The sequence below is a fragment of the Pistacia vera genome, unplaced genomic scaffold, assembly GCF_008641045.1.
Source record: "Pistacia vera cultivar Batoury unplaced genomic scaffold, PisVer_v2 Contig320, whole genome shotgun sequence".
Lineage (NCBI taxonomy): Eukaryota > Viridiplantae > Streptophyta > Magnoliopsida > Sapindales > Anacardiaceae > Pistacia > Pistacia vera.
This window is the reverse complement of record NW_022196136.1, coordinates 523,611-595,699: the sequence shown is the minus strand read 5'-3', so window position 1 is coordinate 595,699 and position 72,089 is coordinate 523,611. Positions and strand designations below refer to the sequence as shown.

General features: G+C 35.6%; 2 protein-coding genes, 1 long non-coding RNA gene and 1 other non-coding gene across 21 annotated transcripts; all 4 read left to right on the top strand.

Annotated features, from left to right (window-relative positions):
* The first annotated feature begins 11,340 nt into the window (after window positions 1-11,340).
* On the top strand, window positions 11,341-11,447 carry LOC116137195. Its single transcript, XR_004129121.1, has one exon. It is a non-coding gene; the product is annotated as a small nucleolar RNA R71 (small nucleolar RNA).
* A 26,698-nt stretch (window positions 11,448-38,145) lies between these two features.
* On the top strand, window positions 38,146-41,885 carry LOC116136901 (kinesin-like protein KIN-12A). The gene is made up of 8 exons (XM_031422566.1): window positions 38,146-38,755; window positions 39,095-39,232; window positions 39,304-39,387; window positions 39,489-39,614; window positions 39,703-39,762; window positions 39,843-39,896; window positions 39,975-40,067; window positions 41,484-41,885. The coding sequence occupies exons 4-8, from the start codon at window positions 39,513-39,515 to the stop codon at window positions 41,526-41,528; spliced, it is 354 nt and encodes a 117-aa protein (XP_031278426.1). The 5' UTR covers window positions 38,146-38,755; window positions 39,095-39,232; window positions 39,304-39,387; window positions 39,489-39,512; the 3' UTR covers window positions 41,529-41,885.
* A 119-nt stretch (window positions 41,886-42,004) lies between these two features.
* On the top strand, window positions 42,005-57,352 carry LOC116136902. 18 transcript variants are annotated; one of them, XR_004129087.1, is made up of 20 exons: window positions 42,005-42,067; window positions 42,134-42,261; window positions 42,452-42,543; window positions 43,087-43,143; window positions 43,265-43,425; window positions 43,606-43,754; window positions 43,916-43,937; window positions 44,054-44,168; window positions 44,299-44,416; window positions 44,633-44,933; window positions 45,067-45,170; window positions 45,805-45,979; window positions 46,101-46,209; window positions 46,322-46,416; window positions 47,077-47,175; window positions 48,203-48,288; window positions 48,372-48,670; window positions 48,921-49,058; window positions 49,756-49,870; window positions 55,294-57,352. It is a non-coding gene; the product is annotated as an uncharacterized LOC116136902 (long non-coding RNA). The 18 variants fall into 18 exon arrangements; XR_004129091.1 differs by having other exon boundaries at window positions 42,452-43,425; window positions 55,294-55,451; window positions 55,653-55,757; window positions 55,848-57,352; XR_004129086.1 differs by lacking the exon at window positions 43,087-43,143.
* Window positions 57,353-68,457: 11,105 nt separating this feature from the next.
* LOC116137100 (calcium-binding protein CBP-like) lies at window positions 68,458-70,711 on the top strand. The gene is made up of 5 exons (XM_031422789.1): window positions 68,458-69,041; window positions 69,777-69,823; window positions 69,917-70,092; window positions 70,194-70,212; window positions 70,482-70,711. The coding sequence occupies exons 1-5, from the start codon at window positions 68,537-68,539 to the stop codon at window positions 70,584-70,586; spliced, it is 852 nt and encodes a 283-aa protein (XP_031278649.1). The 5' UTR covers window positions 68,458-68,536; the 3' UTR covers window positions 70,587-70,711.
* The last annotated feature ends 1,378 nt before the right edge of the window (window positions 70,712-72,089 follow it).

Here is a 72,089-nt window from a genome sequence, read left to right as displayed (position 1 = left end):
ATCTCAACACAAGTTCTCATAACATAACATATATCATGCATAAATAATCTTCACTCATGGATTTCTCAAATATCACCTTGGATTGGGATTTACTTACCTTGTGATGGTGTGATTCCACTACACACTTCTCTCACCTTAGGACTTAGATCAATTCTCCCAAGATCCAACTAAAAACCCTAAAAAATCCTTGAAAGCTTGAAGGAAGAATGAGAGGAAATGGAGAATGGAAGAGGCGGTGGAAGAAGAATGAATGAAGGGTTTACTAAACTTAACCCATTTTTAGCTCAACTATCTTCATCTTTCCCATATTGCCCTTGCTCTTCCTGGGAATTCCATCCTTGTCCTTTAATTCATTACAATCCACACCCCATTCACATATTCTCCATAAAATTCTTTTACAATTTACTCCCACTTTTCCTGCTAACTAAGGGCAGAAGGGTCATTTTGCCCCTATGGAAGAATTCTCTAGAAACCTCAATACACATTTTATTCGGCTCTTTGCCGTGGCAAAAAATTACAGAACCTACCTCTTTGGTTGCAGAACCTCGTTGCCGCGGCGAGGATTATTCTTCGCCCCGGTGAAGTCTGTAACACCAAATTTCGCCAAGTCTTTACAATTTCAGGCAACCACTCAACCAAACCAATACATCCATTCCCCCAAGGGCCAACCAAAATATTAACAATATACACACTCAATTAAGAGCAAACAATAAAGTTCAAGCAATGCAATGTAAATTAGCTACATACCTCAAGTGGGGGCTTTACAGTTATATTAATGTTTTTGGGTAATTTGTAGTATAAATATTATATGTTTGGTTGGGAGGAATAAAATATTATCGGGAAAGGCTTTTACTGAATTGGCCTTCGTATTTAATTTATTATTATTATTATTTAAAGCATCACTTTTAATCGCCCTACTTTGAGAATTTGCTAAAACACCCCAACCACAACAAAAGTTTAAAATTTAACAAAATACCCCCAGCCATCGAAGACGACTACCAGCCACCGTGCGCTATCATTGAAACGGCGTATGACCGCTAAATCTACTGACTATACGTCGTTTTGGCCGTTTCTGGCCAGAACCTGGATGTGGCCGTTTATTTCCAACTAGCCATGAATTTGGCCCTGGTCGTTAAATGACAACTAATCCATTGTCATTTCCAACCAGATCGACCAATCGTGTGTTGTTCTGACGCTACCAACAACGGTAGTGGCCATGGTCGGCAGTCGTCTTTGGTGGTTGACTTATTTTGGGTGGTATTCATGTAAAGTGAGGAGCTTTTTGTCCAAAAAATTAATTTATAAGGTTACAAAGTCATTTTGCACATTTGGGCTAATTTTTATTTGGTATATATAGGGCTTTTGTGTCCAAAAGTTTTATTAATTAAGGGTAAAATGGGAACAAAATTTGAATTACTCCGGTAATTAAAAAGAATTACACCCTTTTTCATTCGGTAATCTAATCACCCCTCATATTCTACGAAATCACTATTATTATTGAAAAATTATCGAATCTTTTATATTGACCACCTAACATGGTAATGGCCAGATTAAAAGATAGATTACCGGAGTTATCTTTTGTTACCCCAAACAAACACACCATAATAGTTTCTAAAGCGGTCTTTCAGTGCACTGATCTAACGCTTCTGTATTAGATTTGAGTTTTATAATATTTTCTATAACGGCCACATCAAGGTACGTAGCTTTATTTATGCCTTAATACCCTTAGTTGAATTTTGTTAAACTTATCTTGGACAAGTGTTAAGGAAATTCTATAAAATGTTATTAGGGGTGAAATGGTTTTTTTACTCTAATTAGTTGAAAAAGTGGGGAGTGAAAAGAAGTAGATAAACATGGAGAAGTTAATAAAAGTGAGGGTATTTTTGTAATTGCCTAAGGGACATAGATGAAATTTTAGAAAGTGCAAGGGTGAAATGGGAAACTATATATATAATATATATATATATATATATATATATATATATATATATATATATTATAAAATAAGAGTTCAGAAGAGAAACCCTAGTTACTCTACCCATAGTTCATGCCACCTTCACCCTAAATTCTCTCAAATTTCTTCACTCAATTTTCAAGGAAATTCATAGGATTTTATTTCAATTTTGATAGTTTTCAATCCTAAGCATCCAAAGTTAAGATTCTTGCACCAAGATGTGAGATTAAATTTTGAAGTCTTGAATTCTTATGGTTTTATATGCTTAGGGTTTAAGAGGAAAAGGGAATTCTACCAAAGAGAGATTATAATGTTGGAGTTGCTCAAATTCAAGGTAAGTAAATCCAACTTTAGCTTTGATTGGATAAATACTTGTGTAGAGAAATTTTTTATATGTTGTATGTGTGTTTGGATGATGAGAATTATGGATTGAAAATTGAGGTTGTTTGATATGTGAATTTCATGGCCATGAGAAGTAATTTATTATATGTGATGGAGTAATTATTATATGTGTGAAAGTGACTTATTAGTATGTGATGAGAATTGATTTATTAGTATGTGATAGAATTGATTTATTGGTATGTGATGAGAAGTGATGTATTTGTATGTGTTGAGTTGATGAGATTTTGGATGAAAAAATGAAAGAATGAGATGTAGAAGGTGGAGGATGAAATTCGGCTAGGTTGATTGTTGGCTTTAGGAGTTGTTTGCTCCATTTTGGTGCCTTGAGAGATATGTGGAAGTGTAACCAATTTTAGGGTTTGTATGTGCATGTAAGGTGTTTGATGAAATTTCAAAGTGAAGTGCATAAATGAGTATGTTAGATTATTATCTTGTTATGGAAATGTTGTTGGTAGGGAATATTAGTTCCATAATGATATCTTAATATGCCATAATGCATTCATACATTTGAGCATTTGCATTTAGAAAGAATAGCAAAGAATGAGCATATTTACATGCACATATACATGTATGAGAACATTAAAGAATAAAAAGAAAGAAAGAAAAGCAATTAAATGTAGAATTATTGTTTTAAAAAATATAATTAAAGAACAATTCAAATCTGAAATTTTACTTAAAGAAATAAAAAAGAGAAGAGAAGAGAAGAGAAGGTTGTTGCGATGGGGAGCCCATGGGTGACAGAGAAGAATAACCCCCGCATGCACGCCGCCTTTTAGTGAGCGGTCTCAGAATAAGAAAAAAGAATTTGTACAGTCCGTAAGAAGTGCATGTGGATGAGGACTGTACCCAAGAAAGAATTTGAGAATACATTCACACGGCCAGGGTTCCGAATCCATGCCTCAACCGAGTCCGATCGGCAAAGAAAGAATAGAAAAGAAAAGAAACAACAGAAAAGAAAAGAAACAACAGAAAAGAAAACAAAACAAAAGAAAAGAAAGAAAGAAAGAAAGAAAGAAATAATAGAAAAGAAGAGAAACAGAAAACAGAAAATTGAAACAGAAGAAGACAAAAATAGAAAAGAAAATGCATTGCATAGAAAAGTTTATGCATCTGTGCATATGCATCATGCCATTTCTACTATTCCGAGTTAGTTTCCCTATTTGTGGTTACATATCGGTAAGTGAGAAACTAGAATCGTAGAAAACAGAGAAGAATAGAGAAGCTTGGTGTAAGGAAAGAAAATTCAGAATCTAAGTAATGGAGAAAGAATATAAGTGTTGTGGGTTTACTTACTAAGCAATTAGTGCTCACTCTGTTGGTTTCACTAGTTTTGCAGGTAATAGATGAGATGAGGTCGGATGGGATGTCAAGTAGTGGAGGAGAAAGGCAACACTGTTGAACTGTATTTTTGAGTTTATTTTTGTGACTATGGTACTTGATGTAAAGATTTGTATATAAAAGTAATGCTATTTTTGGGCCTACTACCTTATATCCATATATGTTTTTCTATGATATACTTAGTGAGTTTTCATTTTATACCTCCCAAGTATACTAGCTAGAAAGAATATTACATTTTCAAACCTAGAGACTCCCTCACAACTGACAAGTGTTCTCTTGGAAGTTTTTAAGGCTTTTTTATTCTTTTTCATTTCTTTCAAATAAATTTTATATTAAAACTTTTGCCTAGTCTCGGTTTAGCCTAAAACATTGTTTATTTAATTTCTCTTTATTAAATTATTTTATAATTTATTTTATTTACCCTTTGTTGATGCAAAAAATACACTAACTAGAGTGATCCGATTGACCTTAGCGGAATCAGAACGAATGTATGCGTGATTACGGGTAACTAGCAATGTAATGAATTGGAAACAGTAAAGTAAATAACACAGAGAGTTTTAAAAGTGGTTTGACGAGTTATATTCTTGAGCCTACGTCCATTGATCTTTGTATTTGCTTTGAGAGCTTACAATAATAATCATAGAACAATTTGCTAACCCCTTCTCCATCGTTGGACGGGGTTTATATACAAGTTTTGTACAAAGGAAAGAGCGAAAATAAAGGGATTATAATTAAGATTAAAATTCAACTTCGATATTTTCGTGATTGAGCGCTGAGATTGCACTAAGATTGTTGTCGATCTGATCCCTTCCAAGATATCCGGGATCTGAAGTTATCTGTGAGCTGGTTGAACAACTGTAGGGATTGGTCGCAACTAGCTTGTGCTAGGTCGAGCTACAAGTCGATGAGCTTATGCTGGCTTAGACAATTGATTAAGTTGAACTGATTCTAGGTCAAGCTTTAACCTCCAAATTCTTCGAGCTTGATGGAAAAATCACACACAACATTTACCCCTATTATTTGGTTTGATATCAAGCTCGAACTTCATCGGTTGTGTGCTAAATGCAGATTCGATTGAGCTTTCATAAGTCAGAATCATCTTTGGTCGACGTACTCAACACTTGGCTTTTCCTCTACTGTGATATTCTTGACAAATTTGAAATTTGAAGTGAAAGGCATGTGTGTAACTTCCACGTGGTCATGTTGCATTTAATATGGCAACCTTTGGCAGTTACTTTTCATCGCACATGGGCAACCACAGCTGTTCACGTGCGCAACTGAAGTGGCATGCTGTGACGATTATGATTGTGGCAGCCTGACGGTTGATCGCCCCTCGTGGATGATTGACATGTGACCACATCCAAGGGCTAGGATTGCTCGACGAATGGAAGGTCGAGATTCACGGTAGATCGATGGCTACGATCAAATCCTGCCCTTTTGTCTCCATGCAAACCATTATAAAAATGGGCAACCTCATCAGAACATCTACACACTATGCAAAAGTTTTCAGATTTTCTTGCTTATTCCATCGTTGCTCCTTCATTTCCATAGGGCTTTTTCGGCGAGTTTCTTCCATCTTTTCACTTCAGTAAGGTTTCTTTCCCTTCCTTTGCTTACTTTGATGCCCTTTTGTGGTTTAGGGTGACCCCTATCGTGGCCACGTTGAGTTTTTAGGGCTTCGCTAGGGTTCATTGAGCGTATTTCCAGCGGTTTTGGGTCTAAAGAGGGTTTATGGTAGCGGCCACCGAAATCTTGGTAGGTTGCTTGTGTCTGTTGTTTGACGCGAGCTACCTTGGGTGCCTGAACTGAAAGCAAAGTGCGGATAGGTCACCAAATTTTGAAGCTCTGACACATGTTCGCTTCTATTTTAGGTACCTACAAGCGAGCTATCATCATGTCTTTGTCAAGTAGCCATAGCATTGATCGCATGTTTGATTCCCCAACGGGCACGACAGTTCTTGGCGGCATAGTCCTTGAGGCTTCTAGGATGTCATTGTCCAGAGTTCGGACCCCGATACGGTGGGCTCTTTAGACCATACTTCTATGGAGATTGTTTAGCCAAGGAGATCTTGATGCGTGTTTTCATAAACATGCAAATGTAGCAAGTGCACTAGTCACAACAAGCAATAGAATGATGAGTAGAGTATCGTTCCCACGAGAATTGCCTGTCAAGTACTAATTTTCATAATTTTTATCAAGTTGGAGTAAACGAAAAATGGTTGGATTTGCAGGAGACAATTAAGCTGAAGTTAAAACAAAATCAACAACGTAATTTGGAAAAATTTTGCTTCACTTTAATTTTTGATCAGTCACCTGAAACACAAAAGGAAAATGAAATTAAGCTATTTCCTAAGTCAAATAATCATAAAAACAAATGAAAAACAATAAAAATCAGAACGCTTGGGTTACCTCCCAAGAAGCGCTTGTTTGTAGTCAGAAGCTCGACTTTATCTAGGAATCTCATTATGGAATGTCGAGTCTGATGGGTAGTGACTTGCAACTCAAAGTCCCATCAGTGTATGGCTTCAAGCACTACCCATTCACCTTAAATGTACCCTTTTCCTCAAGGGAGATCTCAACAGCTCCGTATGGGTAAACATGGGTAACTATGAAGGGTCCGGACCTTCTAGACTTAAGTTTTCCAGGAAAGAGCCTAAGTCTAGAATTGTAAAGCAATAAGTTTTGGTCCACTTCAAAGTTTTTCTTCCTTATATGTTTGTCATGCCACATCTGGGTCTTTTCTTTGTAAATTTGAGCATTTTCATAAGCTTCATAATGAAACTCATCAAGTTCATTCAATTTCAGCATCCTTTCATCCCCAACAGCTTGTAAATCCATGTTTAGCTGCTTGACTACCCAATATGCCTTATGCTCGAGTTCCACCAGCAAGCGACATGCCTTCCCATACACCTAATGGAATGGAGACATACCAATTGGAGTCTTAAACGCAGTACGGTATGCTCATAATGCATCATCTAACTTTCGTGACTAGTCTTTCTTGGATGCGTTAACTGTCTTCTCTAAAATTCTTTTCAGCTCTCTGTTTGATAGTTCCACTTGCCTACTGGTCTGAGGATGGTATGGTGTAGCAACTCTATGTGTCACTCTGTATTTTCTCAAGAGAGTGTCAAATTGCCTATTGCAAAAAAGAGTTCCACCATCACTGATGATTGCCTATGGTACTCCAAATCTTGAGAAAATGTTATTGCTCACAAAGTTCACCACCACTTTGGCATCGTTAGAGGGTAATGCAACTATTTCTGCCCATTTCAACACATAATCAATAGCCACCAAGATGTACACATTCCCATATGAATTCGGGAAATGGCCCATGAAGTCTATCCCCCAAACGTCGAAAGGTTCAACGACTAAAATGTTACTCAATGCATCTCGTCTCTCTTTGAAATATTTCCACTCCGTTGACATTGTTCACATTCTTGAACCACCCGGAAAGCATCCTTGAATAGAGTTGGCCAATAAAATCTAGATTGAAGGACTTGGCTGCTATTCTAGTCCCTCCAAAGTGACCACCGACTTCCTTCTCATGGCAATGCCTTAGAATACTTTCCATTTCCTCTTCAGGGACATACATTCGTATAATCTGATCTGCACAGTGCTTATACAAAAACGGCTCTTCCCAGAAATGAAATTTCAAGTCAGAGAAGAATTTCTTCTTTTGTTGGAAAGTCATGCCACTTGAAAGCACTCTTGATGATAAGTAATTTGCAATATCCATAACAAGGAGCTTCTTTAACTCTCATCAATTGCTCATCCATAAATGTCTCCTTGATTTGAGTTTCCTCATCACTTCCTTGTGCTAGTTGTTCAATCGTTGATAGATGATCTGCCAACACAATTTCTAACCCTTTTTTGTCTCAGATCTCCAATTCAAACTCTTGTAGTAGTAGGATCCATCTTATTAGCCTTGGTTTTGCCTCTTGCTTTGCCATCTGAGAGCTGAGTGGTCCATGTAAACAATCACCTTAGCACNTAGGAGTTGTTTGGGTTGGTGCCCAAGCCCATTCCATGATGGAATAGGGCATAGTGTGCACTATACAAGTGCAACACTTTGTGAAATAATTTAATTGAATTCATTTTCATTCACAAAGCAAAAACTTCAGCCCCTTTCTCTCCCACGCCAGATTCCTTTTTGCTTGATTTCTTCTTGGTTCTTAAGGCTAAAGAGGATCTAGCAAATCCCTCTTTAGTTCCTTGGGGTTGTCTTCGTGTGGACTACATTGGTTCGATCCTACTCTTGGGTCAGTAGCGAAATCTGTTCATAGACAAGTTGGAGGAGCCTCCAAACGGAGTATGATTTCTTAACTCTAGACTGAATTTTTTGCAGATTCTTATTTAATGTGTAAACTGTAAATTTGTGCCTTGATCTTGGTTCTAAGGAACAATCCATGTCGTAAATAATTTTTGTTTCCGCTGCCATGACTTGATCGTTTCCTAACAGCTAGCATACTGAATTACATGCAAACCCTTATTCTTTCGTTATCCTAAAACCACTCCTAATGCAAAATCACTAGCATCACACATCAATTCAAATGGGAGTTCCTAATTGGGAACTGCAATAATGGGTGCAGACGCTAATAATTTCTTAAGAGTTTGAAAAGCATGCATGCATTCATCATTGAAATCAAAAGAGGCATCTTTAATCAACAAATTGCAAAGAGGTTTAGAGATTTTGGAGAAATCCTTTATAAATCTTCTATAGAACCCCACATGCCCTAGGAAACTCCGGACTGCCTTGACATTTGCAGGTGGTGGCAGCTTCTCAATCACTTCCGTTTTGGCTTGATCCACTTCAATGCCATCCTTTGAAATTCGGTGACCAAGTACTATTCCTTCTTGAACCATGAAGTGACACTTCTCCCAGTTGAGTACCAGATTTGTATCTTGACATCGCTGCAAAACAAAGGAAAGGTTAGACAAGCAATTATCAAAAGAAGAACCAAAAACAGAGAAGTCTTCCTTGAAGACTTCTATAAACCGCTCCACCATGTCACCGAAAATCGACATCATGCATCGTTGGAATGTGGCTGGTGCATTGCAGAACCCAAAATGCATCCTTCTGTAAGCAAAGGTATCATAAGGACAAGTGAGTGTCTTCTTCTCTTGATCTTCAGGAGCAATGGTAATCTGATTATAGCCTAAAAAGCCATCCAAGAAACAATAATAAGCATGCCCCGCAAGTCTTTCCAACATTTGATCAATGAAAAGAAGTTGAAAATGATCCTTTCTTGTTGCTTCATTCAACTTTCTGTAGTCGATGCACACTCTCTAACCCATGACTGTCCTAGTCGGTATCGATTCATCGCTTTCGTTCTTTATTACCGTGATACCTCATTTCTTTGGAACTACTTGCACCAATCTCACCCAAGGACTATCTGAAATAGGGTAGATGATGCCTGCATCTAGGAGCTTCACCACTTCCTTCATAGAAGGATTCAATCTCCGTTGCGGTTGGACCCTAGGCTTGACATCATCTTTCATGAGTATCTTGTGCATACAAAGAGACGGAGAAATGCCTTTAATGTCGAAAATGGTCCATCCAATGGCTGATTTATGCTCTCGCAATACTCGAACCAACCTTTCTTCCTCCATGTTACTCAGCTTTGCATTGATGATCACCGGAAAGCATTCTGATTCACTAAGATACACATATTTAAGGTGAGATGGTAAAGGCTTCAGTTCAAGCTTTGGAGGTTCTTCCGTTTTTGCCTTTTCCTTCTCTTTTTCAATGTCAAAATCTTCAAATTCTGGATCTTAGTTTGTGTCTATCGGTTGAAGTGCTTCCACAACCTAGCACACTCATTCTTTTTTGGTTCTTCCACATCAGTTGTTTTGGATTGGGCAATGCAAACTTCTAGAGGTAGATAAGGGGTGTTCTCTTTGATAGTATCCGCTACAAGTCTATCCACCATATCCACACTAAAACATGAATCTGATTCTGATGGAAATTTCATTGCCTCGAATACATTAAATGTCACTATTTCATCTTAGACCCTTAGGATCAACTTCCCTTCTTGTACATCAATTAAGGCTCTCTCGGTAGCAAGAAATGGTCGTCTTAAGATGAGAGGAATTTCCTTGTCTTAAGATGAGAGGAATTTACTTGTCTTCTTCCATATCCAACACAACAAAGTCTGTTGGAAAAATGACTTTGTCCACCTTAACTAGTACATCTTCAACAATGCCCCTTGGATGCTTAATGGATTGATCTGCAAGCTACAAAGATACAGTTGTAGGCTTCACTTCACAAATCCCTAATCTCCTGAAAACAGAAAAATGCATTAAATTAATACTCGCACCCAGATCACACAAAACTCTATCAAATGCAATATTTCCTATAACACAAGGGATAGTAAAACTCCCTGGATCTTTGAGTTTTAGAGGTAGCTTCTTTTGTAGAATGGCACTGCAATCCTTCGTAAGCATCACTATTTCCTCCTCGTCCAACTTTCTCTTGTTTGCTAGAATTTCCTTGAGGAACTTAGCGTAGCTCGGCATCTGCAAAAGGAATGGTAATATGTAGTTTTTTAAATACCTCAAGGAATTTCATGAACTACTTATCCTGATTTTGCTTTCTGAGCCTCTAAGGAAAAGGCACATGAGGGGTATGATGTGCCAACTCTGGCGGTATCTTAGGAAATGACAATTTTTCCTTCTTCTGTTTTGGCATCTCTTCCCTCTTTGGTTCTTCTCCTCTGAGATTCTTTGATTCCCTCTTTGGTTCTTCTCCTCTGAGATTCTTTGACTCTTTCTCAACAATGATTTCTTCTTCGACTTCTTCATCGGACTCTTCCCTTTGTTTTGGTGGGTTCTCTTATTTCCTTCTTTGTTCAACCTCTTCCAAGACTGCTCCACTTCTTAAAGTTATTGCATTTGCTTGTTCATGTGGATTTGTCACTGTATTACTTGGTAGGGAACCCTGAGGTCACTCATTCAACTTTTTGGCTATTTGACCCATTTGTAATTCCAAGTTTCGAATCGACGCCCCTTGGTTTATGAAATTCGCCCTCGTCTCACTTATAAAACCTATGGTCTCTTGCATGAACTTCCCAAACATATCCTCAAATTTCAAAACTCTTTGATCCCTTGGTTGATTATTCACCCCTACTTGATTGTTTGGCACTATTCTTTGATTCCATTGATTATTCTGATTGCCCCAAGACAAGTTTGGATGATTTCTCCAACCAGTATTGTATGTGTTGGAGAAAGGATTGTTCTGTTGTCTTTGATTCTCAGCCAAATAATTGACTTGTTCTGATGATGAGGATGCTGAAGCAAAATTATTCCCCACTTGGCATTCAATGCTCGCATGGTTACCTGCACAAAAATCACATGTTACTTGAGGTGTTTGACTTGAATTTACTTGCATACCTCATAATTGTTTCTGAAGTGCTGTCAGTCGGGCTGAAATGGCCGTGTAAGCATCTACTTCATGAATACCCATAGACTTCTTCAGATGAATTCTTTCATTCGGTCTCTGGTAATTGTTACTTGCCAAGAATTCAAGTAACTAATACACTTCTTTAGGTGTCTTGTTTTGCAATGCTCCTCTAGATGTTGCATCCACCATTGTTTGCACATTTGTTAGCAACCCATTATAGAAAGTTTGGACTTGCATCCAAACAAGCAAACCATGGTGTGGACACTTTCTTAGCAGTTCCTTATATCTCTCCCATGCTTCATATAGTGACTCGTTCTCTTCCTGTAGAAATGATGTGATATCATTTCTCATCTTGCTGGAGGGAAATATTTAGTCAGGAACTTTTGTGCCAATTCATTCCAGGTTGTGATTGCTTCTGCTGGTAGTGCCATTGACCATTCCTTTGCTTTATCCCTCAATGAAAAGAGGAATAATCTTAACCTGATGGCATCATCTGACACTCCATTGGCCTTGAATGTATCGCAGATCTCTAAAAAGTTTGCAATGTGTGAATTTGGATCTTCCTTTGCATCTCCCCCAAATTGTACCGACTGTTGGATCATTTGGATGATTGCCGGCTTTATTTCAAAATTGTTGGCTTGCACCGGTGATCTAGTGATACTTGGACCATGTAACATCTACTGAAAACTGTACAAAGCATGCATAATAACAATAGAAAAGTTGGGCCCAAAGTTTTCTTTTCATTACAAATCATGTGTCTTTTATACATAAAGAGTACTGTTTACAAAAAATGTATTTTAAAAGACAAAACAGGGGAAACAGTGTAGCTATTCCTCATTGCTTGCCGACGCCCCTCCGACCGCAACGTCACCTAGAACCTGCATCCACAAAGGAAAATAACGGGGTGAGCACAAAATAATGCTCAATAAGTAAAACTCTCTATCTGTCTGTCCCCGTATGAATAACTCTTAATTCTTTCCTTATGCTATCTCTGATTCTATTTCTGTTTCTAATAACATCATGGCCTCATCTTACCGGAGGTACGGCCGGATGGCGTTCACACAGCACCATCTCACTCTCTATGGCTATCGGGTGGAATTCACACAGTACCAACCCGTTCTTAGTGACTACCGAGTGAGGATCACAAAGCACCACTCGGTTCTTTCTAACTATCGGGTGGAGATCACCTAGCGCCTACCCGTTCCTCATGAATTTTGGGTAACGATCACCAAGCATTTACCCGTCTCTAGTCACTATCGGGGTGATGGTCACAAAAGCACAACCCGCTTCTACTAGCCGTTGGATGATGATCACAAAGCATCAACTTACTTATCTATCACTAACGGGTAGCGGTCACAAAGCATCTACCCATTTCTACTACTCATTGGGTGACGATCAAAAGCATCGCCCCATCACTCTAAGGCTTTAGGATGATGATCACAAGCATTAATCCGATTCCCATAACGGGGGTGATGATCACAAAGCATATCCCAACTATACTACTCTTCTAATTCATTCTATTGTAGCATTTTCAATGCTCTACCCTTAGAGTAAATTTTACCCACTAAGCTCTTACTCATAGGGTATTGCATAAACATTTCCTTACACTTTCTTAGGTCACTTTTCAGTACACTAGTGCCTATGGAGGGTCATCTTCACCAATGCACTTATGAGATGCCAACATGCAATGTGCAAGAATAAGGTTCATTTCTCATACTCAAACCTCTATTAGGCATTTCATCAAACATCTCATGTGCACTATAAAACTCTATCATAGCCATGATCTTAAAACTTTTCTTAACCATCCAAAATGGGGAAAACCCCTTCACAAAGCCACAAAACCTGCCATAGAAAACACTTCCAAAAAGGGGATCCATAATACCCCTTAAATTCCACCTCACTACCTTGCCAAACCAACAACCCTTTCTCAAATTTGCAAGGTAAAACAATCACAAAGCATAGAAATCTCTATTAATCCTTCATACATGCTAATTACATGCACATCCCATACATACATCATTTCTATAAAACCCTAATCAAGAAAATTCATAAATCTCAACTTGGGTTGGGTTTACTTACCTGTTAAGGAGAGACTTCACAAACTCTTCCTTTCACTTGTTTAGCTTGACTTCTCTCTAATCTTAACCAAAAGAATGAAAACCCTCAAACTTCAATATGGGTTAAAACTCCCAAATCACACAACTTAAGAAGAAATCCTACCTTGAAGATTAGGTTGCTTTCTACCCAAATCCCTTCAAAAAATCCCTTGGGAACCTGATCAAAAGAAAAGAGAAGTTGAGAGGAGAAGAATGAAGAGTCACGTTTGAGAAGAAGAAATGAGGGGTTTCTTGATTCTAATTCCTTTTAAGAAATATAAACACCCTCATTCCATTTTGCCCTTGTTCTATTTGGGAATTCCATCCAAGCCTTTGATTCTTTACAAACTCACTCATCTCAACCTATTCTCCATGAAATATCCTTACAATTAACTCCCCATTTTCCTGCTAATAGGGGTAGAAAGGTCAAATTGTCCTTAAGGAAGAAATATCTAAAACTCAATCAACCTTTATTCGGCCTGTCGTGCGGCGAAGAAACCTCTGTCGCCGCGGCGAAACTGTCCAGGGAGTTTCCCTTGGTTTCACAAATCTTCGCCGCGGCGAAGCTTCTTCTTCGCCCCGGCGAAGCACGGCAGACTGAACTTTCTCGTTTTCAACCAATTTTCAGGGCAAACATTCAATACAACACTCAATCAAACAATATAACAAAAAACCAACTGATTAAGGCAAAAGAGGAAACAATAACAACGTACCTCAAGCGGGGCGTTACAGACCACATACCATCAACGGAGGGTAATGAGAATCCCTCAAAGTTTGGTTTCAGCCATCTCAATGACTATTACCTCTTGTTCTCTTCTCTCTAATAAGTCTCTTGTGGTTCTTTCAATCTTTAGATCAATGGGAACCACTGGATGTTGTTTCACTCTTCGCATATAAACAAGATCACAAATGAATGAAAAGAAACACAAAATTAAACTAAAACTAATTAAAACAAAAATAAAACTCCAATCAGTGAAACTAGAAAAACTTCAATATTAACACTAAATCATTCCCCAGCAACGGCGCCAAAAACTGATGCATATTTTGTCAAACTGTAATAGCCCACTACTATCAAATCTCATAATAAAATAAAATGAAATAATATAAAGAAATTGGGCCCAAAATTTTCTTTTTATAAATAGTATATATATCTTTACAAACATATACATTTTACACAAACTATAATGTGTACACAAAAACTATTAAACATGGTGGACAGTGTAAACGCTTCCCCTCGCGTGTCGACATCCATCTGACTGATCCACCTGGATCTGCAAAACATAGGAAAACAACGGGTGTGAGCACTAAAACAATGCTCAGTAAGTAAATCCTCTACTCATCTATCCCCGAACTCTTTCTCTAATCTTTCCTTACAACTTCTCATACCAAGGTTATTAGTTGCTGCAATCTACTGCTAAGTAGATATCAAATCCGTAATGTTTTGATTCCTTAACTTGTGAAGCAATTAGGGTTAATAATTTGCTGCGTCGGAATTAGTAATTCTTAAGAAGAACACTCGACTAATTAAATGGCAACCGCTTGAGTTTGTGTTCTTTAGCTTCATCGATCTCTCTAGGTCTTAGGGCTACCACTAGATTAAATCTTTAGTGCTTGTCCAGGGTTGTTTAGTAGTGAGGTTAATTAGATCGCTTGTTTCTAATTAATTACAACTAAGGAGAGATAGGAAAATAGTTCCAATGGTGGAATATTCGGGTATGAATTGATTTATTTTTGTATCGATGATCAGTTGTAGATTCCGATGGTGGATGTTGACCTAGACCAAGTTTCGTTATTTGATTGATTTCGATAGTTTTTAATTGATTTCCTGAAATTATTTATGTTTTACTCAAAAACCCCAGCCTTGTTCACGTAACATCAAAAATGGCTAGACACTCTTCGTGGGAACGATCCCTACTCACACTACTACATGTATTTTTTAGGGTTTTAATTTGGGTGCCTACGATAGCATGCCACTCATCATGCTCAACATTTAATGAAATAAGGAAAAAAATCCCACATTCAATTCAATTTCATTAAGAACAAGATTGAATACAAAGTTCAATGCAATAGAACATAAAAGCAACATCTAAAATAGATTAAACCATTGTAATCAAAGTTGGGTCAAAACCCTAACCCCAAAAGTGGATAGTTCATATTTAAATTAAAGAAATTCAGACAATAAACTGTAAGTAAGAATTCCAATACTAAAACAGTAAGAGAGAATGAAATCTTCCCTAAATGAAGACCCCAATTGCTCCAACGTCCAATTTCTCCTCTTCTTCTCTCAAAATTCGACCCTCTCAAAAATGAGCTAAGGCTCTTTAAATAGTCGGCCAAAACCTAGGTTTAATGCATACATTTAAAATGCAACGTTTTAATAAACAGAAGAATTGCAGTTTTCCCGCCGCGGCATCGAATTGAAATCTCGCTAAACCATCTGACCCGAGGCTAGCTTGCGCGACAAGAGATTATCTTTGCTGCGGCGAACTTTGCTCATCGTTTTTGAAATTATGAAACTGCCCTCCGCTTGCTTCTTCACTTGAATCTTTAATCTTCATGATCTTTGATAGGAACAAGCTTCATAGTGCTTCCACTCCGCATCAGAATTTCCCCGATTCCTAAATTTCTCTTGATTTGGGTTCAGAAACTCAATTTCGCTCGGTTTTGCCAACTACATGTTTGGGCCTGAAACGTAAAATATGAGTTAAGTTGCAATTCAGGCACAAAACGACTTATAAGTATCCAAAATCTACCAAAAAGTACAAGAAAACAGTATATCCTAGGATTATCAAGTTGCATGTCGCTTCAGATCACATAGTCAATCTCGCAAGTGTTGACATACTCCGAAGATATAGAATGAAACTTAATCCTTTAAGTGTTCATCTGAGTACTTTAGGGAAATTCTTGGGGTATATGGTTAACCATCGGGGAATTGAAGTCAATCCCGAAAAGATCAAGCTCTCTTAGATATGAAAAGCCCTGCAACCAAATCTATTCTTGAATGACTTCGATTATTTAGTATCTCGAGATGGGATTTGCTGACAGCAAGACTGAGGCGAGACTCCTGCGAAATCGAGCTGCTCGTTACACTCTCATCGGAGATTAGTTGTATAAGCGAAGCTTTAGCAACCCCCTCTCCGATGTGTAAGGATGATAAAGCAGATATATCAGAGAGAGGTACATGAAGGGATTTGTGGTAATCAACTGATGCATGTCTCTTGCCAATAAAATTATCCGTCAGGGATATTATTGGCCCCTACTTCACGAAGATGACTTCAACTTTGTGAAGAAATGTGATAAGTGCCAGAGATTCGCGAACATCCCATGAGCTCCTTCCCACCAGTTAACGACGATGACTAGTCCTTGGCCATTCTCTATGTGGGGAATTGATCTCATTGGACCCATGAAAACTGGTAAAGGGGGGTCAAGTATGCAGTGGTCGCAGTGGATTTTTCACTAAGTGGGTCGAAGTAGAGCCTTGGGCCGCGATCACTAAGAAACTTAAAGACTTCATCTCAAGAATATAGTGTACTGCTATGGGATTCCTCATACACTCATCTCTGATAATGGGAAACAGTTCGACAATAAGAATTCAAACAGTTTTGTGAAGAGTTGGGGATTCATAAGAAATTTGCCTCAATAGCAAGACCATAGGCTAATGGTCAGGTTGAAGTTGTCAACAAGACTATCAAGCACATATTGAAGGCTAAGTTTGGCACAGCCAAGGGCATTTGGGCTGACGATCTTCAGATGTAATATACTATAAGCTACTAATTCTTTAAGAAAATCCACAAATAACTTTTATAAATAAATTATAATGTAAAATCCGAAAATTCTAATTTAATTTAAAAAATATACACAAAATACTGTATATATTAGTAAGCACAAGGTAATCTTGAACAGTGTCGCCAAAACTCCGCTTCTTGATGTTCCACTCCGTCGTAAATCATCGCTACCTGCAAAACAATAAAAACGGAGTGGAGCACTAATTGCCCAGTAAGAAACCAAACTGCACTAAGTTTCCTCCGTTATTTTGTTATGATTTTCCTTTTTCTCCATTTAATCTTTGATAATATTCTTCATTCCTTTCTGATACTCTGCATTCTTCGATATTCTGATTGCACTTATCAACGTGCAAAGACAATGAATAAAACTGTACATGTGCGGCACATAAGAAATACTGAATCATTTAATAGCATATGCAGAATAATAAACTTTCTTGAGAAAAGAACTTCTTTTCTTTTCTGTTCTATCTCTTATGTTGTATCTCTTTCTTTTTTTCTGTTTCTCTTTCTTTTCTTTCTTCTTTCTGGTTTGCCGATCGAACTAGGTTGATGCATGGATTTGGAACCCTGGCTATGTAAGTGGGTACAATCCTTATCTACATGCACTACTACGGACTGTACAAGTATGTATCTCTGCTGGGTGGCTGCTACTCGTGGGGCGTGGCATGTAGGTATGCTTACTGGGTACAGTCCTCATCACATACACTACTCCGGATGTACAAATACTGTATCCTTTGCTGATGGCGGCTCGTGGCGGCATGTATGGTGGGCACTCTGTCACTCATGGGTTTCCCATTGCAAAAACCTTACAACATGATGCTATAGAAGAGAATAGAAAGAGATACTATACACATATCAACATGAATTTCCAAGCTATGGAAATTCTACACTTGCATTCTTTAGTAAATGAGAAAATTACTGCATGTTAGCTTAAAAGAAAATATTAGTCATTTTCTTTTCTTTCTTTCTCATTCTTTGCTAATTATTCTTCATATTCTCATTTACTAAATCAAGGCTATACATATTTATCATGTGCACATATATGCATGGTCAAGTCCTTCTTAATATGCTTTTCAAATTCACAATACAAACTTGCAAATTCATTATGGCATAATGGTATGTCATGACTTATTCTACCATTCTCTACTATCACAATTGTATATCAAAATAACACTTTAACTTGCAAATTCTTCTAACACTTTCATGTGCTATTCAAAAAGTAGTAAAGGTTCAAGTAGCTAGAACCAAGAATAAGGGCCATTTCTCATGGAAAAACATGACCAAGTAATTATTAAATTTTGGCATAACCATATGCACTTTGAATATTAACATTTACACTTGGTTAAGCCCAAACATAATTCCTACTTCATTCTTGCCTTTCTCTAACCCTTTCTTCATTAGGGTTAGCCAAATCATGCATGCATTTTCTTTGCTACACTTCCACATCTCTCATTCCACCAAATGTGAGCCAAAAACTCACTAACTTAGGTATCAAACCTGGCCGATTCATCACTTCTCACACTCCAAAAATTTCAACACAAAATCTTCCACAACTTCACCAAATCATCACATAACCATACACCACTTCTCATGGCTGAAATTATGCATATTAAACATAAAAAAACAGCCAATAATTCTCTCATACCATCATATACAAACATGCAAAAATTCATTCAACACAAGTCTTGCTCAAATCAAGGTTAAAATTAGGTTTACTTACCTTGAATGTGTGAGATCACTTCCTTTTGCTAAAAACTCTCTTCCTCTTCGACCTAGATCATATAAAAACCATAAGAATTTAAAACTTTAAAGTTTAATCACACTCCTTTTGCTAGAATCTTACCTTAGGATCCTTTAGGATTGAAAATCTCCAAAAATTCAAGCCAAATTCTATGATTTCCCTTTGAAATTTAGTGAAGAAAATTGAGAGAAAATGGGGTAAAGGTGGCGTGAACAAGGGCTAAAGGTATGTTAGGGTTTCTTCAAATGAAGCCTTATATCAAATAATATAAGCATGTATTCCCATTTTGCCCTTGCACTTTCTATGAAATTTCATCTATGTCCTTTAGTCAATTACTAAAATACCCTCATTTTTATTATCTTCTTAACATTATTTTGCTTCCTTTCACTTCCCACTTTTTCATCTAATCATGAGTGAAAAGACCATTTTACCCCTAATGAAGTTCTAAGGAATTTTCTTCACATTTGTCTAAGATAACTTCAAAGAAATCCAACTAAGGGTATTAGGGCATAAATAAAATTACGTACCTTGATGTGGGTGTTACACCAGAAGTTCTATGGGCATACAAAACAACTCCGAGAACCTTTACTTCAGAAACACCCTTCTTGCTAGCATATGGCTGCGAGGCAATGGTTCCAATAGAAGAGAATTCTACAATAAAATAGTGTAATGACTTCTTTATACTAATATGCTCATAAAATATATTAATAAAAATACATGTATAATTAATAGAAAGTAGTTGGGCCCAAATTTTTCTTTACTTAATATATACATTCTTTATATAGTAAAAAATAACATGTACAAAAAAACTATCAAAATGGTGGACAGTGTAGCCGTTTCTCTCCGCTTGCCGACATCCATCCGACCGGATCCTCACCTATTTCCTGCAAAAACATAGAAAACAACGGGGTGAGCACAAAAATGCTCAGTAAGTAAATTCTCTACACCGCTATCCCCGTGTATCACTCTTTAATTCTTTCCTTACTCTACCCTTTTTCTTCTTTTTTTCTTTCTTTCTTGTTCTTTCTCTTTTATTCTTTGTTTCTGTTCTTTCTTTCTTTCTGCTTCTCTCTTTCTTTCTGTTTCTTTGACAAAACATGATAGAAACCATGATAACAATGCATGAATGAAATGTACCTGCAGTAATGCATAGGAATGCATTCTCTTTCTTCTCTTCTATTTTTCTTATTCTGTTTTCTATTTTTATGCATTTCTTTTCTTTCTATTCTTTTCTTTCTCGTGTTTTCTCATTCTTTCTCATTCTTATTCTTTTTTATTCTTTCTTATTCTATGCCGATCGGACTTTGTTGATGCATGGATTCAGAACCCTTGGCCATGTGAGTGTATTCTCTCTCTCGGGTATAGCCCATCCGCATGCACTCTCACGGGCTATACCACTTCTTTCTTCTCTTTCTCAGGCTGCTCACTGAAGGCAGCGTACATGCGGGAATACTCTGCTCATCACTCATGGGTTCCCCATCGTACAACCTATTCTTTTCTCTTCTTTAGCACTTTTCTTTCTTTTAGTCTCTAGTGCTTATTCTTTCTTTCTCTTTTTTCTTAGAGTGCCTTCTTCTTAGAATTCTTTAATCTTTCTTAAGTATTCCACATATATAACTATATGCATATGGATGGCTTATGCTTAGAATTCTTTCTTAAATGTACTTATGAAATGTAAATATGCAATGTTGCATAAATTAAGGTTCTCTACTCATACTCATGCTTCTCTTAGGCATTTCATTAAACAACTAATGTGCATACATAAACTCTACTTTAACTATAATTCTACTTGTCTCTTAAACCATCCAAAATGGGAGCAAAACTCCCTTGTATCATCACAATCCCTGTCAAGGAAAAACACTCCCAAAAGTTTCCTCAAACTCTTTCAATTTCCACCAAACTTCAATCCATCATCATACAATCAAAACACTTCTCATAACCTAAAGATATTCAATAACAAGTGTAAATAAACACCAATCTCATCTCAATTTCTCAACAATCATAGCATATACATACATAAAGAAATCTCTGCTCAATTGATTTCTTAAACCTTAACTTGATTTGGATTTACTTACCTTATACTTGAGTAATCTTCACTAAGGCTCTCTACTCTTGTTGGACTCAAACTTCCTCTTATTTCCTAAGCATAAACTTAATAAGAATTCAACTCTTGCACAAATAAAACTCATAACTAGAGCAAGGATTCTTACCTCTTGTTGCTTAGGATCAATTCCTTGTCAAAAACCACTCAAAAGCCCTAAAAAATCCTTGGAAAATTAAGTGAAGGATTGAGAGAAATTGAAGGATGGCAATGGCGGTGGAAGAAGAGAAATGAAGAGGTTTATAAGACTAAATCCTTAATATCTCATAGTATCAAGCATCTTTTCCCATTTTGCCCTTACACTTTCTTGGAAATTCTAGCTTTGCCCTTTAATTCTTTGCAATCACAACCCCAACTCTAATGTATTCTCCATGAAATTTTCTTACATTTCACTCTCCACTTTTTCTACTAATTAGGGGTAGAATAGTCACTTTGCCCTTAAGGAAAAAAAATTCTCTAGAAACTTCATCAAGAAATTCAGCCGGCTCTTCGCCGCGGCGAAGACTTTTTCTTCGCCCCAGCGAAAAATTACAGAACCTCGTCGTCGCGGTGAAGTCTGTAACTCTAAGATTTTGCCAAGTCTTCACCAAATTCAGGGCAACCACTTAACCAAAACAACATATCAATTTAATTAGGAGCCAACCAAGCAATATCAACAACATACAAGTTTAACTAAGGGCAAACAATCAACACTAAGGGCAAAATGAACACATATTAGCTACGTACCTCAAGTGGGCGTTACAAATAGCTAATGAAACACTCTTATGTTCAAGTCTGGACTTAGTCGAGGAACACCGCGACAAAGCTCAGTTAAGGATAGCTTCCTACCAGCAGCGGGCAAAAAGATTCTTTGACTCTAAAGTCAAGAGAAGAGACTTTCAGTTTGGCGACCTGGTTTTGAAAGAAGTCCTTCTCGGCACAACAGAGCCAAGTTCGGGGGTATTGGGACCTAACTGGAAAGGTCCATATCGTGTTGCTAAGGTAATACGATCTAGAATGTATCACCTTAAGAAGCTTAATGGTTCTGAAGTGCTGTGAGCTTGGAATGCTGAACATCTTCGCCCTTATTATCGGTAATTCTGAACTCACTTATAGCTTGATCATTTTTTTTTTTTACTTGTAAAATTTTCATTGTTGTAAATATCATGAATAAGATTATTCCAATTCTCCTCAAAGAAATACTTGTGTCGTAATCTCAAGTTTTTAACAATTTTGTTATTTATAACATTTTACAAGTTCAATGATTAGATATGCTATTTTCATTTTGTGAAGTGCTTAAGTTATAATAGTGCTATCACAATTGGTCAAAAATTCCTTTTTATATATTCCATAAATATGTACAAGGGACGACAAGGTGCCACATCAAAAAAAGAAAAAAAAAAAAAAAGACAAGCAAAAAAGACTCTATTCAAGTAGAGAAGAGAACGATCACTGGTCTTCATTTCCAGTATCCTTGGCTGCGACCTCTTGGTTGTCTGGCTGATTGTCGACCTCTGGTTTGATTGCTCGATCTTCAAGGATATATGTTTCCTACTAATCGTCCTCTGGGGCAAGCTGTTGTTCTTCTTGTTCATTAGCCTCGACCATAGAAATAAGAGCGGCTTGGTAGTCCTTGGGGAGGTCGGAGATATCCATGTCTGTATTTCTCAACCGTAAGCTATAAATAGCTCCTAGTGTCCAGTGAGCATCCTTCCTTTCCAACTCAAGGTTCTGTCGCTTCATCTGCTCGGTCAGTGAAGTGACTCGCCCTTGAGCCATCTCAAGATTTGCTGGCAGCGCCTTTTTCTCCCTCTCAGAGTTTTCCCATAACTCAGCTCGAGTCTTTTCTGCTGATTTTTTGCGCTTCAAGCTTTCTTGCAGCTCATTTTCTCTCTGGCCCATCTCTTTAGTGAGCCTCACCACTGTTCGTTGGTGCTCCTTGTTATTGATATCTTTCTTCTTGAGCTTGGTCTTCTAAAAGTCAACTGCTCGCATAGAAAATTCCTTTCTGTCAAGTACATGTTTGCCTGAATGTGGGAAGCCTTTGCCTCTGCATCTGAAGCTGCGAGATCTTGCTTCAGTTTGACAATTTCTTCTTTCAATTCGTGGAGTTTGCTAGTAGAATCACTCTTCATCTTCTGTTGGGCCACATTCAGGGCGACCAAAGATTGCATGGAAAAGGAATAAACAGTTAGTTTTTTAAGATCTTAAAAAACTAAGTGGTCGACTTGTATGGATAAGTTCTCGAAGAGAACAAGTCATTTTACCTGACATTGCATCTGAAGTACGGTGCTCACCAGGTTAGTGGGTCAAGAGGCCACGAACCTGTCAAAAGTTGTGGTGAGTTGGCATTCTAAAAGGGTGTAAACCATTGGCCGTAAATGGTTCAGTAGTTGCCTAGTAGATCCAACAATGGTTTCTTTTCCATAGCCGCCAAAACCCTTAAAACCCTAAAAGTTCTTAAAGGTGATTTTCTAAAGATCTATGCCCTAGGTTTCAACTCTTAAGAGTGTTTCTTTTTAAATACTACCCAGGAATGTTCACTGTCTGAGCCTATTAGACGTTTATAAAAACCATTCTTTAAAAACTAAGTTTTTTAATAGGAATGAAAAAAGAAAAATAAAAGAATTTTCTTTACCTCTTGATTGCTAGGAATGGATGTTCTATCGTAACGACGAGTGCGCATCAATCAGGAAGAGGATGAACTAATCTCTTGAGAATAAAAACTTTGTTTTTCTCTCTGAAAGTTTAAGTTCTGTGAAAAACTTGAAATGGGCTTAGGGTTTTTATAGGGAGGAAGACAACGCTTGGTTTCTTTTATAAGCGACGTTTGGGTAAGACGCGTTAAAAACCATTGATCGTGATCATGTGTCATCAATCTGCGCTAAAAGTAACCTTCACGCTTCGTGGAGATCAACCAGCATTTCCCTTCATTGAAATCACCAAACATCGGCGTGATTATCTCCTCCCATTAAATGCGTCCTCATTTGCGTTTAATGTTTCAAAAGAGAATGTCGTTTCAATATGGCTTGCATTTAATGCTCATGGCTGACACTTATTGCGCAGAGACACGTCTGTCAGATAAAGCTTAGTTTATTGACCAAAACAGTTGTCAAGGGTAACGGATAAGATCCGAATAGGTCATTTGAATAAAACACTCTTCTCCACGTGTCAAACTCGAAGCGAAGTGATTCTCAACTTTCGACAACAAAATGTCCTAAGTATTTTCAGGTCGCGAAAGATAGATAGAGTTCAAATCACATTGTTATAACACTGAGCAAAATCCGACATGGGTCGCTGAACCTTTCGGAACAATCACCTCAGGTTGCTTATGAAATTCTCGAAGATTCATGTCACGACCTTTACTCAGTCCACCGGTCGAGTTAAGCCATCAGCCTCATGTATTTTGTAACAATATGGCTATCCTCAACTACTGGTTCGAGCAAATACTCCTCGTAACAAGTCAGGTCGAGGCATAATCATGAAGTTCTCGAGATTCAATTCTTAAACCTTAAGAACTGGGGAGCTTCTGTTATGCCTAAAAAATCAAGGTTGGCGTTAGCCCATGTCAGCAAGCACCAATCAAAGTTTAAGAAGACTTTGCGCCTTCCAGAAGCTGCCATCTCCATGACAGGAATAATATCGTTGTCATCAACTTGGCAGATCCAGGTTTTGTCTATGAGTGAATTAGAGCTGCACACTTGTCCAAGCCCTAGGTAATTTGAGGATATCTCCTAAGTTATCAGCCAATGGGAGGCAAGGAAGGACTTGCACGGCACCTACCCACTTGCAGATTTGTAATCATTACCTTGAATTCCTCTACTATAAATAGAAGACTCCCCCTCTCATTTTTGGAATTCTGATACTGAACCCACATTCTGATTGTAATCTTTAACTGTCAGAGCAAAGATAACTTGCGAGAAAGAGACTGACTTGATAATCTATCTGAATACTCAGTTATTGTACCTCTGCTCGTTGTTCGCTATATGCGACCTCTTGTAATCTCTCATATATAAAAGAATAGTGGATGTAGGATTTGCTTTAAGCATTTGAACCATTTTAAAAATCGTCTCTCATTTATTATTTAGTCTTTGCATTCGATTATCCCAATCATTCACGTGTAATTTCTAAGAACAACTTAGCACTTTGCACGTGTGAGTCATTGGTGTCAAAATCAAGCATCAACAAGTTTTATAAGTAGTTATTCCCAAGGAAATACTTCCACGCTTGATTCATTGAAATGAGACATAATACAAAGATCAAATGTGAGAAANTTTAAAAAACTAAATTCATAATAATTTATTTGATATTATTCGAATAAAATATTTGTAATTTTAAATAATAAAATTAAATTTAAGGTATTCTAATCAAATAATTATAAATTCAAAATATTAATTGAACTATTTTATTGGCTTTTATTTTTAAATATATAATATAAATCATTAAAAAATATTATCTTTAGAGAAGATACAATTTATAGTAATATTTAGGGAGAGCGGCCCTTTCCCACCCAAGGTTTCACGAAATGACACTTTCCCACCCACCAAGTTTCAAAACGACACTTTTCCACCCACTGTCTGTTAACTTTAACCGAAGAAAGACAAAACGGTAAATTTATAAAACAGTCACAGGCTAGTGAAGTCGTTTCACCCCCTATACATAAACTTAAAGAAACCCTACCTTTCTTCCCCACCCTTCCACACCGCACCACCGTTCTCCACCCATCCCGCCCCTATCCATCGCACCACCCTAAAATTGCACTTGGTTGTCATCTTCTCCATGCGATTTAGCTGGAATCGCATTCAACCAGGTGCAATTCTAACCGAATCGCATCTAGCCTTCACACCCCATCGTCGTTCTCCACCCATCCCCATCCTTCTCCACCCTACTGCCCCAAAATTGCAACTGACCCTGTTAGGTGGGAAAATTTGTTTGCAATGAAAATCTTTGAGAAAACAGCTATGCTAACGCTAATTCTAGCAGCTTAATCCCTTGCTTGTTCGTTAGACTAATTAATGGCATCCTTTTGATTGCTATAATTCCTTTTTGTTTTATAGTGTATAAGCTTCAGTAATAGTAATTGCTTATGCTTTGTTCTTGTTTATCTCAATACCTAGGTGGCGCAATAGAAAGCCTAAAAAATTCTCAGCCCTTACTCCACTCCGAATGCACACACTACAAGAAAAATGGCTTTCGGCGTCTAGCAAAATTAGACACCGAAAGTAAAATTTAGACACAAAATCTCTTGCGCGCCTAAATTTCGTAGTCGCCACGTAGTTGCAAAATCGCTATTGCAGAAAGTATAGGCATCTAAATTGTTGGTTAGACGTGGAAATTTTTTTTTTTGCGACTAGCAAATTAGTCGCTAATTGCTGGTTGAAATAGTCCCCTTGCTTAGACGCTAATTGTTCAAGGGTAATTTGGTAAAATGGTATCACAACTAATCAATTAGTTGCAAAATGTACCTTTTAGTGTCTAATAATTTATCACAAATGCCACAAAAATTAGACGCTAAAGATGTAAGGGTAATTTCGTAAAAGGTATTCGCAACTATTTTATTAGTGGACGAATGTATCTTTTGGTGACCAAAATTTGGTGGTTAATTCTAATATTTTTAGACGTTGAATGTGGAATCCAAAAGGTTTTCGTGATTATTTTATTAGTGGACGAATGTATCTTTTGGTGACCAAAATTTGGTGGTTAATTCTAATATTTTTAGACGTTGATTGTGGAATCCAAAAGGTTTTCGCGACTATTTTATTAATGGATGAATGTATCTTTTAGTGACCAAAATTTGGTGGTTAATTCTAATAATTTTAGACGCTGAATGTGGAATTCAAAAAGTTTTCGTGACTATTTTATTAGTGGACAAATGTATCTTTTGGTGACCAAAATTTAGTGGTTAATTCTAATCATTTTAGACGCTGAATGTGGAATCTAAAAGGTTTTCACGACTATTTTATTAGTGGACGAATGTATCTTTTGATGACCAAAATTTGGTGGTTAATTCTAAAATTTTAGACGTTGAATGTGGAATCCAATTATGATAAATTACTTTTTGCTACTAAAAAATTAGTTGCAGAATGTGTTTTTTTTTTTTTTTTTATTTGAGAAAATAATTAGTGGCAAAAGCATTTCGTATTGACCTAGTTTATACATTCAACATCAATAAAATAATTGACACAATATAAAAATCTGATCACTAACATCAAATATCATATATATATATATATATAGTCCACACATAGATTTTTATGCATGATGAGCAATAAAAATCCAAAATGCACTATCACGTGTGCATAACAAAAAACAAAAAAAGCATGCACCCACATTTTCATCACTAGCTATCTATATGTGCATAACTAACAAAAAAATGTCCACCCCATGTACACCATCTAACAGATATATGCAAACAATCCTAAAAAGATGGTCCTACCCCCATGTCAAAATATCTACTGCCCATACAACAAAAAACTAACCATCAATATTGTTAGCATCTCAATTGTCACCAGTTGAGGTTTTTGAAATAGCTGTAGCTGATGAGGACGAGTCTTCATCAGTTGGAGATGACGATGGTTGTCGAGTTGGAGCTTTACCATATTGTTGTAGTTCAAGGGCTATAGTTAGTTGCTTCATCATCTCCAACAAGACAAATTATTCTTGTTCAAGGCTTTTTATTTTATGTTTTTGTTGATCAAATAAGATGAGCTGCTCCTCCAACTGTTTAATCTTATTTTCTTGTTGTTGCACTATGCACCTTAACTCTGCTTCTGCTGCAGTATCATGATGCTCAGTCTGTGAAAATGCAAAATTTTGGTTAAATCCAAAAGCTTTACCCAGAACTTCCTCACATATTTCTGCTTCTATTTTTTCACTTTCCCCTGCTTGTGTTTCATCTTGCAGCTCTATCATTTTTTCCTACCATCAATTCAATGCATAATCAATAAGTCAACCAAGAAACTAAATAGCAACATAAAAGAAAGACTACTCAAAGTTCACAGAATATACTACAACACCAAACAAAAATAAAATTGATGGAGTAGAAAAGCAAGTATCTCACAGATTATCAATCTAAACTTCAATTCCCTAGTTTTATTTTTTAAAGTTAAATATTTACATAAATTTAAAAACAAGCTAACATAAATTAAATAGTTATGAAAAACTAATCTTTCCATACATAAACTCCTAATGAGAATGAAATTCCATCAAAGGGATAAAGTTTCACTCTTTTTATCACATCTTTACAGTGGAACTGCCAAAAATAAATAAAACAAAAGGCTGGTTTTTGACTACATAAACAGATAGGCGTGGCAATAATGACCATTTTCATTCCAAAAGTCATTAATGTATACATCATCATATAAGGAAAACCTTCTAAAGTTCATAAATATGTTCTATCCATTATGACCTTCTAGGTTCGCAAACAAAACATAAATTCAGTATCATAAATATGTTCTATTACAAAGACAATACTCAACCCAATTAAACCACATTCATCCATACAAAGAATATAGTACTAGTGATAATATAAATGAGTATACACGATCAATAAATTAATTAAATATCAATTTACGTAACTTATACCTTCTTTTTAATGGTTGTAGTAACAGTGGTGCCCGCACTCTTCTTAGCCTCGGTCTTCAAGTCAACTTTAAGACCCTCAAATACCTTAGTTAAAACAAAATAATTAGGTTATAATTTTATAATTTATCAAGAATATGTCATTTTCCTTTTAAGAAATACCACACTCTAAATTTTAAGTGAATGCATTACAAGTCAATTAAGTACATTACAGTTCTGATAGAAACCCAAGGTTTCCCTGCAAGTTCACTCACAGACCATCACGCAATTCACTCTGAACTCTAATGCTCAACAACTCAAAATTACCAATCACAGCAGAACAGGCTAAATACTTCACACAATTGAATACAGAAGCAATACTGAATAGCCTTTACTTCAAACAATTGAATACAGAAACAATACTGAATAGCCTTAATTTCTATATTGAATAACACTCAGAAACGTCACTATTCAAAAAAATGAATCATCCACTAAACTTAAGCATAATCAAACAGTAATGTTAAGCCTAAATAATCAAACAGTAATGCCAAAATGTTCACTAAAGTTGGAATGGAAGAAAATGTTGGCAGCTCATCTTGTAGTTAAAACATGTCTTTCAAGATCTTAGGATCCCAAAGTGAGGTTGGCGCCTGTCTCCATGTGACTTTAAAATATCTTGAAAACTGATAAGAATTAAGAACACATCAAATCTTTTCAAAATGAGGCATAGGTGGAGATCAGTAACTACTAACTAAGGCTAATTTATCCAAAGCTTTACGTTTAACTTCTGGGTAAAGAAGTTTAAAAAAAAAAAAAAATTATAAACACAATTCTTGACCAGGACCCCATTTGTCCAAAATCCACAAAGGCCTAGCAAAAGAAATGTATTTACTGTATGATAATGGTATTGATACAATAAAACAATATCAAAACAAGAAACATACAGATACTACTTTGAAGATATAAAACTATTTAAAGGGTAGTAAAAATCATAAAATTATAAAAAAAAAATGAGATCAAGATTTAGGTTACTTAAAGAGTTAATTGTCCCCTGTTTTTGTCAGACTAATACAAACACAACTCATAGCTTTTAAAATTCCACTAAAACTTCCTTCCAAATTCACCAAATCACCAACAGACTTTGACAGCACATTTTGGCATAAAGAATAGACCCACAAAGATATTCAGCCTTAAATATTCTCTTTAAAAAATGTATGACAGATTTAATACTCTCAACCTACCCCTCACTGTCACGTTTCTTTAGTCAAATCCATAACAAGGAAATTAAAGTGTAAGATGCCAATAAGACCTCTAAGTGAACAAATAATATATCAGCACCAATTCACAAGTTATCAAACAAAAATCAAGTATTTGAAATCAATGCAATGTTAATTCATGAAAATACATCAGCTTCTCAAAATTTGAAATCAGATTCAATGTTACCATGTGACAGAACCAAAGAACCAAAATTTGTACTTACAGGAGGTTAGAGACTGCCTCGTATTGGATGAATGAAGGAAGCCAAAAAGATCAATTGAAAGATGAAGATGCGTGGAGAAGAGATGACGTGAGGTTCTGCATTTGGGAAATTCGGGCAAACACGATTAAGATGAAGACACATCCAGAAGAGAAGAGCTAGGTAAGGTTATGTGTTTGGGAAATTTGGGGAAATAGCTAGGGATTTGCGTGGAGAAGAGATTGGGAATTTGGGGAAAGGCATGCTTTATATAAGTTAGGGTTTTTTGTAAATAACTTTAAAAAGTAAGGCTTTTAATTAGTTGTTTAATTTTTAAATATAATTATGTTTTGCAAACAAATCAATTTGTAACTAAATATTTAGTCAGGAAAGAATTAGTTATAGTTGCCTATAATTAAAATATGGCAAGAACTAATAATTTGGGGGAAACATGAATTTTTCAACTTAAATTGGCAACTAAACCGAATTTAGTTGCTGTATATAATTTTTTGCAACTATTGTTAATATGAACACAAACATTTGTTGCTAAAAATACCTTGGGGCCCTTGTAATTATTGTCCAAATATGGGATATTTTGGTAATTTCATTTTTCTGTAACTAATCATAATATGTAGTTACTAATAAATTCCTAATTATTCGCAACTAATTTAGTTACTAAGGGGTAGTTACAAAAAATTGATTTTTGTAACCAATAATGTAGATGCAAAATATAATATTTTAGATGCAAATTGTCAAATTATGGAGGGAAAAATCGTCCGCTAAAAATTGCAACTAAATTTATTAGTCACTAAAGCAACCTGTTCTTCGACTAACAAAATAGTCGCAGAACATTAACTTTAGACGCCAAAAGTTGGAACATGTGGACCCCAAAATTTTAATCCTTTTTGCCCGACCAATGACAATTTAATTGGTAAATGTAGCCTTTTTGCAACTAATTCTGGTTAGTTGCTAAAAAATTGGTTGCAGAATGTAGTTTTTCTTGTAGTGACACTTGATTTAAATGGGTTCATTTTCAAACCATCTTATCGCATTTGATTTTCCAATTTGTCTGTGTTCAGTGAGTAAATCAAGATTCTCTTTAAGAGAGAAGGTAGCTCTTTGTCACAAGCTGGACTCTAACCAACACTTCAAGCATTGAACCCGCGAACTTCCTTTATTTGAACGTGATTTTTTGTCACCTTGTTCCCCTTAAACCCAATGTTTAATTTTTTGTCACCTTGTTCCCCTTAAACCCAATGTTTATCTTTTGTGTGTTGTTGAATAATGGTTTGTGTGTTGTTGATTGGTGTTTGGGCGGCCGAATTTAGGTTGTTTGGTGATGAATTTTTTGTCGGATTCGTGTTTACTTGATGGTGCATTTCCAAAAAAAACAAGTGTTTTCTTAATGGTGGATTTTTGGCCAGATTTGTGTTACTTTGTGATGGATTTGGGTTGAACATCCATGAATTATTTGGTGGCCTCACCAGCGATTTGCAACAGCAGCAGTTGATTAAACAGCACATGTGATATTTCCTGTTATTCCGACCAACTATTTTTGTTCTGATTTTTAATTTTTTTTTCAAACTAAGGATTTGGATTTAGATTCAAATAATAAAGGGTGTTTTCATCTTTACTGTGACTATATCATGTTAGTTAACAAAATTTACTAAGAGGTCTTAACGGTGGGTGGGAAAGTGTTGTTTTGAAACTTGAAGGGTGGGAAAAGGTCGTGTTGCCAAACCTTGGGTGGCCTAATATTTATAATCATTTAAGACCTCCTTGACCTTGATGGATGTGTGAGGCCTAGAATAGCCTCCACCATTGATTCTTGCAAAGGGTGTAGGGTATACAAACTGTAGAGAGCGCATAAAAAAGGAGATTTTGCTTAATGGCAAATTTGGTAAATTATGCTCAAACATGGTCTATTTTTTATTAACTCTATTTAGTCTTAAACATATTTAAAAAATGAGTTAAATAATTTTGGCCCAAGTACTATCAGGTCTAAGAGAATCCGATAGTAAACTTTGGTCCTTATAAGGTGGACTTGATAAAATGGGTCCATACCCGCGGGTCAGCCCATATTTAAGTAAATAATATAAGGTATGGGTCTATAAATTTGAGCCTTTTTTTGGACCCATACCCAATCCGACCTATTTTATGAACGGGCAAACCGGGTACACCCGTGGTACCCGTTTGTAATTTAAAAAAAACCAAATCCAATTTTACGTCGAAATCACTAACTCCTCACATTACAATTTACCTTCTCACTCACATTACAAACGCAACTCTATCTCCACGTCTCCATCGCTGTCGCTTTAGCACTTCTCCAGTCTCAGTCCGCTCCACCTACGATGCTTTTCCAATTCTCCTCATTCTTCACCGCTATTGCTTCAGCGCTTCTCCAGTCTCAGTCTGCTCCACCTTCAATGCTTTTCCAGTTCTCCTCATTCTCCACCGATGTCGCTTCAGCGCTTCTCCAATCCAAGTCCACTCCACCTTCGATGCTTTTCCAGTTCTCCTCATTCTTCGTCGTTGTCAACCGTCGATTGCTCGGGTAATGAATCCAAGGCACTTTGCTAGGGAATGCACAAAGGTTTAGTGATGGTTTTTCATTAATTAATTGATGAAGGAAAAAGAAAAAGAGAAGTAGTAATAACTATTGTTGTCTTTAATGGTGAATGTGTGTTTTGTGTGTGTTGGAACTTGGAAGATATTTACTTGTGAACGATGGCTTCTATTGATAAACACTGATTTTATATTTGTTTGCGTCACCAGTTTTCGATAGTTTAAAATGGGAGAGGGTTTTATTGCTTCGGCTAAAACATACCCATTTAATCAAAAGCTAAAAAAGATTCTCTAATTTTAACATTTATTTCTGGAATTTCTTGAATCTTTTTGGAGAATACGTAATACTTGTTTAGACTGTTTGGTATGTAACTACCACGATCCATTGGTTTATTAACTTTTCTACAATTAATCTATCTATTTGGAGGATGGTTTGTCTTGGTTTGCCTTGATTTGGTGTGTGTAGTGGATGGGAGGGTGTTTCAGGGAATTGTGGGAGTGTAACTGCAAGAATTGAAAATTGGAATTGTGGGAGTGTAATTGCAAGAATTGAAAATTGGAATGAACAATACGGTCCTACGGACACCCATGGGTCCACCCATACCCGCATAAGGTTGGGTGCAGGTCCAATATTTTAGACTCGTTTTGATTGACCCGTTTTGGGCCTGTACCTGGCTCACTCTCTTGTTTTGGGCCCATCCTTGGCCCACCTGCCCGTTTTGCCTGTCTATTATAAGGTAGTAGCTTTTTAATTATTATTTTTTTTAAGTCTAAAATACTCTTAATCTTTTTTAATGTGAATGAAATTAAAAATTAATAGAATTATAAAAAATAAACGACTGCTAAGTAAGAATTTTGGTAAAAGTTTAGAACAATTCTACTAATTATAAGAAAATAAAAATTAATAGATTAAAAATATTTTAGATATTTTCAAAACAATTTCAATAATTAACACCTGATAAGGATTTAAATATTTTATCCGATTTTATTGGATCTTTTTTCAGTTAGGTCATACCTTATGGACCAAAATGATTTAACTCGTAAAATAAACTAAAGCTTTAAGGGGGCGTTTGGTTGGAGGTTACATAGGATTACTGAAGTTATGTCATCTTATATTACTTGATTACTGCGTTTGGTTGTTAAGTAATATAAGATTTCAGTAATCTTCCAATACCAATAATAGTTACTGTTGATAATATTAGAGGTAATCTTATAACTTCCATTTTCTTAGGTATTGTAAGATTACTTGGTTATCTTATTTTTATTACAATTTTATTCCCTATTAATAAAATTTTTGGACAATAATGCCTTGTTTTAAAATCAATTTACATTAATTTGGATTTTTACAATTTTACCCTTGTTTAATTAAGTTTTTGGGCAAAATTACCTTGAATTCAAAACAAATTGTAGACCACCACCACCACCACCCAACCACCACCGCCGGCAACTAGCCAACCACCGAAAGTCGTCAGGAGTCACCAAGAGTTGCCCGGGGGCTCCGATATGGTCGTTTCTAGCCATATTGATGGCAAAAAATGGCTTTATTGAAGTAGATCTGGTCGGAAATGGCCAAATCTATTCTGGCTATTTTCGGCTAGATTGATGGATCTGGTTGGAATAGATTTGGCCATTAAAGGCCAGATTCATGGCCGTTAAAGGTCATATCTCGCCTAGATATGGTCGTTAAAGGTCATGGATCTGGCCGGAAATGGCCATAATAGATTTGGTCATTTTTTGCCAGATCTACTTCGACGTGGCTATTTTCGGCCATTAATATGGCTAGAAACAGTCATATCGGAGCCTCTCGACGAATCCCAATGATTTTTAGCCACTTCCGACGGCGGATGGTGGTGGTAGGCAATGGCTTGGGGTGATTTTTTTATAAATTAAAGTTTTATATAAGCTAGGATGTTTTAGCTAAAATTGAAATGTTGGGGGTTAAAAGAAATTATTCAAAAATTAATAATAAAAATAATATTATATTAATATTTAAAAAGAGGACAATTTAGTAATTTAAATAATATATCCACCAATTTATTCCTCCTAAACAAACGTATTAATATAATATATCCACCAATTTATTCCAATTAACCAAACACATTTTCTTAAAGATTCCCAATAATCTTCAAGATAATCTAACTTTCTATTAATATAAAATTCGCAAGAATCCAACATTCCCTGAACCAAACACACCCTAAGGGACAAGATCAAGTTCTTTGCATCTCTCTGGCCTTCTGTCTCAAAAGAATTTAAGCATGGGAAGTGATTTTTAGTCCTATCAAATTGATCAGTATCCACATTACTAAATACATCTCTATTTATTTATTTTTTTAAATCTCTTTAAACCTCATTTAGTATTGAAAATGGTCTTTGCATAATTACGTCTAATTAGTTTCTTTTTTTTTTAAAACTCATTTTTCTAAATTTCAAACTTAATCAGATTTTCTGTTTACAAACCTTTTTCCTAAACTGAAATTTGAAAGTTATTTTTTCTTCTCGAGATTTAAATTCATTTTGTTATGTGATTGTTTTCTCCATAGCATTAGTAATATATTTTCATCAAATGAATAAGTATTTTAAATAAAACAAATGCTTCAATGATTTTAAAAAATTTTGGGTTAGGGTTTGTGCAATAATTAAATTATACCATTTATGATAATTTTCATTAAGGTTAAAATAGTTGGAAAAAGAAAAAGAAAAAAAAAAATAGACTTCCCTACGGGCTACGAGGACCCCTCTTTTTTCTTTATCCATCTTAATCGGGCCTTGAAGATAATCCTGATTTTTAAGGCTTGACCATGCCATATTGTCTCTCTTATTTTGGGTTTCTTTCCACATATGCTCATGATACCCTTTTGTAGTTGTGGATTTCTGATCCATTTTCTAAGTTTTATTTCATCAATATACATTTCTAAGTTTCCTAGTCAAGAAAAGGTCTTATATTTGGGTAGAGATGAATAATGTTTATGTATTTTGATACATATTTGTGTGAATAAATAATTCTTTTACTCACAATTAAATAAAATTATATTTGGAGGAATAATTATTATTGCACTTTATTTTAACAAATTTTGTAGGTTAAAAACATTGTAACAATGTGATTAATAATTTAATTCATTGGATAAAAATGTAATTACATAGTATAGGAATTATTTAGATTAAATTTTTAATTAAAAAGGCCTTACAATGTGATTATTTTTCAGAACACATGAGTTGGCAAGGGGCCATTAATTGATAATAAAGAAGAGTAATACTAACCTTACAAAGAGGCATACAAAGAACCATACAAAAAGTCAAATTCAGTCCTTGAAATTCATGATTACCTCTCTCTTTTTTTTCTTTCTTTCAATGACTGAATTTGACTCTTTATATGACTCTTTGTATGCCTCTTTGTAAGGCTAATATTACTCAATAAAGAAGTAGTGTCAAATTTCACTACACTCAAACACGTGCCACGTAACCTACCTTTTTTGGCGGGACGCCAACCATCCACTTAACTTTTTTTAAAATGATGGTATTTTTAGTTTTATTTATTTTTCTCTATTTTAATTTATCGATATTCTCTCAACCACGTCAGCTACGGACAAAATCAGAAATTGATTGCGCCTTCCATTTAAAACGCCGCTTGCCAACCTCCATTAGTTCCAATTACTACTTTAATATTTGAGTTAATATCTTGAATCTTTACAATATAATAATAAAAATTATCTTGAGATTTCAAAAATAAAAGAATTTTTTTGTCGTTAAGTTATACGTATTAAAGTAACTTATAGAAAACTATTTTTAGATGACCAAACCATTCAATAAAGACTCTTGCATACCCTTATTAACAAAAGAGAAAAGAGAAAAGACTCAAATTCATAACGTCTTAAGTAATAGTTTTACCTGACTAATAGTTTTAAGGTTCGAAAGATTAGTTATGGTGTGCGTAAACTGGTCTAGATATCCTTGGTCATAAAAAAATAAAAAGTTAATTATAAGAGGGTAATTGATGATACTGTATTTATTAACTTATAATGGTGTAAGTTTTAATGTCTTTACTAATAATTTATCAACACCATGCAGATTTTGTTATTTTGAAAACCTCCAAAGGTTTTTTTATTATTATATCATACATAAAAGTAATTAATGTCAATAACATTAATATTGTTAAGATGCTTTGTGAATTTTCTTTTATTTTTGATGTTTAGTTATTCTTTGAAGATGTGATGTAATGCTATTAGATTGTTCTTAATTATATAATCAAAATCTTTTGAGAATATAAGGCTTCGTTTGGCTCACATTTAGGAATACTATTGTTAGTATTCCTAATAAAGTTAAATAGTAAAATTGTAAAAACTCACAACATTATTAAATATTATTCAACTTTTTTTAAACCCCCTAAATTTATTAATTTAATTAAATACCCCTAAATATTTTTTTAGAAATTGCAAAAAAACCCCAGTAACCCACATTTACCAGATTCCTGCCATCACCGTCGGAAGATGGCCGGAATCTGGTATAATGACGCACTATCGACTGAATCTGACCGGTAGTACCCCAATCTAGCCTTTTCCGGTCAGATCTAAGGCCAAAGATCTGGCCGTTGACGGCAAGATCTTTGGCCGTAGCCAGTCGTCAACGATGGCCGTATCTTTGGCTATCGTTGACGAGCAAATACGACCAGATCTGACCGTCAATGGCCAGATCTAGCCGTAGATATGGCCTTTGCCGGCCAGATACACCGTGAATCTGGTCGAAAAGGCCATATCAACGCACGACTAGCAAGATCTAGCTGGTCATGCGCTGATACGGCAACTCCGGCCACCCTTCGGCGGTGGTGGCCTACTGTCCATATTTAATAGGTGGGTTGGGGGTGTTTTTGTTAACTTTTAATGTTTTATTATAGGGGTGTTTAGTAAATAAACAAACATAGGGGGTATTTTATAATTTTCAAATCCTACATTGTAATACCCCCCAATTCAACTTTTTTTAACTTTTTTCAAAAAACTTTTTTAAAAAGTGTAAAAAAGTGAACCAAACGGAGCCTAAGCATTTTAGGTACTGTTATCAGTTGTTGAAGAATTGATCCACGTGTTAGGCATTGGATTTTATAATCATGTCTCTTCAAAAAATTATATCTATAATACAAAAATTTTAAATTTTGAGGGTATAAAAATATTAAAAAAGTTGTGATTCGATATTTTTACCCATATTCCCAATCATATTCTCCAAATATTGTTTGGCACATTATTTGAGAAATATTAGTGTATTTTTTAATTACATTTAGACCCCTTAAGTTTATTAATTTCATAAATACCCCCAGAAAAAAGTTTAAAAATTAGCAAAAACACCCCCACCCATCCATATTTGCCAGATTCCGGCTACCATCGACTAGCTTACACGACAATTGGAAATGGCCAGTTATTCACCGATCTAGCTGTCATATGGCCGTAGATTTTATCTTTTTCGGCCAGATCCGTAGTAGATCTAGTCGGAAAAAGGCCATATCAACGCGTTACAACACAGATCCAATTGGTCTGTGTCGTAACGCAATTTTTCGGCCAGATTCCAATGGTGGTGGCTGGAATTTGGCACTACAGATGGTGAGAGTGTTTTTGTCATTTTAACAATTTTTATATATTGGAGTGTGTAATTAAATTAGTAAACTTAGAGGGTTTTTTAGAAAATCCTATACAAAATAATCAACCAAACACATCCTTTAATGTGCATAAGGGACATAAAAACAACTTTTCCCTCGCTCGTAAACGTGCAACACAGCAAGATCTGACGAGCATCCCCTCTTATTTTGAGGCGACCATGTTCTTTTCATCTCTTGTAAATCTATCAAAACCTTCTTCTTTTTTTGATTATCACGCTTTTAAAACAACCTTTCCCTTTTTCCGATCCTCACATTCTTATTCCTTTTCTGGGTATAAATTCCCCACAATGTGAATAATCAACTCTCATTCTCTTTTTACAAAATTCAGAAGTTTACCCCTCTCTAACGGCTACATTTCTCTCTCCTCCCCTCTTCTAATTGTCTCCAACGCTCTCAATCTCAGCAATCTTGCCCAAATTAACAAACCCTACTCTCTCTCTCTGTAGTTTACTGATCGGAATGAAGCACTTCATGCAGCCAAGAGATACAATCTTGAGAGACCCACTCATGTGAGTCACCACTTTCGTCGTCTCCAAACCCTAATTCAAAATTAAAGTCATTGTCCGCTGCCCCCACGCTCCATCGTCAGATCTGAACTCACTTCTTCCACCTTCTCAGGCATCTTCCAAGATTAAGAGTCCGCTGCCCCCACGCTCGCCCAATCCATTCAGACGCAAGCTTGCCACTGATACACTTCCCGAGAACGTAATGGTTGGGGTCCCAGACTCGGGTGTTCAAGTAATTATATCGATCTTCTTCTTTTCACTGGTTATTTGATATTATCTTTTTTAAATTTTGACAGTATTTGGGGAAAAAGTGACTCAAGCTTGAGAAAATGTAAATTGTAAAGCTTCTGTTTTGTTACTGTAAGGAAAAGCGAGAAATTGTTGAGTTTTTTTTTTTTTTTTTTTGTTCTGTATTAGAAGAGAGAGAGAGAAATTGGAAATTTGCGTACATGGTTAAAAATAAATACTGGGTTATATATTGCTGATATTCTTGAATGTTATTAAGTAGTTTTACTGCCCAACTGTATACAGAGTAGATTTTAATGTCTCTAGTTTGGATGGTGTGGATTAGGTGATAGTCCGAATACGACATGTAAATGAGGAAGAGGAACAAGGGGAGATGATGCTACAGTAAGTTGGCAATGATGCTTTGAAAATCAATGGACAGACATTCACATTTGATTTAGTTGCTGACATTGATTCGACACCGGTATTATCTCTTTTCTACTTGACTATTTGCATTATTACCATAAGGTGCTCAAATATAGGTTTGTTTTGCAGCTGGATTTTTTCCAGCATGTTGGACTCCCTCTCATTGAAAATTGTTTAGCTGGATTTAACAGTTCAGTGTTTGCCTATGGGCAGGTACCTTTTATTTTGCTTTTGATTCCTCTCCACTCATACCTTATTTTACATGTAATTATCCCATTAGCTTTCTTCATGTATCTGAAAATTGATTACACCAGACAGGGAGTGGAAAGACTTATACCATGTGGGGACCAGCTAACGCCTTGTTGGAAGAGAACTTATCAAGTGATCAACAAGGCTTAACTCCCTGTATTTTTGCGCGACTCTTTTCCCGCATAAATGAGGTGAGGTTCAACTATTTCAGGATTCAACTTGTCGAGGTATTAATCCTTTGCATTTTCATGATATCAAACCCTTGTACTTTCTTTGTAGGAACAAATCAAGCATGCTGAAAAGCAGCTAAATTACCAATGTCGTTGTTCTTTTCTTGAGGTTTTGTGACTGGACAGTATCCCTTTTGGTCTTGTGAAATTTAATGTTGCATGTCCTAATATATCCACATATTATTGCAGATTTACAACGAACAAATCACAGATTTGCTGGATCCAAGCCAAAGAAATCTTCAGGTAACGGAAGCACTCACATCCAGTAAAAGACCTACATAAATTCAGTTTTCCTTGACCCTGTTTTGCTTCTCCTTCCAGATAAGAGAAGATGTCAAATCTGGTGTTTATGTTGAAAATTTGACAGAGGAGTATGTATGCACGATGAAGGATGTCACACAACTATTGATAAAGGTTTGCTTCGTTTTGTCTTCTTAGACTGCATAGTGAGGATGCTTAAGGCGGGTTCCTAGCATTTGAGACTTTTTAGAGAATGCCTATAAAAGAAATGTTGTGTGAATCCTTGGCTAGTACAAACATGTATATATTCATTTTCCTTGTCGTTATAGTGTTTCTTTGCTTGACAAATTTAATTCCATGTTATGTTGACTATGACCTAATAGGTACACCCAACATATAGGAATTTTTCTTGGTGCTTGAATTTATTTTAAGGGTTTACTGCATGTAATGCTTGGCAACTCTATTTGTTTTTCTTTTTCCTTTTCTGGCATGTGAATAGAGTACACTACAAATTTATTAAGTGTTTGAACATAAAAGAAGGAGGTGTTTTTGGCAAATACAGTACCATGGTTTAGGAAATAGAAAGTTCAAAATATGGCAGTAACAAAAATAAGTTTCTTTTTGGATGATAAAGAAGGAAGTAAATATAAGAATACGTATCAAATATACAAATTGGTGATTCTTACACATAGGGAAATCATTCATGTTCTTCTAGGAGTTTGAATCTTCTCCATGTATCCTAGTTTCCAAATGACTCAAAAGGAGACAAAGAACTGACCAAACAAAAGAGTTAAGGTGACTTGAGAGTTTTTTAGTTTTCTTTTAGTTTATATATAATAGTGAAGGATTTATATGGAAGTCTAAGTTTTTCCGAATAATCAATAAATAAAATGTAATAAAGATTGACAAAGCATTAAATGTTTTACTGAAATTGTTTTTTACTCGAAGTATGCCAGTTTCACTTCTTTAAGGGGGATATATAATAGTGAAGGATTTATATGGAAGTCTAAGCTTTTTCGAATAATCAATAAATAAATTGTAATAAAGATTGACAAAGCATTAAATGTTTTACTGAAATTGTTTTTTCAAGAGAAGTATGCCGGTTTTACTTCTTTAAGGGGATTCAAATTGATGTATATTTGCTTACTGGACTGAGGCATTTTAAAGATTATTGCTGATGGTGTAAGGCTTTACCTTAGGTTCTCACCTCAGAATTGGAAGTTTAGCTAATTGATGAGGTTTCTGTAGAGAATTATCATATTCATCTTGTTTTGCTTTTATCTACTGCTTCTGGATCATAGTTAGTAGTTATTTTGGGGAAAATAAATTGGATTATTCACTTGTAAAATTCCTGTCTCCCCTCAATGTCTGATTTAATAATAAGAATGTTTCTATTTTTTCCTATTATTATTTCTCATTTTTTACCTATCTAGCTCTCTTCTTTTTTCTTTTTTATGTAAAAAAGCTATTTTTTTTTTTTTTAATTCATTATCACGACAATTCGGTTGGCCATTGTAGACATTATCAATATGCAAATCTTTTTAGATATTAATAATTATTATTTCTCATATTATCCTTGTTGATGTGAAGTGCGATGAAGTGTCTAAGATGGGGAAGACCACCACACCAATTTAACTCCAGGTTTAACTTGTTACTGTTATTTTACTTGCTGAATTTCTTCCCAATACTTCAAGTGATTGGTATACATACACCAAAGTACTTGGGATTATTTAAAGCAAATTTTACAAGTCATGAGAAGGAATTACAAAAGTCAGAGATTGGAATGCAGCTTTGTCTCTATTTATGTTATTAATATAATTTTTTTTTATGGTTCTTTAAATAAAAAAGAAATTAACAAAAAAGGAATTTCGTCTTTGTAGGTTAATGGTGTTGACTTAGCCGAAATTGCAGGTGGGCAGGCTGCAATAACGAACATGCATTCATGCAATGTTTGTTTTGCAACTTAACGTTTCCCTTAAACTTGGTTGTTCTACAGCCAAAAGTCCTGGTAGCAATTGCAGTTCTTTTATCATGATTTTCAATGGCATATCAATTGTCAACAAAATGCAATCTTTGGTAGATTTTAATATCTTAAGAATTGGTATTTGTCAGGTTCATGGACATCTCAAGAAGCAAATGCACGCTTAAAATGTGTTTATTTTCCAGTTACAGAGGTATGTGCCATACAGAGCACAACTCTTTTCTGCATGCTAGATAAATTCTGAAATTGTTGAATACAGGGGGGAGAGAGCATTGAAATGATTATAGAGAAGTTAAATTCTAAAGGACGGGAGTTCCTGAAAACTATGAAACTTTCAGTCGTGTTGCTATCTGTCATCTTGGTCGTCTTTTTCCAAATGCTCGCTGGGTAAGTTCTAAATCCTATGAATTCAAAAGAAGTTGATTGTGCTAAGTTGTGAAAATGCAATTGTTTTAATCACATAATGACTCACCTCAAATTCTACCCTATGTGGACATACATCCACAATGTGGTCAATGTTAATATATCATCTGCCACTTAATATAAATTCCCAAGGTAATTATGTGATTTACACCAGGCATGGCTTTTCTTTTATGGATTTGAGGCAGAAAAAGGGAGATAAGGCTCACCTACTGAAGAGATGTTGCTCAAGAGCAAAATGCTTCATTGGTAGGGTAATTGAATATTTTTTAAGTCACTACTATCCATGTACTTTCCAGTCACTGGGATGTGATTTGTTTTCCTCTCATATAAGGCATGTTCTACAAAACCTGTTTGGTTGTAGATACTAATGATAGTTTTAATCCGACACCTTCTAAGGTAAGGAATGTAGTGAAATTTCCATGTGTTTGTACCATCTCATGCTGCAACCTGTCTTTTCTACAGTTTTGTTTGATTGTGATTTGCTAAGCCCTCATTACCAAAGTTATTTTATGTATTGGGGCAGATTAGCGTATCTTTAAAAGCTAATGTTTTCTAAATATTAATTTGGAAAAAACATTTCTTATTACTAGTTGTTTCTACTCTCAGCATATGCCTGCAATGTTCAATTCTCTCTCACCAAGATTTTCAAAGATGGTTACTGACATTGCAACTAAACTAAAATAATTCTAAATTCAGTTTTTGGATGTGGTGAAGTAATTGTATACTCTTTTTGTGTTGATTTTTTTTTGTCAAATGACGATGATTTAACATATTGATTTAGCACACCAGAACCCGTTTACCATAGCTTTGAAGAATTTTGGTGTTATTACTTGTAAGAAGACAAAGGTAATTCTTATTTGCAAATTGTAAATATGGGGCTAGTTTTAATTAGTTTGTTTGAATTGTTACACTATCTTCCCAATGTTATAATTTCCAAATTTGCCGATTTCAATGTTGAAATTTGTAGAGCTGGAAAACTGTTAACTCCTTTGCAACTGGAAAAGGAATATCAAGACTGGCTTTTGCAGATGCATGATCATTATGATGAAGAAAATAACGTTGGAGCAGATCAACCAATTTTTAACATTAGCCCCAAAAACAAAAAGTCACCGGGCATTTCATCTGATGGTAGGCTTTGATTGATAAGGAATTTAACTTACATAACATTATTTTCCATTTTGCATAGTTTGCTTTTCATATACTTTGTTCAATTCCTTGGGTCTCTTTTTTATTCTTTTGTTGTTGATTTGTTTGTTTACTTGCTGTTTCTATCTGATGACATATCATATATATATTATTCAACTATAGTTTCAAGGGTGCACCAAGTACTAAAGAGAAAGGGTTTAACATGGAAATGAGGTCAAAGAGTTAAGGTTTTCAAGGGAGCATGTGCTGGAGTTCATAACAACAATATTTATGCAACAATGGAATATTTGGTCTTCAAGGGGATGCTGCTGGTAGGAAATGGTTTTAAGACTCTTGGACTTATAGAACATGACTATTAGTTTTCTTTTTATCATTTCGTAATAGAACAAACATATTATTGGCGTGTTTACATTATTTAATCTTCTTGCAAATTCTGATAAATTTCACCCTCCATTTTGTACATTTCTAATAGGTGATGCTCGAATTATATGCAGGTTTGCCATCTTGTGCATTTGTGGCTATAAAAGTTATATTTTTAGCGTATAAATATAATCCTTGTACTTTTTGTTTCACAAACATGTGATGTCTAATATCTTTTATGGTCTGAAAGGCCAATAGGTCTCATGGATAAGGAAGGATGTGTCCTCATGGAGAACAATGGGACTGTCAGCTTGGATATTTTTGGCTCCTCATCGTCACCTATTAGCATAATTGATTTTGGAAAGGTTTTCCATTTAGTTTCAATTTTGTCTTTATTGCTGCGTACATCCCTATTTCTTTGATATTTGTAAATTTTACTTGAGAGTAAGTGTTTTTTTTTTTTTTTTTTTTTTTTTTTTTTGTCATTGGCATTAGTGTGTATGTATGGACAATATTGATTGGGAATTGCAACTAGAGAAGCAACGTCAAAAAACTCCTGCTTTGATTGACTTGTTGAACGCAACACAATGTCAAAAAATTAGATGTTGATGGGGTCTGTATTCATCAAACTTCTCTTATTTTGGTTTAGCAAGGATGAGAACAATGATTAAGTTATCTAGAAATTCATAAATATAGAATGTCACAGCTTGTATATATGTAAACATATTCTCCATTTCTTTTGGCACTTAGCCTGAGGAACAAAAACTCAATCCCTTTCTTTTCTCTTCCATCAAGATATTTAATCACAACTAATTAGTTTTTGTTTCAGGCATTACCTTTCAGTGCAAAAGATGGAGAAGTACCTCTTAGAGAAATTGTGGTTGTTGTTTGGCCTACCAATGCTGTTTCTTCTAGTGCTTCAAAGAAGTTGGACCAAAAGTACATTGTTAAGAATAATTTAGAGATGATCATGGAAGTCGGATTCAAAGGTGAAAGGAAGAATCTTCAAAAGAGTATCAACATATACACAGCTAATGGACCACCTACTTCTACGAAAGGGTATCAAGGTTTATATATATTTGAATTCGGGTGCAAGTTACCAAACTTCTTCAGAATGTTGGGATGCATAGGTTTTTATTTCACCTTCCAAGTGATACAAAAGATTCTTAGCTCTTTTTGTTCATTGCAGTTTAATATGATATCGTTTCTTGTCTTTTATGATTATATAACCTCATATGATGAAATTTTGTGCTTTGGCCTCAGTCAAGCTGTAAGAGTTGTGAGAGACAGGTGGTAGTTAAGGGATCTTCTAAGGTTGGAAATTGGAGATTGTTGAGTTGTAAACAGAGCCCAAAGTTCTGTGTTCGGTAAGAAAACTTTTAACGAATCAGTTATCAATTTTTTTGTTCATGAAACTCACAGTAAAATCATTTCCATCTTCTGGCTGAGATAACTCATTCACACAAAATTTTGAAGAAACTTCGGATAACATTATTCTTTGCTAGTCTTAAGCCTAGAGTACAAAATAAGGGATGATAAGTAGCCCAAATAAGTTATCACAAGATGCTTCCTTTATTGCATAAGAATGAATTGCACAATTTCCCATCCTAGGCGTATTGTAGACAGACGAAAAGCAATTTTATTGACTCATTCCTAGAATTAAGTATGATACTCTTTATCATCCACTCAATCTCAATACAGTCTCTAAATAGGATTAATGACTAGTAAAACATCATCTTTTCATCTTTTAACCTACATTATGCATGGTGAGACTTTACAGCTTAAATATTATCGTTGGGCCTAAACCTATAAGCTTAAACTTTTGGTTTAAGTAAGTGCTTAATAATTCTATTTACCTTTCACATCAATTATCATGCATATTTTAATTCTTCTTAGGGAGTTTCCTCATCTTATTATTTTTCCCTTAACTAGCATTTTTAATTAGACTTAATAACCTTTTATATTCCCCCTTTTCTCATAAAATGACCATTTTCCACATAGTTGGTTCGTGCTTTCCACCTTTATCCATTGCGTGCTACGACATCTATGATAATCGGATTCCATTTGCATCTGTTATGGGGTGATAGTCAAACTTTATGCAAGCACGAGTGTTAATATTCATGTAGACAAGTTCAAGATACACCTTTCAGCTGATAAATTGACTCTTAATATTGAGGTATGAGTTCACACATGAGTATCTTTTATGTGCCCTTTTAAAGAAGTGCCTCTTATTTAAATAGTGTTAATATGTTTTTGGTGTGCATTAGCTCCTTGTTTAAGTTATCCTATTTCTACAGGATATTCTGATTGAAAGCTATGAGTTGGACAAGATCCAGCCACATTATTAGACTACCTTGGTAATATCTCCACAAGATGAATTGGTGTTAGTTTCAATTCCATGTCTAGGTATTCCAGTGATCTTAACAGATTTGCATCTAGAACCTGTTTCAATCTTTTTTCTAACATCATCTTGCCAATGTACTTTTATGTTTATATATGATTTATATATATGTATCAGTTATTCTTGGATCTTTAAAGCATGTCACTATCCAATCACCAAATTTTGGGAACAATTTGCTTCCAGGCTCTATGGTTAAGCAGCTTAAATATGAGGTATTTTGGGGATGTTATAATTTTCATGGCTAGACTTATTTTAGAAAACTTGTAATATCTTACGATTGTAATTAAGTATATTGTAGATTAATGAAGCAAACTGGATGACAAATCATTAGTCTCAAAGATTAATCTTATAAAGGAGGGGCTTAGCTGAACTCAGTTTAAAGTTAATTCTTATATATTGACATTGTATATATTGTACTGAGAACACTATTGATTATACAGATAATTATATGTTATTTGACAACCTAAGCATATCAATTGCATCAATGGGGTAGATTCCTTAATATTGCATATGGTATTTCACAATGTATTTTCATTTAACCCGTGGTACTTAGTGTATACTATTAATGTTTGATTTCAGTGCAGAAACTCGATGTTATTAATTTCCTTTTAGCATAATACATTTGTTAATCTTTGAATTCAATGCTGAAACATGATATTATTAATTTCCTTTTAGCATAATTCGAGATTTAGAACACTTTATGGAATATTAAGGTACTTCATCATAACAATTAAAGAAATATTTTTATGGCTCAACCTGCAACAATCAAACAAATGTATTATCTTTTAAGTTAGATAATTGGAAACTTGTATAGCTTTTGAGAGTGGTTTAAGGTATACTGGCTAACCTATTTAACCATTCATTTCTTCCAGATGTTTGATTCATATAGTAATCACGTGAACAAAGGTTTGGAAGCTGAATTGAACTTGGATGGATTTCGATTTGAAGATCAATTGGGCATAAAGCGTAAGGTCAGAATATTTCCTATATTAGGATTGTATTTTTGACAGATAATTCATTCATCTTTAACACATTGGTTCTTTAATGACTGCTAATACAGTATGGGAGTTCTAATTTTGCTAATACAGTATGTCCCAACTCCCACTTCCCATTCACATTAGTGCATTTGGGACTGTATTGTGGGCCGATTAAGGTCACAATGAGTCTGTAACTTGGCCATGTAATATTAAAGTTTTAATGCTGTGCAATATAATGTAACAAAGACACCCTGAAGGCCCATCTGAAAGTATATGTGTCCAAGTTAGTAATGTTCAAAAGTTCAAAGAGTTAATCAAATTCCTGTTCCTTATACGACAACATGATGTGCATCAGCCTGTTCTTATTGCTTATCTGACATCTTATGCATGATAAACTAATACTATAATTGTGCTTTGAGGTTCTACTGCATCTAGAGTTTACCATTTTTGTTTGTTACATGATCTGAATGTCCTGAAAAAGTTTGTAAACATAGGAGGACGATTATGGATGTGTTGACCTTAGTGGCCTCTTGAAAGTAACGGTTGGTTACGGAAAAAGTAGTTTGTGTCTTTATCTGACTGCATTTTTTTGTTTGGATATTTACTTGCCAGGCCGAAAAAGAAGATGATATTCTTTTATTACTAAAGCCCAATATTAGTCTAGTGAAATAGTAACATATTAAAAGCTTAGTGCTATCTAGTACTGGTTATCTCATATTTTAGTTGTGTACTGTAATTTCAAGGATGTAGACATTGGTTGATGGAAAATTCTTAGTCACTCATTACTTTGTAGCTTTTGGTTTCATTTGTCTATCTAAAAAGGAAAAATCTTTAGATTTTGCTTCTTGTGGGTAATTTGACTGATCATGAAAAGTTAAGTGTTACAATCGTTAATTGTATCAACGAAAATTTTTAGAATGCTGAGAACATAATCATGAACAATCGAATGTTACAATCGTTAATTGTATCAATGGATTTAGGTTTGTCCAGTGATTGCATTCTAACATTTCTTGCCTTGCAGTATCAATTAAAATTTTATGTGATAATGAAGTCATTTTCAATCAAGAGTTTCGAACTCAGAAAAGGGAATTGAGAATTGTATTTGGGGTTAGTGTGCTTTACTTTTGCCATCCCTTTGCGTAATTATTGGAAGTTTAAATGTCATTTTTACTAATTGTGTATAGAATCAGGTGCCTGAATGTTGTCCTATTGGTTCTCAACTTGAAAATATGGTTTTTGAGGTTGCTGATTGCAATGGTGATGCTGATGCAAGTATCCATGATAATGAGGAAGGTGGCCGATCCCGTACACTCAAGATAAGGTCAAAATCTATTGGCACAGAAGATTCAGTTCGGTATGCTTTCAGGCATGGGCACTGCACTGTTCCTGCTATTCCCCTTCCTCAGTGTGAGGGATGCTTTTGCTTTGTAGCTGTGCATTCTTGTTACACAGAGCTACATCTAAGCATCAATGTTGCAACAAATTTTATGTTAGTGATTAAATACTATATAGTTTTATCTATTTATGAATGGGTTAGAAAATAAAAACTAAAGAAATCAGGACATAGTAAGAGTCCTGAAATCCACCAAAAACACTTAGCAAACTTCTTTAATTGAAAGACTGTTGTGTCCACTGTTGGGTGTCTCTATCTTAAGAGCTTAGCTTTAGTATTAACACTTTATGATGATCATTTTTCAGTCACAAATACTACATTGTTAACTATTGGTTTGCATGTGTAGGTTCCTCTTTTGCAAAGTCCAAAAACGGAGTCCGGTGAGATACCTTCATATTTTGATGGAAAGTTACAACTTCTCGAGGGCTCAACTCCCCTCAAACATGTAGGCAACCTTGCGGTATCCATCATAAAGACTGAGAAGGTATTGTGTCAAATTCCATCTCTATATTATTTCTAAGATGTAAATGCATTTTTGATGCTAGAATAGATGCTTCATTGTCTTTGATTTATATGTTCCAGGTAGAGATTCTTTTCACTTTTTCTTAGTGCCTCGGTCAAAGAACACTTGAATTTTCCAAATTTCGGAAAGAACTTTTCCTACTGTTTTGAGTTTCAGTGTCCCTAGCTGAGTTGTTGTCATGTGCCAAATGTGGTGATGTTGCTTACTAATTGATAGTTGGTTTTAGTCTGAGCTTTGTTGTTTGGACTGCTTTTGTTGCAGGAACTTCAGCATGTAATTACAAATATAGTTCTAATTTGTAAATGCTTTTGTTGTAGGAACTTCAGCATGTAATTACAAATATAGTTCTAATTTGTAAATGCTTTTTGATGATGAAATATTTCTAATGTCCATGTTTCTATTATGCAAATACATTTTTGATGCTGGAATAGGTGCTTCATTGCCTTTGATTCAGTTGTTGCGGCTAGAGATTCTTTTCATTTGTTTTTAACGCCTTGGTCAAAGAAGACTTGAATTTTTCCATATTTCGTTCATGTAAAAGAACTTTTCCTACTGTTTTTGTGTTTCATTGTCCCCGTTAGTGTTCAACATTACTACTTAGTTGAGTTGTTGTCATGTGCCAAATGTTGTTTTGTTGTTTGGACTGCTTTTGTTGCAGGAACTTGAGAGTGAAATTTGCAAAATATAGTTCGCGTATCAGGAATCATGAAGTGGCATTGAAAATTGTTATGATCAAACGGCAGAAGTCGAGCAAGTCTTATCTCAATTGCAAGGTTTTGACTAACCTAATTTTCTTTCTCATTCATTAAAAATAATATGAAAATGAATCCTACTCAGTATGCATGATTGAATTACAAGATTTGGTGTAGAATGATAAATTTCACAAATTATTTGTCCGTTTTAAGAAAATTTTATGACCCACGAACTTTAATGTAACACATACTAGCTATTATTGTGTATCTTTATTAAGTTCAAGATCCAAAATGGTAAGTTGCTCAATATGGTGATAAGATTACACAATTTTAGGCAGTGATCATTTAAAGATGTCACTACTAATTTGGTTTATTTGTCATATAAATCTGTTGGAATCATGTGAACCGTACTGTTTTCTGATTTCCAACATTTTTTGTCTCTTCTATTTATTTGTAGCTGTTAAAATATTTGTTTGTCATGATTAATAGGTACATATTTACCTTGTTCACATCTTAATGTGTTCAACTGATTGAGTGTGGGACTATGTGTTTTGGGTCCTGTCATAAGAGTTAAAACGTTTAGGACATATTTAGACTGAAACAACAGTGTTTGTGAAATATGTTGCTTGATTATTTCCCCAAGCAAGATGAGAATTTATACAATGTACAAGTTACATGAATTAAGAAAGAATTGATCCTAAATAATCAAGGATATACACACAATATTAGTCTACCATATTTACACAAATCGATCTAGGAAATACTATCTCTATTTTCCTAATATATCTTAATAGTCAATCTAGGAAATAATATCTCTATTTTCCTAATATGTATTAACACTCCCCCTCAAGCTGGAGTATATATGTCATATGTTCCAAGTTTGTTACAAATGTATCCGATTCGGGAACCTTTGAGAGACTTAGTAAGAACATTTGCTAGTTGGTCATTTGAGTTGACAAAACTGGTGACAATGTATCTGGATTCAATCTTCTGTCGGATAAAATGACAATCAACCTCTATATGCTTTGTTCTTTTGTAAAAGACTGGATTTGAGGCAATATGCAGAGCAGCTTAATTTTCGCGTATTAGTTTCATCTGCTTCACTTCACTACACCCCAATTCTTGAAGAAGTTGTTTCAACCAGATGAGCTCACAAGTCGCGAGAGCCATAGCCCGATATTTTGCCTCTGCACTTGATCTAGCTACTACATCTTGCTTCTTACTCTTCCAAGATATTAGATTACCTCCAATCATGATACAGTATCTAGAAGTAGATCATCTATTTGATGGAGACCTAGCCCAATCAGCATTAGAATACCCAACAATTTGAGAATGACCCTTATTTTCATATAGCAAGCCTTGTCTTGGAGCTCCTTTAATATACTTGAGAATGCGAACTGTTGCGTCCCAATGACCAGCCTGGAGAAATTGGCTAACCACACTAACTGCAAAGGAGATATTTGGTCTGGTGATCGTGAGCTAATTCAGCTTACTAACCAATTTTCGATACCTTCCAAGGTCTTCTAATGGCTCCCCCTGTCCAGGAACAAGTTTGACATTGGGATCCATAGGAGAATCTACAGGCTTACAGTCTAACATACCTGTCTCCTCAAGAATGTCCAAGGCATACTTCCTTTGTGATATAGCAATACCAACCTTAGACTGTGCTACCTCAATCCCCAGAAAATACTTTAGCTTCCCCAAGTCCTTGGTTTGAAAGTGGCTAAACAGATGCTGCTTCAGTTGAGAAATGCCATCTTGGTCATTACCTGTTATGACAATGTCATCAACATAGATAACCAAGTATATAAATTTACCATGATTATTACGGCGGAAAAATACTGAATGATCAGCTATACTTCGCGACATCCCAAACTGTTGAATCACAGAACTGAACTGTCCAAACTATGCTGTAGGTGACTGCTTGAGACCATATAAAAACCGGCGTAGACGACACACCAATCCTGACTCCCCCTGAGCGACAAACCCTGGCGGTTGCTCCATATACACTTCCTCGGCAAGTTTATCATACAAGAAGGCATTTTTGATATCCAATTGATGAAGAGGCCATTGATACATGGCCGCTAAAGAGATAAGGAGGTGTACCGAAGTAATCTTAGCAACAAGAGAGAAGGTATCATTGTTGTCGAGCCCATAGATTTGACTGTACCCCTTTGTAACAAGGCGAGTCTTCATCCGATCAACTTTGCCATTAGGACCAATCTTAACAGTGTAAACCCAACGATACCCAACAACAGTCTTGCTTGGCGGTAAGGAAACCAACTCCCAAGTGCCATTATGATCGAGAGCAATCATCAGGACCAATCTTAACAGTGTAAACCCAACGATACCCAACAATAGTCTTGCCTGACGGTAAGGAAACCAACTCCCAAGTACCATTATGATCGAGAGCAATCATCTCCTCATCATGGTAACTCTCCACCTTGGATGTGCCATTGCCTCGCTAACAGTGTTAGGTATAGGGATAGAAGACAGGTTTGAAATAAAGGCAGAATAAAATGGAGATAAACTATCATAACTAAGAAAATTATAAATAGGATGTGGGTTTCGAGAAGATAGAATACCTTTGCGAAGGGCAAGTGGAGGAGTTCCCTTGTCTGCAGGAGGCATGACCAGAGCAGGCGACAGAGGAACAGGAGATAGGTCATCAGGATTGATCGAGGTACCTATATCAAGAAGGGAAGTACCATTGGGATTAGTAGGAGGACGAGGACGACGAGAATAAACTTGGAGAGGAGGACGATCCATCGACGAGGAAAGAGGGATAGGGATAGGTAAGGTGGCAGGGATAAGATTGCTATTAACGGTGTTTTCAGAAAAGTATGGAGATGTTTCAAAGAAAGTTACATCTGCAGAAACAAAATATTTGTTGGTGGTTGGGTCATAGCAACAGTAACCTTTTTGGAGAAGAGAATATCCTAAGAAGATACACTTAAAGGATTTAGGCTGTAATTTGTCTTTGCTTGGAGTGTGATCATGAACAAAGCAAATGCAACCAAACACCCATAAATGTATTGGGTATGGGTCTTTACCAGGAAACAGAATGTAGTGAGGACTCTTATGTTGCAAGACAGAAGAAGGCATACGATTAATCAAGTAATAGGCGGTGAGAATTGCATCCCCCCAAAATCGAAGAGGAACATGATGATGTATAAGTACAGTACAGGTTGTTTCAATAAGATGACGATTTTTGAGTTCAGCGACCCCATTCTGCTGAGGAGTATGGGCACATGAGGTGTGGTGAATAATACCCTGAGAAGACATATACTTAGTAAAGGGAGAAGATAGATATTCCCTAGCATTATCACTATGCAAAATCTTAATAGAAACACCAAATTGATTACGAATCTCAGCACAAAAATTCCAAAAGATAGAAAATAACTTAGAGCGAGTTTTCATTAAAAATACCCAAGTATTACGAGAATAGTCATCTATAAAAGTAACAAAATAATAGAAACCCAAAGTTGAACTGATATGACTAGGAACCCAGATGTCTGTGTGAACAATGTCAAACATTGAGATGACCCTATTATTGACTCGCTTGGGAAAGGAAACTCTAGTTTGTTTTCCAAGTTGACATGACTCACAATTAAAAGAAGATAATGTAGACATACTAGGTACTAATTTCTGAAATTTGGCAAGACTTGGATGACCAAGGCGGCTATGAAGAATGTCGGTAGATGCAGCGGAGGTGAAGGCAATTGGCGGATTTGGATCGGAGAGGTGGTACAGTCCATGTGATTCATGTCTTGTTCCAATCGTCTGACCTGTGTTCCGATCCTGCACCACAACAGGGTCAGCAAAAAAGGTGACAGAATAGTTAAGATATTTGGTTAACTTACTAATAGAAATCAGATTATATGGACATTCAGGGACGAATAATATTGAGTTTAAAGAAATGGAAGGAAGTGATCGAGCTTCTCCTATCCCTTTGACCATAGTCTGTGAACCATTAGCAAGAGTAATTTTTGATAAAGTGGGAGAAGAGGTAATTTGAGATAAAAGATTTTTATTACCAGAAATGTGGTCAGATGCTCCGGAATCCAAAATCCATGGGCCAGTGGAGGAGGTCCTGCTCAGATAGGCAAAGGAATTACCAGTTTGGGAGGCGCCAGATGAGGATGACTGTTGCTTGACAACTTGATATTGAAGATACTTATTGTAATCAGCCCCAGACAATGTAATGGAGTTGGGTTGTTGGTCTTTAGCATCGGGTAAAGGAAGGAGTCCATCTCCAGTTGCTTGAGCCACATGAGCGGTGGATTGATTAGAAGATTGACGTGGTGGCCTCCCATGCAAAGCCCAACAAGTGTCTCGGTTGTGGCCATTCTTGTCACAATAGGTGCAATGTGGTCTAGATCCCTTTCCTTTTCCCTTTCGAGAACCGCTCTATCCTTGTTGATTTCTTGCCTGAACAGTTGATTTTGATGCTTCTGCCATTGTAATCAAGAGAAGTGAGAGATAAATCCAAAACGGTAGAAACACCCTCTGTCAGAGTTGAATCACCAACAAGAAGGAAGAACTGGAGGAAACCGATCGCCTGAGAAGAACCAGAAGATGCCAACGAACCAGGAGAATCAAGAAATAAACTCCCCAAAAGCACAGAGGAGCGCCTCCTTTAAAGATATGTTATAAGGTTTCTGAAATAGATGGATTTAGAAGAAGAAGAAGGCCAAGAACCAGGTTGGCTCTGATACCATGAAACAACAGTGTTTGTGAAATATGTTGCTTGATTATTTCCCCAAGCAAGATGAGAATTTATACAATGTGCAAGTTACATGAATTAGGAAAGAATTGATTCTAAATAATCAAGGATATACACACAATATTAGTCTACCATATTTACACAAATCAATCTAGGTAATACCATCTCTATTTTCTTAATATATCTTAACAGTCAATCCAGGAAATAATATTCCTATTTTCCTAATATATCTTAACATAGACATGCAAGTTTCTTTGTTATTTTGAGGACTTGAAGGCACATTTTGTCATTCTCTGCCATGCCACAATAGCAGGTGGTCATTACAACATTGATGAAATAATAATATTTGTTTGAGAAAAGTTAAGTTCTCTAGTAGTACTTTTAATAATGGGACCTTTATATGTCATGACTTATTTGTGATGAGGATGCAAAAACATTTTGATATGAATTTTGTGGCAATTAAACTCTTTACGACTTGCAATTTGCAAAATATTTGTGGTATTGCAAAAAGTTGTTGGCATGATACTAAACTATATGGAGTTCTATGTTGAAATTATTTAAATTTGTTCCATATGATATAAACTTCATTGGAGGAAAAAAGAGTAATGGTCTAATTTTAATGTTCATGTTCATGTAAAATCAAATAGTTAGAAATTTGGTTTTATTTTCTACTTGCTACTTAAATTAAAGCACTACCTTCAATGTATTTATAAATGTGGCTCTAACAACATATTCGGTGGAAAACTGAAAATGGATCTGTTGTTGATTTGTTTACCAGCTTCAACTGAACCTCACATTTTGACTGATCCATACTCCTTGCTTACAAAAGAGGAAATAACTCTCGTCGTCCACCTCCTCCTGTTTCATGTCCGACACCAACTTCTTCGTCATCCGATCCAGTTTTAAATGATGATCTTCATATTGTATTGCGAAAAGGTAAGCGACAGTGTACGTATCCTGTTTCTTCTTGTGTTTTTTATGATCATTTGTCACATTCATCATGTTCCTTTATTACTTTCCTTGATTCTATTACTATCCTTAAAACTGTTCATGAAGACCTTTCTCATCTTGGTTGGCGTAATGCAATGAGAAAGGAAATGAATGCCTTAGCTGACAATGGTACTTGGAAATTGGTAGATTTACCTTCAGGGAAACAGACAATTGGATGTAAATGGGTGTTTACAGTTAAAGTTAATCCAGATGGGTTAGTTGCTCGGTTAAAAGCTCGTCGGGTTGCTAAAGGTTATGCTCAGACCTACGGAGTTGATTATTCTGATACTTTTTCCCTTGTGTCTAAGTTCACCTTTATTCGGTTGTTTATCTCTATGGCAGCTACTTATGATTGACCTTTGCATCAGCTAGACATCAAGAATGCTTTTCTTCACGACGATCTTTAGGAAGAGGTATATATGGAGCAACCTCCTAGGTTTGTTGCTTAGGGGGAGTATGGGAAAGTATGTTATCTTCGCAAATCTCTGTATGGTTTAAAACAAAGTCCTTGTGCTTGGTTTAGAAAGTTTAGTCAGGCTGTTGAGAGATTTGGTATGCTGAAATGTAAAACTGACCATTCTGTTTTCTACAAACGGTCTGAAGCTCGCATCATTCTTCTAGTTGTGTATGTGGATGATATTGTTATTACTGGGAGTGATAATGTGGGCATCACATCTCTTAAGTCTTTTCTCCATACCCAGTTCCATACAAAAGACTTAGAGATATTGAAGTATTTCTTGGGGGTTGAAGTTACAAGGAGCAAACGAGCCTCTCTCAGAGGAAATATGTGCTCGACTTATTAACTGAGACAGGGAAATTCGGGGCAAAGCCATGTAGTGCTCTGATGGTTCCTAATATGCAGCTTACGAAAGATGGTGAACTATTTGGAGATCCTAAGAAATATAGAAGATTGGTCGGGAAGTTGAACTATCTTACGGTGACTCGTCTAGATATTGCATATTCAGTAAGTGTTGTCAGTCAGTTTATGGCCTCCCCAACAGTTCATCATTGGGCGGCTTTGGAGCAGATCTTGTGTGATTTGAAAAGATCCCCTGGATGTGGTATATTATATGCCAATCATAGTCACTCTCATATTGAATGTTTCTCAGATGCAGATTGGGTAGGTTCCAAGGTAGATAGAAGATCCACATCAGGCCATTGTGTCTTTGTCGGAGGAAATTTAGTATCATGGAAGAGCAAGAAGCAGAATGTCGTGTCATGATCAAGTGCAGAGTCGGAATATAAGGCTATGGCACAAGCTGTTTGTGAAATAATGTGGATATATCAGTTCCTGATTGAAATAGGCCTTGAAACTTCAGTACTAGCGAAATTATGGTGTGATAACCAAGCGGCTTTTCATATTGCATCTAATCCAGTGTTCCATGAACGAACGAAACACATTGAGATCGATTGCCATTTTGTTCGTGAGAAACTACAACAAGGTCCGATTTTCACTGGGTACATGAAGACTGGAGAACAGTTGGGAGATATCTTTACAAAGGCTCTGAGTGGGATTTGAGTTGATTATCTTTGTAACAAGCTGGGTATGATTGATATTTATACTCTAGCTTGAGGGGGAGTGTTACAAATGTATATAACTTCCTGGATTATAGGGATTACATTGATATCCTGGATTATTGGGATCACATTGACATCCTGGATTATAGGGTTCACATTGATCTTGTATCCTAATAGAAATTGATCACCTACCTAGTTTAGAACACTACGAGTGTATATAAATATGTATACTTTTAATCTATGGATGACAAGAGTGAATATTCTTCCTTAGTACGTCTTTACATTTATGTAAAACTCTAAATCTTTCTAAGCTATATTTTAACAATTTATTGTCAAAAATTATTCACATATACCTTTATTATCTAAACTATTGTAGAACAATCTGCATTTTATGAGTTCGATTAGACTATAGATGCAATACAGCTGATGCACAAATATTCCAAATTTTTTTCTTTAATACTTTTCCTTTATAATTTGTTGTGTTGTCTGGTTTGTTTCATTATTTGGAATACTTACTGGGAGTACTTCGATCGGTGAAGGTTTAACGTGCTTATCACTTTGATTTATGAATTCCTTTTCTCCATTGGGAGATGGATGTTAGTGAAATAGTCTGAGGCTTAGGACCTTGATTTGATGTTAAATATAAATCTTTTGATACGCTAGTGAAGTTTTATAACTAGTTCTGTCTGTACTCTTGCAGATTTTCCTGTTTTACGTCTCCTTGATTTTGCTGAGTTGTTGGATAAATACTGATCTTTTGGGTCAAGCGGTTTGTTGGTGTTTAGTTATTTACTTTGAATTACGGATGTTGATAAGGCCACCTAATTTTTGTCTACAATTGGCTATTTTTAGTTAAACAAACAAATAATGAGTCAGTAATAGACATCATTGATCATGATGGTGAAACTTCTGACATAGAAATGACAGTTGACACAAAGTTTGTCATATTTCTTATGTAGTTATGTCAACGCTGTTAAGTTCCTATTTATTGATTCAAGTTGGTTTTTAATGGTTAGTCTTAGGTTTGAGAAGTTGACTTCTTTGCTTTGCCTTGATTAATTCATTGAAATATCTTGAAATTGGTTTGTAATCTTTGAATTATTTTCTGTATAATTGTCTTTGTGGGCCTTTAGATGGATATTAACTTTGTGGACAACTTGTTCATTCTTTTGTAATTATTAAAGTCGATGATATTGACAATTTTCCATGTTGACCATAAGTGTGCTTAATTAGCTTGGCAATGTGACTATTTGATTGTTTTTTGTGCACTAAATTTTCTTTTTCTTTTCTTGTGGGGATCATACCGTACTTACATTGTATTTCTTAATTTTTGGAAAATATTTGAGCCTAAGCTAAAAAGCTTGAACAAATTTCAACTGCTGTGCAAGCTAAAGGACATCTACTTCCCTTATATTCAGGTGTCTTTGCATAAAAAAAAAAAAAAAAAAAAAAAAAAAAAAAAAAAAAAAAGACCTAAATCTTATCCAGTTAATTTGTGGTTTCATACATGAATATAAGTGTAATTATATAATATATTTACCACATTTCTAGATTTTATGTATAGTCTTATAATTATTTGTATTTATCTCCTTATTGGTGTATAATGTGCAAAAAGCATAAAAAGCATCGTTAATGTCACTCGTCTCTGTCCAGAAGCAGTAAAACTGTGGAATAAAGTATGTTGAACTGCCAATTTGTCTTGGCAGCTTAGGCCTGTTCTGTTTCTCTGCTTACCGAAAATTTTTGTGCTTTTGGAGGTGGTAGAAAAGCTTCATCATCATTCAACTGTGGGATTTTGGCTACTGTTTGAGTTATTTATCAGAAAGGAACAGGATGATTTTTGAAAATGTTAAGAGTAGAGGACATTGACATTTTATTGGATACAATAGTGATGTTTAGTTGTTAAACTGATGAGTTTATTTAATTGTAAATGTTTGAGAACACTGTGTGTATTGCAAGTGAAAGCACTCATGGATCATTTCCATATGCCTACCAGCCGAGGTATTTGTTGCTTATGGATTTCGGTAGAAAATATACGGCAATACATTTGCATACGTAAGGCATTGCCTTTAATGATAAGAATGTTCCTATTTTTGCTGTTTTTTCCTATTGTTATTTGTCATATTTTACCTATCCAGCTCTTTTCTTTTTTCTTTTTTGTGTAAGAAGGCTATTTTTTTTTAAATTCATTTTCATGACTATTCGGTTGACCATACAAAATTAATTTGATTGTAGACATTATCAATATGCAAATCTTTTTAGATATTAATAATTATTATGTCTTATATATTATCTTGTTGATGTGCAGTGCGATGAAGTATCTAAGATGGGGAAGACCACCACACCAATTGAGCTCCAGGTTTAACTTGTTACTGTTATTTTACCAGCTGAATTTTTTCCCAATACTTCCAAGTGATTGGTATACATATGCCAAAGTACTTGGGATTTTTTAAAGCAAATTTTACTAGTCATGAGAAGGAATTACAGAAGTCATAGAGATTGGAATGCAGCTTTGTCTCTATTTATGTTATTAATAGAATTCTTTTTTATGTTTCTTAAAATAAAAAAAATAAAATAACAAAAAAGGAGTTTCGTCTTTGCAGGTTAATGGTGTTGACTTAGCTGAAATTGCAGGTGGGGAGGTTGCATTAATGAACATGCATTCATGCAGTGGTCCTGAGTTTGTTTTACAGCTTCACTTTTCCCTTAGACTTGGTTGTTCTACAGCCAAAAGTCCTGGTAGCAATCAGTTCTTTTGTCATGATTTTCAAAGGCCAATAGGTCTCATGGATAAGGAAGGATGTGTCCTCGTGGAGAACAATTGGACTGTTAGCTTGGATATTTTTGGCGGCTTATCATTACCTATTGGCATAATTGATTTTGGAAAGGTTTTCCATTTAGTTTCAATATTCTATTTATTGCTGCATACATTTCTATTCCTTTGATATTTGCAAATTTTACTTGAGAGTAAGTATTTATTTATTTTTTTGTCATTGGCATTAGTATGTATGTATTGACAATATTGATTGGGAACTGCAACTAGAGAAGCAACATCAGAAAGCTCCTGCTTTGATTGACTTGTTGAACGCAACACAATCAAATTTGATGTTGATGGGGCCTGTGTTGATCAAACTTCTCTTACTTTGGTTTATCAAGGATGAGAACAATGATTAAGTTATCTGGAAATTCATAAATATAGAATGTCATATCTTGTATATTTGTAAAAATATTCTCCATTTCTTTTGGCACTTGGCCTGAGGAACAAAAATTCAATCCCTTTCTTGTCTCTTCCATCAAGATATTTAATCACAACTAATTAGTTTTTGTTTCAAGCATTACCTTTCAGTGCTAAAGATGGAGAAGTACCTCTTAGAGAAATTGTGGTTGTTGTTTGGCCTACCAATGCTGTTTCTTCTAGTGCTTCAAAGAAGTTGGACCAAAAGCACATTGTTAGAATAATTTAGAGATGATCATGAAAGTCGGATTCACAGGTGAAAGGAAGAATCTTCAAAAGAGTATCAACATCTACACAGCTTGTGTACCACCTACTTCTATGAAGGGGTATCAAGGTTTATATATATTTGAATCCGGGTGCAAGTTACCAAACTTCTTCAAAATGTTGGGATGCATAGGTTTTTATTTCACCTTTTAAGTGATACAAAAGATTCTTATCTCTCTTTGTTCATTGCAGTTTAATATGATACCGTTTCTTGTCTTTATGATTAGATAACCTCATATGATGGAATTTTGTGCTTTAGCCTCAGTCAAGCTGTAAGAGTTGTGAGAGACAGGTGGTAGTTAAGCGATCTTCTAAGGTTGGAAATTGGAGATTGTTGAGTTGTAAACAGAGCCCAAAGTTCTGTGTTCGATAAGAAAACTTTTAACGAATCAGTTATCAATTTTTTTGTTCATGAAACTCATAGTAAAATCATTTCCATCTTCTGGCTGAGATAACTCATTCACACAAAATTTTGAAGAAACTTCGGATAACATTATTCTTTGCTAGTCTTAAGCCTAGAGTATAAAATAAGGGATGATAGATAGCCCAAATAAGTTATCACAAGATGCTTCCTTTATTGCATAAGAATGAATTGCACAATTTCCCATCCTAGGCGTATTGTAGACAGACGAAAAGCAATTTTATTGGCTCATTCCTAGAATTAAGTATGATACTCTTTATCATCCACTCAATCTCAATACAGTCTCTAAATAGGATTAATGACTAGTAGAGCATCATCTTTGCATCTTTTAACTTGCATTACGCATGGCGAGACTTTACAACTTAAATATTATCGTTGGGCCTAAACCTATAAGCTTAAACTTTTGGTTTAAGTAAGTACTTAATAATTCTATTTATCTTTCACATCAATTATCATGCATATTTTAATGCTTATGAGGAAGTTTCTTCCTCCTATTATTTTTCCCTTAACTAGCATTTCTAATTAGACTTAATAACTTTTTATATTCCCCATTTTCTCATAAAATGACCACTGTCCACATAGTTGGTTTGTGCTTCACCTTTATCTAGGGCTGTAAACGAGTCTGACTCGGTAAAGCATTAAACGAGTTCGAGCCGAGTCACAAGTCAATCGAGTTAGGAAAATTCGACTCATGACTCGACTCGTTTATAATCGAGTCGGCTCGTGACTCTACTCGAACTCGTTTGACTCGACTCGAAAAGCTCGATTATGACTCGATTAACTCAAGCTCGAACTGGGTCGATTACAGCTCGATTACGGCTAGTTTGGCCCATTTTTAATATAACCCGCAGATCTTGTTTTATACAAATCAAATCCAATTTTTGATAAATTTGCATCCAAATCAACATAAATCACATCCAAATCAACACAAATCACATCCAAATCAACACATCAACAGTGTATTACACAACAAATTATAAAATCCTAAAACTTTAATTGGGGTTTGGGTTAATTTGCAACATTTTAAAACTTTTACATGTCAATTACAAAACAGACCTAAAACTTTTATTTTTTGCATAAAAACCCTAAACGAGCCACTATGGACTCGTGAGCTGAATCGAGCCATAGTACCTAATTCGAGTCTTATTCGAGTCGGCTTGGCTTTTTATAATCAAGTCGACTCGCGAGCATCTCGGCTCGGTTGACACCCCTACCTTTATCCATTGCGGGCTATGACATCTATGATAATCGGATTCCATTTGCATTTGTTACGGGGGTGATAGTCAAACTTAATACAAGCACAAGTGTGAATATACATGTAGACAAGTTCAAGTAGACCTTTCAGCTAATAAATTGGCTCTTAATATTAAGGTATGAGTGCACACATAAATATCCTTTATGTGCCCTTTTAAAGAAGTGCCTTTTATTTAAATAGTGTTAATATGTTTTTGGTGTGCATTAGCTTCTTGTTTAAGTTATCCTAATTCTACAAGATATTCTGATTGAAAGCTATGAGTTGGACAAGATCCAGTCACATTATGAGGCTACCTTGGTGATATCTCCACAGGATGAATTGGCGTCAGTTTCAATTCCATGTCAAGGTATTCAAGTGATCTTAACAGATATGCATGTAGAACTGTTTCAATCTTTTTTCTAACATCATCTTGCCATTGTACTCATGTTTATATATGATTTATATATATGTCACTATCCAATTACCAAATTTTGGGAAAAATTTGCTTCTAGGCTTTGTGGTTAAGCCGCTTAAATTTGAGGTATTTTGGGGATGTTATAATTTTCATGGCTAGACTTATTTTAGAAAATTTGTAATGTCTGATGATTGTAATTAAGTACATTGTAGATTAATGAAGCAAATTGGAGTGGTTGACAAATTATTAGTCTCAAAGATTAATCTTATAAAAGAGGGCTTAGTTGAACTCCGTTTAAAGTTAATTCTTATATATTGACATGGTATATATTATACTGGGAACACAATTGATTATACAGATAATTATATGTTATTTGACAACCAGAGCATATCGACTGCATCAATGGGGTAGATTCCTTAATATTGCATATGGTATTTCACAGTGTATTTTCATTTAACTCGTGATACTTAGTGTATATTATTAATTTTTTATTTCAGTGCAGAAACTTGATATTATTAATTTACTTTTAGCATAATTAGAGATTTAGAACACTTTATAGAATATTGAGGTACTTCATCGTAACATTTAAAGAAATATGATGTGCATGTTCAGTATTGATTCTTTAATGGCTGCTAATACAGTATGGGAGTTCTAATTTGGCTAATATAGTATGTCCCAACTCCCACTTCCCATTCACATTAGTGCATTTGCAACTGTATTGTGTGTTGATTAGGTTCACAATGAGTCTGTAACTTGGGCACGCAATGGGCCATGTAATATTAAAGTTTTAATGCTATGCAATATAATGTGACAAAGACACCCTAAAGGCCCATCTGAAAGTATGTATGTCTAAATTAGTAATGTTCAAAAGTTCAAAGAGTTAATCAAATTCCTGTTCCCTTATACGACAATATGATGTGCATCAGCATGTTCTTATTGTTTATCTGACATCTTATGCATGATAAGTTAATACTATAATTGTGCTTTGAGGTTCTATTGCATTTGGAGTTTACCATTTTTGTCTGTTACATGCTGATCTGAATGTCCTGAAAAAGTTTGTAAACACAGGTGGACAATTATGGATGTGTTGTTGACCTTAGTGACCTCTTGAAAGTAACGTCTGGTTATGGAAAAAGTGGTATATGTTTTTATCTAACTGCATTTTTTTGTTTTAGATATTTACTTGCAAGGACTTGAAAGAAAATGATATTCTATTATTACTAAAGACTCATATTAGTCCAGTGAAACAGTAACATATGAAAAGCTTAGTATTATCTAGCACTGATTATCTCATATTTTAGTTGTTTACTGTAATTTCAAGGATACAGATATTGGTTGATGGAAAATTCTTAGTCACTCATTACTTTGTAGCTTTTGGTTTTATTTGTCTAGCTAGAAAGGAAAATTCTTAGGCAAGAAATGTTGGAATACAATCACCGGACAAACCTAAATTCATTGATACAATTAACGATTGTAACATTTAATTGTTCATGAATATGTAACATTTAAATTCATTGCTTTTGGTTTGGTTGATTTTGTGGAGTTGGATTTGGTTTTGAAGTGTTGTTTTTTAATTTCTACGTTTAGGAAGATTTGGGCGATTTCTGCTATATCAAACCCCTTCACATAGTTACCTTGCCAAGTCGCCCACCACCCGTTCTACAAAAAAACCCCACCCAGCGCCCACTGCGCAAACCATAACTCGCATAAGAAAGCGAGAAACCAAGCAAGTCCATGATTGTTGAGAGGCAGGAGACGATAGATTAAAAGACAAAGGAGAAGGAACAAGAGAGCGACATCTACAGCTCTTTGGTATGTGTTTTTGGGAAAAAAACTTTTTCAAATAGAGGCAAAGAAATTATTGGATTGGGCATGGAGAAGATGCGAAGTGCTTGCTTTGCCGGTCGCGTGACCTTGTTCATGGCTATAGATATTTATATTGAAGTTGTCCCAAAAATTATGGAAAAGGGAACCGTGTGAGTTGCATGAATTATTAGATGTTGCTCAATAGCAAAATGTCAGTCTTTGCTTATTAAAAGTTAATTTTTATGATCTCACCCTCACTTTCTCCCCAAATCTTCACACTCGTACATCCACCAATTCAAGCTTCTTCTCTCTTAGTTCCATCATCCATGGCTTCTTTTTCAAGGCACAAGCTCATTTTTCCGGAACCTTGAGGGTCCGGCTATTGCTCCAACAAGCGGTGCTTCAAGCTTGAAGAGTGGTTTGCTGGTTGTATTAGCTGTTCTAGATTGGGGGTTGTTTTAACTGAAATGGCCGGCCAGCTTGGATGCTGGACAGATTAGGAGATTTTTGTTTAATTGTTTAGGGGAATCAAATTATTTCATTCTTTTTCCTTTTCTTGTTATATTATGTTAGTCCTTGGTTGAGATTTATAGTAATATATTAAATTCAGAGTGCCAAAAAGAAAAAAAAAAAAAGTTAATTTTTATGTTGTTCATTCTTGTTGGATATGGTTTAAAGACTTGATGAAAAAGAAACATTTATTTTAGAAGTGTCTAGCCAGGTTGCAATGCTCAAGTTCTGCGACTAGGTTATATTAAGTTTTATGTTGATTACGTTCTTTTTGGTGTACCAGTTAGATCCTGTGGTGGAAGTTGGTACCGTAGATCTTGTGTTTTTTGAGTTTGTGAGAAAAACAATTGTATATAATTTTTTGAAACAGTAAAACATTATTTTTAATAAAAAAAATTAGAGGGTTTAATTGGTAATTTAGATTCCTATACATGGTTGAGGGCATATCAATAATTTCATAGTTAAAGAGTGGATATATTGGTAATTGAATCTTGTGATATGACATAAAATAATAAAAAAATATTAAGCCAAAAAGTGACGGATTTTTCTAACGGAACATAATAGTGGGTGAAAAAGTGTCGTTTTGAAATTTAATGGATGGGAAAGTGTCGTTTTGCCAAATCTTGGGTGGGAACATATCGTTCTCCCTTGATCAATTCGTAAATGGATGTAGTTTGCTCGCTGTCACATCAGAATTGTGAGATAAAGTTTATAAGATTTAATTGTAAGTCAATATTTATCAATTTCTATTAGAATTACATCCTACAACTATTTTTAAGATAATTTAGATCAAACATGTCTTAAATTTCTTATTTTCTTTTACATGTTATAATTTATTCCAACATGCAGTATTTAACCAATATTAAAACTTCGAAAGTTACAAATCCAATACTAAATATTTAATTTCATCCATTTCTAATAATACTATTAAAGGTGGTAAAAATCATTTTAGAGTTACTCTTTCGTCATTATTCTAGTTTTTTCTTTTTCTGGAGTATTCTTTGCTAAAATTCGAATTAACAAATCCCAATGGACGAATAATTGTTTTATGGTGTATTGTCACGTGTTTGATGCAACATCTACTAAATATAGAATTAATCAATAAAATAAAAATGTATTTACTTAAATATTTAATTAATAATAATAATAAATCTTTTAAAGTAAAAAATCTTAAAAAACAAAAAATTTGAAACTAGCCAGAAAGATTGCCGGTGATCTACCCAATGGTGGTAATGGGCAAAGCCTTGGTCGTGACCTTTGGTTGGAAAGAGACAAAATATTTTTGTTAAATCTTTACTGGTTTTTATCTACGAAATGTCATCGTTATCGATTGTGTCAATACCATTGTTATGTAGATCACCAAATGATGTTGGCGATGTTGTCGTATGCGTTGTCAGAAATATCGTTGACAAGTTCACCGACCAATTTCAAAATTTTAATTATTTAAAAGAAAAATGATTTTGAAAAAAAAAAAAAAAAAGCTGTGTAAAAAAGTCATAATTTCCCCAATACATAGTAATCCGTGGGGCGTGGCCGCGTGGGGGTTGGGGATCATTTTTCTGAATGGAGTCCTCCCTTACCAAGCTTTTAATACTGTCCAATCCTTAAAATTCAATAAAACATGGGCTTAAACAAAAAATAAATAAATAAATAAAACTCTCAAGCTGAATAATACTGCCCTGCCTTGTGATCAAAGGACATTCTTAATCTTCAATGTGTAATAATGCATTCTTAACTCTAAGGGGTTGACTTGACGGTTAAAGAGGTTTGTTATATTTCTTACGTTCCTAGGTTCAAATCTTATCTAACCCTTTAGGTTTGTAAGGTATTCAATGGACTTTAAGGATTATTTGAGATACGTACAAACTGACTCGGATATTCTTGTTTAAACAAAAAAAAAAAAAAAAATGCTTTCTTAGAATAAAAGAATCATTTGATCCATCGGTTAGACACATATCAACTCATTTTGCACCCGGATATGACATTAAAGCCATACATATTTTGCGCCCTTGGCTCAATAAGTAAATACAAATCATCAAATTCAAATACTTTGGTCGTAATGTTCCCTTGGTATTTTTTCATTTATTATTGAATGAAAATAAAGTATGCTGATCCAGTGGTGTCCACATGAGTTCCGTGCAATGCGCTGAAAACAAAAAACGCTCAAACAAATTCATTACCGTGCGTGGCCTAAATATCAAAAGAATAGGTAATTAGGCATTGAATGATAATTGCTATAAATTGGATATATTGAACGAGTAAACGACACGTACCCAACCAAGTTTGGCAAATTTACAAGTTTTCACCCATGGTTTCATAAATTTTAGATTCTCACCCTTAAATTAACTCTGTTAATGAATTTTTACTTCTGACACAGTTATAAATAGTGCAGTTACACTACTGCCCTTGACCTTTGATTACATCGCAACCCAGCCACCACCACCACCTACCACCACCTTTCAACAACATCACGATTGAAACCCTAAAGTTATCACCACCACCACCACCACTCACCACCATTCCACCCATCCACCACTATCGCAATCCCTCTAAACCCCAAAGTCAGCCCCGCCGCCACCAAACAATTACCATAAACCACCACTAAATTACTCACAATTCAGGCACAAACCCACCCAAAAAGCACCACCCACAGCCATCCTACCCATCCACCACCATCACAATCCTTTTAAACCCCAAAGTTAGCCTCACTGCCACCAAACAACCGCCACAAACCACCACCAAATTACTCACAAATTCAACCACGACCCACTCACAAATCCAGAAAATGAACAAGGATTGCGAGCAAGAAACAGCAATCGGTGCAACATGAGATTGTAACCGGCGTGTCAAGGGAGAAGAGAGAAGCTTGATGTCGGCGGTGGATCGTAGACTCAACGCAAACGCAACAAACTCAAGCACATGTCGCGATGGAGAGATGCAGTCGGGAAAGGTGGAAATGACAACTATTGGTGGTAGTGCTAGTGGGGGTTTTGAAGAGGATGGTGAGAGGAAGATGATGATGGAGTTAGGTGGTTTAATCAACGTTGGAACTCGTCCATATTGGGCCTGAGAACAGTCAGTCGAACAAGGTTGGGGGTCGCACAAACAATGCAAAAACGGTGCAAGATTAGTTCGAAAACGAACCAATCAGGCTTGGGAAAGGTGTAATAGGTGATGAGGAGATGATTTTTGTAGATTTTGGTGCAAAATCCAGCTAAAATCCTGGAGAGAAAGGAGGAGTGAAAGGAGAGAGAGAGAGGGGTGGGACGATTGTGTGCTAACTATTTTATCCTTCAACCATTAAATTAAACAATTTTTTGTTAATTTAAAGGTGATAATGTGGAATTTATGAGACTGTGGGTGAGAACTTGCAGATTCCTCAAACCTTGGGTGGGTAAATGTCGTTTACTTTATCTTGAACTAACGCACGTCTTTACCATCTTTAAATCTCACCACTACTTATTTCCCAATTCGTCCTTCCTTACTTAATGGCCTTTCCGTAATAATCCCTAAATTTCTTCCCCAATTCTCAATTCTCATTTCTATATAAACCCAAAATGTTCCACTTACAACCAAAATTCAAGAAAACCACTTCACCAAAAACTTAACCTTTTTATAGCAAATTAATATGTCCGGTTACCCTCAACCACCACCCGGCTACGGTTACGGCCCCGCGCAGCCGTCTCCCTACGGCGCCCCGCCGACAGCTCAGCCATACTCTGCTCAACACGGAGCCCCGCCGACCGCTCAGCCATACTCTGCTCAACACGGAGACCCGCAGACAGCTCAGCCCTACACGGCTCAGCCATATGCACCGCCGAAGACTCAACCGCACTCGGCTCAGCCGTACGCGGCTCCGTCCGCACCCTCCTACGGCGTTCCAGCTCCAGGCGGCTACCCTCCGGCGTCGGGACAGGCAGGAAACCCGTTCGCGACTCTACTGCCGTCGACTTTCCCGCCAGGCACGGATCCGAACATCATTGCGTGCTTTCAGGTAGCCGACCGCGACGGAAGTGGACTTATTGACGATAAGGAGTTACAGGGAGCTCTCTCTTCGTATAATCAGAGCTTCAGCTTGAGAACCGTTCATCTTCTCATGTACTTGTTCACTAACACTAACACCAGGAAGATCGGTGAGTTCTTCTTTCTTGTTTGTCCTTTTTCAAATTTTGATTTGCGTGAGCACGTTAGCATATAAGTTTACCGTATCCTAATTTGCGCCGGATGGTTTGTTTGCTCCTCCCGTTTACGATAGTGAAAACCGGTTTTGACACGTACTGGTGCATACTAAAATGACGAAAATATCCTTCTATTGGATGAGGTAGACTGGTAGATTTTAATTAATTAATTTGGCTGATCAATTTTGTCTTTGTGAGAGTTAAGTCTACGCGGTGTGGAAGTGAGTTTACAATTATGTCCTGGAGCATCTTTTGTACGTTACTCTGTGTAAAAGTAGGATTGTGACGTGTGCAACGCGTTTTGGAACCATTGGATTGATCGTGTTTGGTCAATTTGAAGCATCTTATCACAATACAATTTTATTTGTGGGTCATGGCCATGAGTGAATTTGAATATTTATTTATTTTTTGTCACGTGACACATGCAACGGATTTTTAATTGATTATTTCCAAATATTCTATGCCTAATCTTGTATTAACTTAACATGCAAGTATCTTAGTGACATTTAATGTCACATTTGACATTGTATATTGAAAATATTATATTTTATTGAGTAGCTGTTACTTTATTTAAACATTAGAGTGTCACATCTAATCAAATTTCAACATATTGATTTTTTGTAGTTTTGTTACTTTATTATCTGTTTGCTGCTAATCCCTAGTTATTTTATTTGAACTATTTTAATACAGGGCCTAAGGAATTTACTGCTGTGTTTCACAGTCTTCAGAGTTGGAGGGTAAATTGGATTGTTTTTTAATTTTTGGGTAATGCATTTTAAAAGTATTTTCAATCTACCTTTGTTTTTAATTAATTATTGCAATTGGCACAGGCCATTTTTGAGAAAGTAGACAGGGACAGGAGTGGAAAGATTGATGCAAATGAGTTACGGGAAGCACTTTTCAGTCTGGGGTTTGCTGTTTCACCCGTGGTTTTGGATATGCTTGTAGCTAAGTTTGACAAAACTGGAGGCAAAAGTAGGGCCGTTGAATATGATAACTTCATCGAGTATGTTCTAATTCATCCTTAGTTATCTTTTCCCCTCTTCTAATATATTATCATGTTCATGCATGTCTAACTCTATTTTTAATTGTTTTCCCTTGATGCAGGTGCTGTCTCACTGTTAAGGTGAGCTCATAACCAGCTTTGAGTCTTTGATATATGTATTTGAATATTTTTGTCATTTGCAATAGTTTTCAGTTGACAAGATGGTTGGTATCTTCGGCTTAGTTGTAAAATGAAGAATAAATGCTGAACCTAAATCATTGAAATAAGATGTTTAGGCTGCAAATTGAATGAGATATGATACTATATATTGTGTTTCAACTATTTGCTTTGAGTAAAGTTTTACTCTTGCGAATTTTGTTTTTTTATGATGGATTTGTGAACTCTTGCAGGGATTAACGGAGAAATTTAAGGAGAAGGACACCTCTTACACAGGTTCTGCAACTTTCAATTATGAGTCGTTTATGATGGCTGTTCTGCCATTCCTTATCGCCTAGGTTTAAGGTTTTGGTGATGCAATTTCTCTGTATTTTGGCATAATATTCGGTAATTAACGTGGCTTTATTTTCTTGGCTGTAAACAAGTTAAAGTTCTATGAATTTATGATTTAATCATTTAACTTGATCAACTCTTCCAAGCGATATGTGCAACATTAGGCTGTAAAATTTTTACCTACTGGGGCTTCTGGGAGAGTTGTGATTTTCTTTTTCTTTTAAATTAGTTTATGCCAAAAACCGTTTGAATTTTCGAATTTGAAATCTAAAGCTAAGTGACCACCTTTTTAATTTCAAGCATTCTTAAAGTCGTTGCTTTCCTTGTGACTGTAAGTTGGATAAAATATGTCTTTAGGTAACAAAGTACAATTAGTGTTGGATACAAGAGCTCACGACGTTCGAACCTTCTTTAAAGAGGAAAAAACACAAAGGTCTGAGGTCATAAACAGGTTATGGGTCAGCTACGGCTCAATTCCAAATAATATCCTAACAGCCCAATATTCGAAGTTAATGTGAAAAATTTACTCAGCTTTCTCTGAGGAGAGGTTGATGCCTAGTTGGACGTGTGGTTGAAAGTTGGGTCAGGCTTTTATCAGTCATCGGAGGATGTGTACCGAATTTGTGTATCGAATAACGTGACGTAATCTTGATCGTTAATTAATATTAATCGATGGTCATGATTGCGTTACGTCATTCGATGTACGAAGTTGGTGCACATTCTTCGGTAACTGTATTATTTTTCTTTATCAAATGTCACTAACAACTTAATTTCCACATACCTTTAACTCTTCTTCGGTTGATAATCACACAACAAGTAATAAATGGGAGTTGGTATGGATAGTTATAAAAAATAGCCATAAGAACTGTAACAACTTCTTTCTATTATCATATTTATAAAATATATCAATAAAAAGACAAGTATATTTATCAAAAAGGTTGGGTCTAAAAATTTTATTTACTTAATAAATACATTCTTTACATAGTACAACATCATTTGTACAAAAGACTCTAAAAAAGACAGTGGACAATGTAGCTAAGTCTCTTCGCTTGTCGACGTCCATCCGACCAGGTCCTCACCTATGTCTTATACAACAAAGAGAACAATGGAGTGAGCACAAAGATGCTCAGTAAGTAAATCTTCTACTCTATAATCCCCGTGCATTACTCAACACTTCTTTTCGTACTCTTGTCACTTTTTCTAATTCTAGTTCTCGCTATTCTTTTCTTTCTTTCTATTCTCATCACTTATGGAGAATATCATAACCATGCATGGAGGAGATATTAAAGCATAACAATGCATTTTCTTTCTATTCTTTTCTTATTCTTATTCTTTGCCGGTCTTGGTCGATGTATGAATTCGGAACCCTTGACCATGTGAGTGTACTCTCTTTCGTGTATAGCTCTCATCCGCATGTATTCTCACGGCTATACAAATTCTGTTTCTCATTCTTATTCCGCTCTCTCATGGCGGAGACCGCTCTCTCTCATGGTGGTTTACACGCGGGT

What these genes read in the sequence shown, in the direction of transcription:
- LOC116136901 (XM_031422566.1), top strand. Translation starts at nt 39,513, where the DNA reads ATGTGGGGACCAGCTAACGCCTTGTTGGAAGAGAACTTATCAAGTGAT. An exon ending in TCTTTTCCCGCATAAATGAG is followed by an intron (nt 39,615 to 39,702) that starts GTGAGGTTCAAC and finishes CTTTCTTTGTAG; the next exon opens with GAACAAATCAAGCATGCTGA. An exon ending in CAAGCCAAAGAAATCTTCAG is followed by an intron (nt 39,897 to 39,974) that starts GTAACGGAAGCA and finishes TTCTCCTTCCAG; the next exon opens with ATAAGAGAAGATGTCAAATC.
- LOC116137100 (XM_031422789.1), top strand. Translation starts at nt 68,537, where the DNA reads ATGTCCGGTTACCCTCAACCACCACCCGGCTACGGTTACGGCCCCGCG. An exon ending in CACTAACACCAGGAAGATCG is followed by an intron (nt 69,042 to 69,776) that starts GTGAGTTCTTCT and finishes ATTTTAATACAG; the next exon opens with GGCCTAAGGAATTTACTGCT. An exon ending in ACAGTCTTCAGAGTTGGAGG is followed by an intron (nt 69,824 to 69,916) that starts GTAAATTGGATT and finishes CAATTGGCACAG; the next exon opens with GCCATTTTTGAGAAAGTAGA.